At 33.5% G+C, this 72,089-nt stretch overlaps 3 protein-coding genes and 4 pseudogenes across 3 annotated transcripts in view; 6 read left to right on the forward strand and 1 right to left on the reverse strand.

Moving 5' to 3' along the window:
• Positions 1-1,410, forward strand: part of LOC114395891 (probable long-chain-alcohol O-fatty-acyltransferase 1) — a 4,494-nt gene extending 3,084 nt beyond the window's left edge. The window contains exons 1-2 of the mRNA XM_028357759.1: positions 1-129; positions 1,275-1,410. The exon at positions 1-129 is cut by the window's left edge and continues 3,084 nt beyond it. The gene's annotated coding sequence lies outside the window, so the exon portion shown is untranslated. The remainder of the gene's footprint in view (positions 130-1,274) is intronic.
• A 7,498-nt stretch (positions 1,411-8,908) lies between these two features.
• Positions 8,909-11,386, forward strand: LOC114395993 (annotated as a pseudogene).
• A 5,712-nt stretch (positions 11,387-17,098) lies between these two features.
• LOC114396866 lies at positions 17,099-18,776 on the forward strand (annotated as a pseudogene).
• A 4,974-nt stretch (positions 18,777-23,750) lies between these two features.
• LOC114396867 (mitochondrial import inner membrane translocase subunit TIM22-3-like) lies at positions 23,751-26,042 on the reverse strand. The gene is made up of 5 exons (XM_028359048.1): positions 25,877-26,042; positions 25,070-25,134; positions 24,879-24,951; positions 24,526-24,579; positions 23,751-24,073 (listed from the first exon to the last, which is right to left on the reverse strand). Exons 1-5 carry the CDS (start codon positions 26,040-26,042, stop codon positions 23,886-23,888), a joined length of 546 nt encoding a protein of 181 aa, XP_028214849.1. The 3' UTR covers positions 23,751-23,885.
• A 3,070-nt stretch (positions 26,043-29,112) lies between these two features.
• LOC114394895 lies at positions 29,113-36,868 on the forward strand (annotated as a pseudogene).
• A 9,452-nt stretch (positions 36,869-46,320) lies between these two features.
• On the forward strand, positions 46,321-49,947 carry LOC114394892 (disease resistance protein RPM1-like). Its single transcript, XM_028356575.1, has 2 exons — positions 46,321-49,141; positions 49,683-49,947. The coding sequence occupies exon 1, from the start codon at positions 46,353-46,355 to the stop codon at positions 49,068-49,070; it is 2,718 nt and encodes a 905-aa protein (XP_028212376.1). The 5' UTR covers positions 46,321-46,352; the 3' UTR covers positions 49,071-49,141; positions 49,683-49,947.
• Positions 49,948-53,200: 3,253 nt separating this feature from the next.
• On the forward strand, positions 53,201-56,653 carry LOC114396868 (annotated as a pseudogene).
• The last annotated feature ends 15,436 nt before the right edge of the window (positions 56,654-72,089 follow it).

A 72,089-nucleotide genomic window follows, 5' to 3' on the forward strand; every position in this document is an offset into this window, starting at 1 on the left:
CTCTGCTGAAGGATTGCTGAGGCATATGTTGAATGAGCTTTGCAAAGAAAAAGAGGAGGACCCTCCCAAGGATGTTTCTACCATCGAGTCGTTGACAGAAGAAGTCAGAAACCGCTTGCGCAACAAGAGGTATGTTGTCTTGTTTGATGACGTATGGAATGAAACATTTTGGGATCACATTGAATCTGCTGTAATTGATAATAAAAATGGAAGTAGGATATTAATCACAACCAGGGATGAGAAGGTTGCAGAATATTGTAGGAAATCATCATTTGTTGAGGTGCATAAGCTAGAAAAACCTTTAACTGAAGAAGAATCATTGAAATTGTTCTGTAAGAAGGCATTTCAGTATAGTTCCGATGGAGATTGTCCAGTAAAGGTGATTGGTGTAATAATCATTGTAATGGGTAAAAAAAGAGAAAAATTTGAGGAGGAAAATGCAAGAAAATAAAAATATTAAATACTGCAACTAATATATTTTTAGAGCTACACTACTAAATAAATAAAAATTGCGATGCGATATAGGATTCATGAAAAAAAAAATAATAGTTTAAGCAACATGCCCCACTTGCATCCAAAAGTCTCTTTTGTCACCTATTATTGAAAAAAAAAAAGTGAATTAAAAATTTGATAAAGGATTATCCAATGGGGAAGATTTTGACTTAAGTGAACTTAACATAGATGAACCAATTACTAACGAGGATTAATAGATTTCAAGAGCTTAGCAAGAAACTAAATTCTCTCGTGGAGGGAAGACAAAGAGAAGTGAAATTTATTTATTTTAGTCAACTTTTAGAATAATATTTATTTTCATTTTTTATTACATTCTTGGGTCTATTTTTGGACTTGTAATGGACTGCTAGCTTCTTTATTGTTATTTTTAAGTCTTTTAATTATTAGATTAGTTATTGGACCTTAGGCATAATTTAGGATTATTAGTAGGAGTTATTAAAAGACTCCCACTTTGTTGGCAATTTTGATGAAAACTTCATATTAGACACATTTAAAAGAATGTCTATCTTGGTTCTTATGCGAAATATTAAGTTCTTATAAAAAAAATTATTCTTTATGACGAATCATCCTCAGCTTATCAATCTTTCAAGATTGTGGTGTTGTTCTTTCCATCTCTTTCTCTAAGTCCGCTTTATCCTTTTATTTTCCCCAATTTCATAGAGCCCCAAATTGGTTATCTATTTTGATGATTCTAAAAATTGTATCCGTCAATCAAGGTTCCATCAAAATTACAATTCCCTTTTTTGTATTCCACCTTTCAGAGATCCTTAGATCTACCAACATTAGTCATCATTTTCTGATGAGAATACTGAAACTGGCCAAATACAGGCTAAAGGCCCAAGTGGAGAAGGACGAAGGCCCAAGTGGAGAAGGACAAAGCCTCCGAGCGGAGAAGGATGAAGGCCTAGAGACAGAGACATTATCAAGACTATTAATTGTTGCTTAAGGCCCAAACTAATTTGAAGGCCCAAGTTATATATGTTTTTTAGTTATAATTTTTATTTATTGTAATTTTGGCCCAAACTGTTTAGAAGGCCCATGTCTATTTTATCTTTTTGTTCAGATACACTATAAGTATTGGTTTTTGTTTTCAATAAAAAGAAACTTTTGGCATTTTCATAAAATTTGGTGAGAGCTTCTCTCTGGGTTCCTTGTTGAACCAATTTCAGACTTATCAAGGTAATCATTGTGGCGTCTACCCTGACTTATCTTCCTTCACTGGAAGTGGCGTCATCCAAATCTCTGTAGCCTATATCAAACGATCCGCTCCTAGTCAGGATCACATCATCTTCCTTGACATTTCTTACACCTACAACCACCTAGATTCAAAGAAGAAAAAGAGAAAGAGAAAAAGGAAAGAAAAGAAGATCAATCATGGATGGTGAAGTTGAGAGGTTCATCAAGGTATGGCTCACAACCATCTCATGTCTATGCTATTGTTATTACATAGCTTCTAGAATACCAAAAGGCTTCATGAGGCTTCTCTCCCTCCTTGTGGCGTCCCCAAAATAATGACTGGATTAATAGTAATAATTTAAATAACAAAAACCATGGTAAATTTTTTTTCCTTTTTCTTTTTCATTTCTTTCTCTTTTCTCAATAATTAATTTCAGAAGGGAAAATCATCACTATAGAGTCCTGAATGGCCAGTTCACAACTCTATTCGGAGTCATTTCTTTCTGATCACTCATAACCTCTAAATATGTTGCTTTTTCAAAAGGAAAGGTATGCCAGCCATTACTTTAGGTCGTCACGTGAAAACAATAAAAAATAATATGGTCGGTAAACTCCTTTGCAAATGAAGTTTGCTAATGCTTTCTTTTCAAATAACAAGATTAAACATAAATACATTCATCATTTAAAGTTGTCCAAAATATGGGAGTTTTTACAAAATACATAGTGTCATCCAGAGCAAAAGTATCCACTGTAGTAGCTTCAGTCACATGTATACAATCATCAAATTCCTTTACAATAGGTCTACCCATACAAAAACAAAAGGGTAAACCTAACAGTCAGCACTAGATACACCCACCCTCAAAAGTATACAAAACTAGTATGAGGAGCTGTCTACTATGATGAAGAGCCTCCACTGATCGCCATCTCTCTAGGGCCACTATCCTCCGTAGAGTCTGCTTCAGATGCCGACATGACGTCCTCGGGAGAATCCACCTCAAGGAGTGGGTCCTCGTCGCCCTCTAGAAAGTCAAGAGCATCCACAGCAGGCTCAGGAGGTAGCTCCTCTGGGTCTTCCTCAGATGACGTCACCTCGATCACTTGGACTGGCTCCACTAGACGATATGGTGTAGGCGTGGGTAATATCCACTCCACAGTGCGCTGAAGCGTACGCGCGGGTTCATCTGGATGCACCAATGAGGTAGCCGTGAATCGAATCGTACCCCGAAATCAGCACCTCGCGTTGCCTTCGAGGGTCTCCCAAGCTCCCTCTAGGCACTCCATCTCCACACGATCATGGATTAGTTGCGCCGCCATCGCGATCTACAAGAAAGAAAAGAGAGGGGTAGACTCTTTCACGCGACACCTAACTATGTAGCAACACAATGCGTCTCATAACCACTACATGCAAGAAAAAGGGGTATCTCAAGGCTTTTCATCTCTGGTAATCGATTACACAGCCTTGGTAATCGATTACCAGAGGCCAAACTCGAATTACACAGCTTCAGGACATGAAACCTGCAAAAATGTACTATGTAATCGATTACACCTAACTGGTAATCGATTACCAGTGGCATGTTCCTCTGTGTAATCGATTACACAGCCTGGTAATCGATTACCAGAGGCCTCCAAAACATGCTGCCTTCATTTCTAAGCCTGGTAATCGATTACACCCCTTGGTAATCGATTACCAGAAGCCCTCCTAGCTTCCTGACCTCGTTTTCAAGCCTGGTAATTGATTACACTCCCTTGGTAATCGATTACCAGAGACCATCTTAGCCTCCTGTCTTCATTTTTAAGCCTTGTAATCGATTACCCACCCTTGGTAATCGATTACCAGATGCCATATCCCATATATCAATCAAAGTTCACAGCTGGCCAGCCACCACACAAGCCTCCTTGCTTTGTGGTCTTTGTTCCTTTTATCTGTTGACTGCCAGGAGCTCGCCTGCTTAGGTACATTACAGGTTCTCACTGACTGACTATGCCCGGGTTGGGTCGGGATTGGTCAAGCTTGGTTTTGGGCAATAGCACCCCACCTGACGTCTCCAAGGTCTCCTGACCCCCGCGACATATCTCCAGGTACCACTCTGTGGTCAACAATAAAAGCAGGAAGTCTCACCCTTCCACACTTCCTCATTTCAAGCTTGTAGGATTATGGGGTATCCATCACATGTGGTACTAGGTGGCGGTCGGGCGATGGTGCAAAACAAGTTCTCCACATCCACAAATCACGTATAAATCCACCATCCCCTATTGCCCACCTCCAACTGAGCTCACGTACTCCCACGTAGCTCTTATCCTCGTTCCTCTCAACGCCGGGTCCCCATCAATCCTCCCAAGCTTCCACAACATCCAAGTAGTTCCACATCCAATCGTCATGAACTCACAAAACCAAGCAAAACAGGGCAAAGGCAGAAAACTCTGCCCAAAACACAAACCAAAATCACAGCTTTTCACATACAAATACCCCAGTAACATTCTCTTCGTTCCAATTCGTTCACCGTTGGATCGACTCGAAAATTTTACTGAAAGTCTCTAGCACAAAAGTCTACATCTTGACCGTTGGGATTTGCTAGCAAATGTCCAGAACCCCATGTGTACTACCCTTTCCACAGCCAGCCATACACAAGCATTTTTCTGCACATATACAAAATTCTGCTGCACATTTCACAGCAAAATTCTGCATAAAGTGCAGAATTCGAAAATCACTCTTACCTTCATCCAATTTTGCCCAAATTGAATCCTACAAGTCCTAAATCATGTATCAATCATGTCTAAACCAAGGACAAGCTTCAGACCAAAGCAACACAAAATCTAGGTATCCAAAACCCCTCAATTTAATGGATTTTCAAGGTTTGAGAAGTGAAATTGAGAATGAGGTAAATTTGGAGCAAACTCTCACCTCACACAAGTCTATAACATCAATTTAAACTTGCTCAAACTGGATTTACGCCTAAAATTCCACCAAATCAAAATTTGACTTCTCAACACCCAATTTTACCCTAGAAATGACTCTTGCCTTCACTTTGATCATTTGTTTTTCTCTCTTGCACAGCCCAAGCTTTCTCATAACTCCTAAATGACATTTCAAACTAGGATTAATTCCCTTTAACCTCCAAATACCATTAAATCCAGATTTGGCCTTCCAACTCTCAAAGCCTCACTCTTTTTCCACTCATAACACCACATTCTCACTTTCTAACCCTAGGTTAACCCTACCCTTCATCTCTAACAGTTTTCCATAAGCAATTTCAGCACACCAACATCAAAAGCATCATCATAAAAACCCTAAAACTGAATGGGTAAGCTTAACTCACTCAAACATAATACGTTTAGCATGCTTTCGTCAAATCTCTTCACAAATAACTATCACAAAGCATTAACCAAGCAAAACTGCCCATCATATCTCCCAAAGCCCCATACCCACGAAAATCAAGTCAGAAAGAAGTCTACCCAAACCTGAAATTTCGAAGTCCCACACGTAGAGATGCGCTTCACGACTCCGAAAATGCCTTCCTTTTGCGATTTGGAGCAGAAATGGTGACCAAAGGTTGGAGCTTTGTTGGGCAACAATGGTGGATGAGAGAAAAGAAGAAGAAGGCTGCGTGAGAGAGAGGGAGAGAACTTCTGAAATTTGGGGCTGAGTGAGAAGAGAGAGAGAGTGTGTTGCTTTTTAGTTTAAAAAGAAAAGCTTTTCTCTTTTCTATTATTTTATTTTAAGTTATGCCACATGTCTCCATTTAAGTGGAGCAAAAGGCCCACTTTTCTCTTGATGTGTTTCGCACTCAGTCACAAAAAGGGAAAAATCTGACATTTGCAACGCTAAAATCCTGCCTCAATTTGCGTGCCATTTCTCTAGTTTCAGTTCCTCGCGTTTCTCTGCACCAGTCGGGGCCAGTTTTCGAAAGTAAGCAATATATATATCAAAACGCTCAGAATAAAACCCCGAGCGTGGTTCAGAGGTTGGTTTCGTTAAATTTTTAGTTACACGCAAAACGATGATTTTTAGACTAATTAATTGAGAATTAACCTATAATCATCCAGTTATGGATTTTTCTTCCTTAATTAGCCTAACCCGCGTATCTTTTCCCCCAAAATACCTACTTCCACCAGGAATATATATATACATGTACATTGAATAATACTTATATATATATATATAATCATTCAAAATGCACCGTTTACAAAATTCTGGGTAGAATTTCCAGGATGTCACACTCCTCCCTATTCTCTACCTCTTCCTCACCCTTCCCTTCAACCTCTCTTTCTTCCACCTAGGTGGCCCCACCACCTTCTTCCTTGTTTGGCTTGACACTTTCAAACTCATTCTTCTCTCCTTCTACCAAGGCCCTCTTGCCCTATCACCCCCAAACATTCTCCATTTCATTTCCATAGCTTCCCTCCCCATCAACCCCAAACAACACTCACCAACCAAAAACAACCACACAAACAACACCCAAAAGCCAAAATGGCTTTTGCTCCTAAAAGTGCTTATTTTTGCAATGATCATACGTGCTTATGACTATAGAGAAAAGTTGCACCCTCATTTCATCTTAGTCCTCTATTGCTATCACATGTACCTTGGCATAGAACTTGTGTTAGCCCTTAGTGCTATCCCGATTCGAACCCTTTTAGGGTTTGAGATTGAACCACAATTCAATGAACCCTACCTTTTCACATCCCTTCAAGACTTTTGGGGTCCTAGGTGAAATCTCATGGTTACCCGTATTCCACGCCCCACCATATACTACCCCATATACCATATTTTCATATGCTTTGTGGGTCCCTCTTGTGCCATGACAAGTGCCATCTTGGCCACGTTCCTTGTGTCATGGCTCATGCATGAGTTAATATACTATTACCTCACACGTGTGACTCCCACGTGAGAAGTCATGTGCTTTTTTGTGCTTCACGATGTGCACACCGCGGTGAAGATGACGACAAAGAAGGTGATGCTCCGTCATGGGTGGCGGTTGCATCGCGTTGCGTCAGGACCGCTCGTGGTGGCGTTCTTGGCGGTCATCGGAAGGTGCCTCATACTTCTTAAATTAATTTTTTTTTCAAAACTATTTTCTTTTATCATGGATTATAGTTTATTTGGTTGGTGTTGATTAACAAAACTATTGACATTTACACATATATAAGAAATTAAAATTATATTTTACAAGAGAAAAACAATATAATCAGTAGCTTTAACATTATACCTCGAAAAATAAAATAAATGTGTAAACAGAATGGAGCAGTTGGTAGGAATTTTTTTTTTCACACACTAAAATGATGAGTCCTTGAATCATGATTCACAGATATAAGTAATTTTTTTTAGTTGATCATAAATATTTTTAACATTATTTATATAATAAGTTTTTAAAAATTAAAGAGTTACATGATATTGAGAATTATATTATATTTTTATAATTTTTTAATGAGAATCAAAATGTAAAGTGTTTTTAAAATAATAATATTTGATTGATTGAATAAATTAAAATATTATTTTATTCTAATCATAAAGATTCAACCATTAATTTAATAAATAAATCACCATTGATAAATCAATTGTTTGTGTTGAATTATTGAAAGGTTAAATAGACCAATAAATGAGAAATCGAAAGAATATTATATAAATTCATTATATTATAAAAGGATCTCTGAAAACTATAAAATTACATTTCAAATACGATTATAATGTTTTATATTTAAATATTTTAAGTGAATATTTAAATCAATCAAATAATTTATGTTGTGATATATATATATATATATATTGTTATTGTTAAATATTTCCTTTAAATCTAAATGCATGGAAAATAATCTTTAGATTAACACAAATAATCAACATAGGAGGATCGTGTTTTTTTTTTCATGTGTGAAATTGCCTTGGACTAACGACAATTATCCACAGTGAATAAGATTAGTGTCAACCAAATGGGTTGGAAAAAACACTTGACCTATAAAAAAAAACCATGGATAACACGAGCCACGAAATGATGATCTATAACAAATATCTGATGAAAAAAAATCTATAAGCAACAAGAAAACAAAAGATAAATTACATAAAAAAGCCAAATCAGATCTAGATAAAAATAAAATAAAACTCAAATTATAAAACAACTAAGAAGAATCGATAGTAAGTGTCAAAATTTTATATATTACAGTAAATGGTATTCACGGTGAGAGATGGTGAGTTATATGGGCTGCTTTGGTTTGGAATATATGGAAACAGAGGAACTCTAACAGGAAGAGGTAGATAATGACTCACCGAGAGGATTATGTTTTTTTAGTGTATTCTGTTAGGCTCTTAATACTGAGGGGCAACTCTGTTAGAATCATAGTGCTGGGATTGTTTTTGTTATGGCATGTTATAAATATCATCGTCTCCATGCAAGAAAGGAATAAAAAAAGCAATTTCTTCTCCCTTTCTCTCTTCTAAGGAGGCATTCCTGGACCTCGAATCCCAGGAGGTTCACTGTGTGAACCTAACAAACTCGATCGTCTTTAGGGGAGCAACATTTATTTGACACTCAAGTTGTGTTGAAGGACACCATCTTTTACTCCGGATCATGGTTAAAAGGTATTCAAAGAGTTTTTCCCTACTCTTTTCAGCAATGGCAGGGTCGACCCAAGGCTAAGGCGATCCAAACTCTATTTTCTATTAGTTGAAATTAATTATTTTGTCTCCATTTTTATTTATAAGACTTTTAAAATGATATTTATTCTATTTTATAAAACTCAATCTATAATATTTCTTTGATTAATTATTTTTAGACTAAAAATATCCATCATTAAATGAAGAAAGAGAATGTATTGACAAACTATTAGACCAGAGAGAAGTGTAATTACAAGGATAATTTTAAAAAATATTATAAACGTAAGACAAACTTATTAAAAAGGATGGGGCAAACTTATTAATCAATGCATGGGACAGACTTATTAATCACTCGTCATGGGTGGCATGCAATGGAGAATGTAACATTCAATTTTTCGTAAAATAAATTAAAAAGAATTTTACTTAAAAATAAATAAATTTTTAGAAAAATTATGAGATTTTTGTGATTAAATAAATAAGGAAAAATAACTTTATGAATTAAAATAATGTTTACAAGGTAAATAAAATAAATATATGTCTTTAGAAAATAAAACCGACAAACATCATTTGAATCGAATAATTAGTTTTTTCTAAGATAATTAGTTTTCGTCCTTATTTAAAAATTGGGTAGCGTGATATGATATGGATACGGTGACAAATAATTAACATTAACAATGGCAGAAACTGCAGTGTCCTTGGCTGGTCAGCATGCACTTTCAAAAATATTGGAAGCTGTCAAAATGCTGAGAGATCTCCCAAAAGAAGTTAGAGACATTACAGATGAACTTGAAAGCTTTCAAGATTTCATCAATGATGCTGATAAAATGGCTGAAGCTGAAGAAGATGATGGAAGGCGTCATAGAATAAAAGAAAGGGTGATGCGGCTGAGAGAAGCAGCTTTTCGCATGGAAGATGCCATCGATGAATATAACATCTCCTGTGAGGATAAGCAACCTGATGATCCTCGATGTGCAGCTTTACTATGTGAGGCTGTTGACTTCATCAAAACTCAAATCCTTCGCCTTCAAAGTGCGTACAAGATTCAGGATGTTAAATCCCTTGTTCGTGCTGAAAGAGATGGTTTCCAAAGCCATTTTCCTTTAGAGCAAAGACAAACCAGTTCTAGAGGAAATCAAGATATAACATGGCAGAAACTTTGAAGGGATCCTTTCTTTATTGAGGAAGATGAGGTTGTGGGGCTTGATGGCCCTAGAGGTATATTGAAAAATTGGTTGACAAAGGGAAGAGAAAAACGCACTGTCATCTCTGTGGTGGGAATTCCTGGGGTGGGAAAAACCACTCTTGCCAAGCAAGTTTATGACCAGGTGCGTAACAATTTCGAGTGCCATGCGTTGATCACAGTTTCTCAATCCTTCTCTGCTGAATGATTGCTGAGGCATATGTTGAATGAGCTTTGCAAAGAAAAAAAGGAGGACCGTCCCAAGGATGTTTCTACCATCGAGTCGTTGACAGAAGAAGTCAGAAACCGCTTGTGCAACAAGAGGTATGTTGTCTTGTTTGATGACGTATGGAATGGAAAATTTTGGGATCACATTGAATCTGCTGTAATTGAAAATAAAAATGGAAGTAGGATATTAATCACAACCAGGGATGAGAAGGTTGCAGAATATTGTAGGAAATCATCATTTGTTGAGGTGCATAAGCTAGAAAAACCTTTAACTGAAGAAGAATCTTTGAAATTGTTCTGTAAGAAGGCATTTCAGTATAGTTCCGATGGAGATTGTCCAGAAGAACTTAAAGATATATCTCTAGAAATTGTTAGAAAGTGTAAAGGTTTACCTCTAGCAATAGTGGCCATTGGTGGTCTTTTGTCTCAAAAAGATGAAAGTGCATCTGAATGGGGACAAAAATTTAGACTTGGAGAGGAATTCTGAGTTAAATAAAAAAAAAACTTCGTACCCCATTGCCCAGAGGCTCTTCGCTATGCGAAGTTATTGGGGAGGGATGTTGTACGCAGCCTTACCCTTGCATATGCAAAGAGGCTGTTTCCGGATTCGAATCCATGACCAATAACAAAAATTTTAGGTTTAAGTTATGATGATTTGCCGATCAATCTCAGATCATGTTTATTGTATTTCGGAATGTATCCGGAGGACTATGAAGTTGGGCAACAATATTTATCAGGGTTGGTCCGTAGAAGTTTGGTGCAAGTATCCTCATTTAGAATTGATGGCAAAGTTAAAAAGTGTCGTGTTCATGACTTAATACACGACATGATCCTTAGAAAAGTCAAGGATACAGGGTTTTGTCAGTATATTGACGGGTGTGATCAATCTGTATCAAGTAAGATTGTTCGACGCCTGACAATTGCAACCGATGATTTTAGTGGAAGTATAGGAAGCTCACCCATTCGGTCAATTTTTATTAGCACAGGAGAAGATGAAGCAGTATCTGAACACTTAGTAAACAAAATCCCTACCAATTACATGCTATTGAAGGTACTTGATTTTGAAGGTTCTGGTTTACGTTATGTTCCTGAAAATTTGGGGAATTTATGCCACTTGAAGTATTTAAGCTTCCGGTTTACAGGGAGATTAGTAAGCTTAAAAAGCTACGTCATCTTCTGAGTGGCTACATACCTTCAATTCAATGGAAGGATATTGGAGGCATGACATCCCTACAAGAGATACCTCCAGTGATTATAGATAATGATGGAGTGGTCATTAGAGAGGTTGGAAAGCTAAAGCAGTTAAGGGAACTGACAGTGATAGATTTTACGGGAAAACACAAAGAGACTCTGAGTTCCTTGATAAATGAGATGCCACTCTTGGAGAAACTACTTATTGATACAGCTGATGAGAGTGAAGTAATTGACTTGTACATTACGTCACCTATGTCTACACTTAGGAAGCTTGTCCTATGGGGGACGTTAACAAGGTTTCCAAATTGGATTTCACAGTTCCCAAGCCTGAACTTGAATTGGAGTGAAAATTTGGATTGTACATGTTAAGCTTGGGGTGAACTCGTATTGTAACAAGACATGTTTGATTTTGGCTTAGCACTTTAATCCTTTTAGCATAGTGCTTCAGCAATTTTGGTACCCAAACTTTTATGTTCAGGTTTGATCAATTTATATATCACTTATCTGGAGTTAGATAATTTTTTCATGGCTTAATTTTATCTGGAGTTAGATAAAAAAAAAATTAATGGTTGAATATATGTTATTAAAATCAATTTATATATCACTTATCTGGAGTTAGATAATTTTTTCATGGCTTAATTTTATCTTTTTGTGTCATTCATTATTTATTTTATTTAATTTTGTCCTCCTAATAAAAAAATCTTTAATTTGATCGCTTAAATCCAAATCGATTCAATTTGATCTTTTTGGTCCAAATTCACCTGACATTGTCTATTAATAGTGGGATGAGATTGAATCAAACAAAGTAACAAATTAAATTGTTTATTAAAATTTTAAAAACAAACAGTGAGAATAAGAAGTTTATTAAGGGGTCAAGTTGCACCGTTTTGAAAATTAAAGTACTAAATTAAATTGTTTATTAATAGAGGACCAATGCTAAATAAAGAAATAGCACGACAAAAAAGTAAGGTTTTTTTTTTTACTTTTAAAGATTTTAAAATTTTTATTGAATTCTAAAATATTCAATTAACTTGCCTAATTCTTTGTTTATTCACTCTTTTTTTTCCTTTTAATCCTTGATGTTTGAAAACTTCAAAACTCTTTTTGATCACAAACATATTTTAACTCTCATAATTAAAACAACACAACAATGTTTCTAAAATCGGACTTTTATAAGTTATTGATAAATCACTTTGTGAGTGATATTTTGTACAAACTTTTGTGTTATTTTGTATGCATTTTCTTGGTAGAATTTACAATTGGACACTAGTTTTGTATTCCAAAAGTATAACCACTCAATTGAGTGAAAGAGTAGGAAATTATACAAATTTATGAAGATTTAAGAACTTTACATAACTTGATTACTATCGTGGTACATTGATCACGGTCGTGGTAATCAGCATGATCACAATAAAGTGATAAGAGTCCTCCCAAACAGCATCAAGATCCAACAATAGCCATGGTAAATTGACCACGATCATGGTAAATCAAGAGGCTCATAGTCAATTTATAATGGTTCAAGGCTTCAGCGTTACTTCTAACCACAATTGTAGTGCTCCTTTTCGAGCAAATATCTTTAGGAAGCTATATATAGGTTTCTAGACTATGTAAAAATCATTTTTTAATTATTTTGAGTTTTATTCTTATCTTTTACGAATTTGAGACAACCTTGAAAGCTTTTAAGAGCTGAAGAACTTAAACAACATCGCTAGAATGGATCATGATCATTGTTCCTACTTATTGGTATGTTTATGTTTATTTTATCTAGGATTGCTAGTGTTGTTCTGATCATGAGGAGCTAGTCCTCCTAGTCCGAAGATTATTAGATAACTTTTCATTTGTACCATTCTACTCATTTTTAATGAAATTTCTCATTGATTTTATGTTAATTAATTCTCTTGTTTTTACTGTTTATTTGAAACCAATTAGTTTAATACTTAATCAATTGCATAATACCAATAATGTAATTGGTAGATTTAGGTAGAGAATGTTTTATGTCAAATTGCATGATCAAACTCTTTGGGTAATCTCCAATACATTAGTCAATCTTTAATTAATCTTTCCTATAATTGATTTTCTTTTGACTTAAATTGATAGAACCAATGATCATTGGGGTATTGATTTAAGGCAAGAAACATCTTATAACCTTGATCATAGACTTTAGTTGATTTTGTGAATGAGTAATTAACTGGAGAAAGCATTTTATTACAACTAGGGTTGAAGGAAAATTAGTACTAGTAAGTCATAACCCCTAATCACTCTTATCATCAATAAACCCTTTCTTTATATTCGTATATTTTTTTACTTATAAATCCGTAAAAATATTTAAATTATCTTTTTAATTACTTCAACGGTTAATTTAATAAACTTGACTAATTGGGAATACAACTCGTCATTTAGGTTTGATATCCATACTTTTGAAACCACTATTATGATTGCGTAAGGTACACTTAAGGTATAACAAACATATTGGACATACAACGATGACAACATGTAGCATATGCATTTATGGTTTTGGGAATAAAAGAAGAAATCTGAAATGAAAACACTATGAGTGTGTTTGGATGAGGGAATTTAAAATTCGGAGGAATTTTAAATTCTAAGAATTTCAAATACCTCAATTGAAATTCTTTTATTTTGAAAATTTTGTGTTTCTATAAAAAAAAAAATTGAGGGTGAAAGAAAATGAGTCACGAGTTCGAGAATGCGATTTTCGACTTTTAGGTGAAAATGAGGATGAAGGTTATAAAGGAAATACACAAACTTTTTGGAAAGTTCTAATGTAAGAAGAGAATTTCAATTTCTCACGTTTTACAAGGAAGTTAAAATTCCACATTTTTAGTGGTTTAAAATTATGTTTTAAAATTCCAAAAATTTAAATTCTTCAAATAAAAAACATCCAAACAATGAATTTTATATTAAAGAAATTTAAATTTTCTGATAAATTACTTTCCTTAGTTAAAATTCTATATTAAAGATATATTGATAGAGAAAACATGAAAGAAAACTGGATTCGAGGCCAGCCTCCAAACAAGGCAAGAAAGAAAGCAAACTTAGCTTTTTTCATATCATGTGTGCCTTACAATTGCTTTATTTATACTAATTCCTTGCTAAAAGAATTTTTCATTTTGTGTCAAGGAATATTTTAGGAAATCATTGGCTAACAATTTATGATTACGCTTGTCTCCCTAAGACCAACCAACCATCATCTAGCAATTCTTCATTCCTGGTCAGCTTCCTTTCTCGCTTTTCTCTCTCATGTGTAGTCTCTGAGGTAAGAGGGCTTTGTGATGGCCCTCTTTACTTTCTTGCTATCTGTACCCTTGATTTTTGTGTTTGTACCTCTATTTTGTGTTCTCTGTTAACTGCCCCAGCTTTTGTATCATGCGTACGCCCTTGTAAAATTACCTTGTCCTCAAGGTGATAATCCTCACATAATTGATCCCAATTCTCCCACGAGGTGTCATCCGGGGATAGCCCTTCCCATTGCACCAACACTTCCCAAGGCCCTTGTTCTAAAGCTCGCCGATAATCTAATATGGATAGCTAAATGAGTAATGACTGGTTGGTGCTGAACAAATTGTTTTGGAAAGTGAACTTCTTGAATATGTTCTGGGGAGCCTTTGAATGCTTTCAACTGGGAGCGGTGAAAAACAGGATGTATGCGGACTTCTTTTGGCAATTTCAAGCGGTATGCCACGGGTCCTAGGCATTCCAGAACTTGAAATGGTCCGTAGAATCTCTTAGCCAACTTGCCCATGATTGCTTGTGGTCCCTTAGCGGAGACTTTTCGGTGGGGCCTTAATTTAAGCATAACCCAATCTCCTTGTTGGTCGATCACCTCTCTTCGTTTAGCATCTGCAGTTATCTTCATACGGTCTTGTGCTTTGAGAAGCTTCTTGCGAATGGCCTAAAATGTTTCTTCTTTGTTGGTCAACATTTCGTCAACTGCATCCAGAGCAGAAGAACCCGCGATATATTCAGGAAAATTAAAGGATTTGCGCTTGAATGTGATCTCATATGGAGTGGTGCCTGTTGCCGCATTCCATGAAGTGTTATGAGACCACTCCACCCAGAGAAGAAACTTGCCCCATTCCCTTGGCTGACAATGAACAAATGTGCCCAGACATTGCTCTATGACCCTGTTTAGCACCTCCTTTTGACCATCACTTTGTGGGTGATAAGCGGAGCTCATCCTTAGCCGTGTGCCACTCCGACGAAACAACTCTTGCCAGAATTTGCCAACGAACAAGGGGTCGCAGTCGGAGACCAGGCTGCGAGGGAGGCCGTGAATCTTGCCCATGATTTCCATGAACAACGAGGCTACCACATGGGCTGTGTGTGTCGCTAATAGCATGCCAAGATGAATGCCTTTTGAAAATCGATCAACCACTACTAGTATTAACTGTGTTGCTGTGATATGGTGGGAGCCCGGTAATGAAGTCCAGGGATAAGTCTTCCCAAGGTTGATGGGGAACTGGCAAAGGGCATAGTAATCCTGTTGCTCTTTCTGTCTCGTACTTAGCATGCTGACAATCAATACATTGCGAGACAAACTTCGTGACATCTTCTCAAAGTCCTGACGATTCAAAGTTTTCCGTCAAGCGAGCTATCATTTTCGCAATCCCCATGTGGCCTCCTGTGGGTGTTGTATGCTACCCCACCAGTAATGTGGGAATCAAGGGCAGGTCCTTTGGTAGCCAAATTCGTCCCTTCCAGAGGATCAAGTTATGAACAAGAGTGAATCCAGAGTGCTTATCGGGGTCCACCGTGATTGCTTGTCGAAGATGTCGATACTCAGGATGATCCTCCAATTGGTGGCGCAGTTCTTCAAAGAAAAGAGGGCAATGGACAGAAAGGCTCATATAGAATGAATTGGAACCACGCGAGCGTCCTGCCTTCCATGTAGAACGAAGCTATGGTAAGTCTTTCATTCTTTGGTGTGCCATGGTATTCGAAGAATTGGTTGATTTAGAAAATCCAACCAAGTGGTTCGGTGCCATCAAAACGAGGCACATCGAACTTCATTCGGTGATTGTTTGCAGGTACCGATGGTGATGGTGGAGGTGTTGGAGAAGAAGATGACGAGAGGATGGGAGTGACACGATTAAGGAGTTCATCAATTTTTTGAGTGAGTGAGTGCATGGATTCGCCGAGGGATAGTTGATGATTGGTGAGTCTGAGTAAAACTTCATCAAGCTTATCGAAGGTACCCATGGTGTGGACCGGATGGAACGATAGCACCAAAATTAAAAGAGAAAACTTGAAAGGAAACTGGATTCGAGGCCAGCACCTCCAGACAAGGCAAGAAAGAAAGGAAACTTAGCTTTTTTCATATCATGTGTGCCTTACAATTGCTTTATTTATACTAATTCCTTGCTAACAGAATTTGTCATTTTGTGCCAAGGAATATTTTAGGAAATCAATGGCTAACAATTTATGGTTACGCTTGTCTCCCTAAGGCCAGCCAGCCATCATCTACAAAGGCAGACAATTTTTGACAACGGAAAATTCAAGATTCCCTCAAATTCTTTCTTTTGTAGCCCGTGAAATGGTGGATGAGTGGATTTGAGCCATCAAAGGGCAAGATTCATCAAATTAATTTTTTAAGCGATATATATATATATATATATATATATATATATATATATATATATATATATATGTATGTATGTATATAATTTAGATATCTTCTCGATCTTCCTATAATGGAAAACATGAATAAACTATAGGAAATTGTAATTCTACCTTAATTAGTGATTTTGAATGAGATTTGATTAAGTAGTTATGTTAAATATTTGGAAAACTCTTTTTATTGTACATAATAATTATATTGGGTTCAAAGAAATTATTTTTAATGGGAAATATCTTTTCTTTGTTGAATTAAGGCATTGTTCTTCACTTCTCCCTTAAAAAAATTGAAGAAAAAAAAAAAAAAGTGCATCCCCTTCGGCGTCCCCTGCAGGAGACAATCATAGAAGAAAGTCGAGCCACCTCTCTCTCTCTCTCTGGTGGCAATATATAACAATTAAAAGGAAAATATAAGCCATTAGTATTATTCAGTAACAACAAGAATTATTGAATCAGTCAACGCTTACTTTCGAATATAATATATATTGTGTGTATTGTGTTGCATATTTTATAACACATCTTCAATTATTTACATATAATATCATTCCTGTCTAAAGTCTTCTATAGCATATGATGATTAAAAAAATGTCCGAGACTCACCCTATAACAATACTCATAATTTCCGTTGACATTTCACATACTCAACTCATAGATTCAAGGAGAGGAGATGTATGGTGAAATTGAAAGGTTCATCAAAGTATGGATTTCAGCCATCTTAGGTTTATGTTATTGTTATTACATAGCTGCAAGAATACCAAAGGGCTTCTTGAGACTTCTCTCCCTTCTCCCTATTCTCTACCTCTTCATCATCCTTCTTCCTTGTTCAACTTGGCATTTTCAAGCTCAGCTCCTACTTTTTTCCTTCAACAAAGGCCCTCTTGCCCTATCACCCCCAAACATTGTCCATTTCATCTCCATAGCTTCCCTCCCCATCACCCCAAAACAACATCCACCAACCAATAAAAATAACACCACCAACACCCAAAAGCCAAAATGGCTATTGCCCTTAAAATTGCTTATTTTTGCAATGATCGCACGTGTTTATGAGTACAATGAATACTTCCACCCTCATTTCATATTAGTCCTTTATTGTCTTCACTTGTACCTTGGCTTAGAGTTTGTTTTGCTCTTATTGCAACCTCGGTTCAAACCCTTTTTGGCTTAGAGATAGAACCACACTTCAACGAACCCTACCTTTCGTCCTCACTTCAAGATTTTTGGGGTCATAGATGCAACCTTATGGTTAGACATGGCGAGAAAACCCATACCTATGGGTACCCGCCCGAATCCTTCCTGACTTTGACGGGTAATACCCGAGTTGATCGGCTATGGGTTCAGGTTTTTTCCGATAATCAAAAGTTGGATACGGGTACGGGTATGTGATTACTAGATCCGTCTCGACCCCGAAACCGAACCCGCCTCGCCACTTGAAATCTTTAAAACTTTTGCATAATTTAATCAAAAGACATAGAATTTTTATTACTAGTTAATTTTATTTTTGAATTTTTACATAATTTAATATTATTTTTTTAACGATTTTTTAAGACACACGTGCTATGATAAATTTATAGATATATAAGTGGTTAAAAATAAATATTTAACAATCAATTTATTTTTTCTAAAATCAAATTTTTAATATTTTTTTACAAAAAATTATTTTTCTAATTTGAATTGGGTATGGGACGGAATCAGGGATACCCGATACCCGACGGGTACCCGATGGATACGGGGATGGGATAATAAACTTTAACCCGTCGGGTATCGGGTACGGGTATGGGGATATGTTGGGGAGTCGGGATAAGGGATTGTGGAGACAATACCCGTACTCGCCCCGTCCCATTGCCATGTCTACTTATGGTTTCTCGTCTTCTACACTCTACAGTATACAACCACGTAAGCTGTACGATTACGGGTTTAGTGGGTCCCTCATGTGCCACGTCAGCTGGCATGTTGGCCACGTTCCTTGTGTCTGGGCTTGTGCATGAGTTAATCTATTATCATGTTACACGTGTACCTCCCACGTGGGAAGTTACATGTTTTTTTGTGCTTCACAGTGTGTGCATGGTGGTGGAGGTGGCTGTTAAGAAGGTGGTTCTCCGTCGTGGATGGCGGCTGCACCGTGCCGTGTTAGGGCCACTCGTGGTGGCATTCTTGGCTATCTGGGCGAATTGGCTGTTTTTTCCTCAGTTGTTGAGGAATGAAATGGATAGAAAGTCCACTGAAGAGTATGTAATTTTGGTGGATTTTGTTAAGTCTAAGATATACCATTGAGAATGTTTAACTCTTGAGAGTAAACATTAAAGGATGAGAGAGACTTATAATTGTAATATTTACCTTAAAGGGTAAAATAAAACATTTCGTTTTTTTTTAAGAATTATTTAATTGTGAATAAGGCATATATGTTGAATATGTTGAAAAATGATGAGTGTGACTCAACAGCTAACATCTGAAAATGTGCAAGTCTAAAAACATTAAAGTATTTTATGTTTTTATTGGATTTACGTGGGTGTATAAAAAAATATATGGGTGTATGAGTTTAGGTTTGAAGGCAAAAAAATATCTATTTAAATATTTGAAAAAAAAATAAACTTAATTGCACATAGTGTTTCAAATGAAAGATACGCATACGTGGTTTAAAAAAAAAAATACCATCTCTATCTTGGATTAATGCATTGTTCTTTCTTACAAAATTGGAAAAAATAAATAAAGGAAAAGTGTGTCCCCCCTTGCAGCAATAACAACTAATCTAAGGAAAATATCATCCATTAGGAGATTTATAATTAAAGTGTGTCCCCCCTTGTAGCAATAACAACTAGTTAGTAATAAATGATTGAACTACTGTTACAGCTGGCTAAGTTTCCTTCTAGATTAGTCAAAGGCAAGATCGAGAGGCACAGAAGCGTGGCAATTAATTTGGGTAGCTATAATCTGCTGCCTGTTGAACTTCAGAAAAAAAATTGTCTTTAGAAGTGGTAATTTGTCGTTTGAAGATTGCTTGGAATATGTAAGATTTAGAACATGATCTTGATTGCATGCCAGCATATTTAAAGGCTTCAGTTATTCCTTCTTTGAGTGGTTAAACAGCCCAATGATGACTATAATTAATGGTTTTTTTATTATTAAAATGGAATAAAAATTAAAATTATCATAATGGATTCATCAAGAAAATATTTATCAAAATAGATGATTTTTGTCACATAGGATTATAGAAAATGTTACTTAAGTGACACCTTATGTTTTTTGTGTATTTTATAGCATGAGGCACCATTCTCGTATACTCCATTTTCGCCAATGCTAAATTCGTATTTAATGATTAGATCTTATGACACAGTTTTACTCAATGATGATCAAGCTAATACAAAATACTTAAAAAATTAAACTCTTGTCTTTATAACAATTTAAAATAAGTATAAATGTATAATTAATTATGAAAAAAAGAGATAGGTAAGCTTAGTAACGAAGAATAAAATAATAAGAGTATGTATTTGTATTTCTTTTGATAATGAAGAATATTTTTTGGAGACAAAATAAGACGTATAAATTTCAATTTTTTTATATATAATTTTTTGGTTGAGTGTCTTTCAGTAAACGACATCATGCTTTAAGATTTTAGTGTCAGCCTCAACTTTTTGGCATCTAGAGTTGAATGGGAACATTCTTTAGTTGTTATCACTTTGTCCTGATTGTTTTGTGCTAGCAAAATAAATTTTTAGAAAGTCTGTTGAAAGTCATTCTAATTATCTAGAATCATGAGATGCTCTTCATCCTGAAGTAGTTAATTGGTCAAGATATATGTGGGGTGTTGAACATGTATTGATTTCCGTTGGCTTGAGAAGTTCTACTGTTTCATTCACACAAAAAGCTCATAGAACTTTGGTTGGTTTGTGCCTGTCTCTCAAAAGTGCAAGTGTGTAAATTTGAGTACTTTCATGAATCATTTATACTAGGTGATTGATGTTGTGGTTTATTTTATGTGCTTATGTTAATTGTGTTTTTCTTTTTTCTATCTTGAGGAGCGTATGAATGCAGAGAAATAGATGTTGAAATATTTAGAAATATTTCTTTCAATATATTATTATGACATGAATTTTATTTACTATCAAACAGGTTCATCAAATTTGTGGCTATGATGTTTATTGCTTTAGAAAAGTTTTATTTGAGCTGGTGACAAAAATTGTTGATCCGTCAATGGTTGTTGATGAGGATTTCTTAGACGAAATATGAGCTATATCCATTTTAGCTCATTCACTTGCTTTTAAATTTAAGAAATTACAATATTGTATAATATTGTAACTATAAAGTTAATAAATTAGTATACTATTGTATTTTTATCCATATTATACAATCTCATGATGTTATATTATCCAGTTTATCTTAATCATCATTTATACATTTTTTTTATAACATATAATATTAAATACTTTTGTTTTGCTACAAACAATGTTTCGAACATTATAACTTTGTTACTTCCATTTTGTTATATAATATCTATTTTTTTTTGCTTGATCTTCAAATCAGTTATATGTGCTGGTAATTCATTTTTTAGCTTATATTAATTTTTTTCACATTTACTTGCTTTCAAATTTAATAAATAATAATATTGTATAATAATATATTTGTATAGTCCACACCTATATTATTATTTGTATTTTTCAGCTTACCCGTGCGAATACACGGGTTACTTTCCTTATAAATGATCAAACAGCAGACAAATTAGAAAAAAATGATTTCAAAGGATAAAGACCCAAAAATAGAACTTTCATATAAACTAATTAAGAAAAAAATCTATTTTGAGAAGCCTAAAAAGAGGAATCAAACATTATTGTTTGGTCTCCTGTTTGAAGGTGAATTTCTACAAGAGTTGCTTTGGGCTATGGGAGTGGAAAATAGGGTGGTGGAAACATATGCAGATTTATTGAATTGTAGAATTTTATCTTGGCCATTTGTATATCTTGGGATACCAATTGAGGCTAATCCAAGGAAGTTGAACTTATGGCAACCCATCTTTGACAAGTTTTCCAAGAAGTTGACACTTTGGAAGCACAAGTTTATGTTTCTTGCGGGTAGATCATGTTTGGTAAATTCTGTGTTATCCTCTTACCTCTTTTCTTTCTTTAGGATTCAAAATGTAGTGAGGAAGATTCTAGTGGGGATTCAAAGGAGGCTTTAATGGGGAGGGGGAAATGAGAATAAAAAAATAGCATGGGTTAAGTGGGGGGATATTTGCAAGGATTAGAGTGAGAGTGGGCTAGGAGTAAATGATATAAGGTCATTTAACGAGGCTTTGTTGAGAAATGGAGATGAAATTTATTCCATGGTGAGGGGAGGGAGTTTTTGAAAGAAGTGTTAATTTTGAAGTATGGTGGTTGGAGGGGCATTCTAAATGAGTGAGAACAAACTCATGAGTCATGGTGGTGGAGGGATTAAAGAGGGTTTGTGGAGGAAAAAATGAGGTGAAATGGTTGAATGGGTTTGTTGATGTGTTTAAAACAAGGTTTTGGTTGAATGATTGGATGGATAGACAAAGTTTAGCTAATATATTCCCTGGACTTTTTACTATCTCCGACCAATAGGAGGAAGTGATTGTTAAGACGGGTTCATGGAGGGATGGTTCTTGGCGGTGGGAGGTAAAGTGGAGGAGGGACCCTTTTGTATGGGAGACTAAACTTATACAACAGCTTCATCAATTACTGGAAGGGGTCCAACTACAAATTTCAGGAGAAGACAGATAGTTTTGGAAGCAATGCCCCTCAGGGCAGTTTTCAACTTCATCGGCCTATCACTTTATTCAACAACTTGGAGGGGCGGGAGAAACTTGACAACTTTTTGAGTAGATATGGAAAATTAAAATTCCACCTAAAGCTAAAATTCTTATGTGGAGAATTTTCAGAGATAGAATGCCAACTCTTGATAACTTGGTAAAGTGAAATGCCATTGATAGGTATTGTGATCAAATGTGTCCTCTCTGTTTGGGTCATCAAGAATCTGCTCAACATCTTTTCATCTCTTCTAATGTCATTCAAGATGTTTGGTTGGAATGCATCTCATGGAAATCTCTTTCTCTTGCACAGCCAAGTAGTTTGGAAGTTCATTTCAGGTAATTTGCAGGTTTAGGAGGTTCTAGAATTGAGTCAGAATTTTGGCAAGCAACATGGGGAGCAGTGGTCTTTTGTGTGTAGAAATTGAGGAACACAGTTGTTTTTAGACAACAGTTAGTGGACAGAAAGAAATTGATAGAGGAAGTTAAATTCCTTATCTGGTCATGGTTACATAATCTGGATTCTGGTTTTAATTTTTCATTGGTTCAATGGTCATCTAATCCAGCAGTTTGCGTACATGGATGGTTTGGCAGGACATTATGTATGTGGCAAGTAGCTGAGTGCAGGAAATTCGATCAAAAATGTGCAGGAAAGGGTATGTGTAGCATTGTGGAATCTGTCAGGTGGAAATGCTAATTATGGAGGTGAGTTCATTAATCTATTTTGCCACATACATGCGAAGAACTTGCGCTGTGTTATTATTAAGAAAACTTCTCTGCATGGTATATGGCTTTTGGTAGTGGGGTAACTTCCACATGACTTTGTTTTGCATAATTTTATCCAGCAAAGACATGTTATAGCTGGTTAGTGGTGGGATACTATACTAGGAGAGGAAATGAGTGAATTACAATACTCTGGTATGTTGTGGAGCTTTGAACGGCTATTTTTTATTTATGCAATCATCGCCTAAATATATTGTAACCGCTGTCATGAGCTGATGGGGAAGTTCTATGAACTTTTTGTATTTACCTCTGGTACCCTTCTTTATTACATATATACAACTTTTGCTGATTAAAAAAAATGTTTTTTCGATTTCTTGCTGACACTGTAAAAGATAGTCATTGAAGTTTATTAGCTGTATACTAGCAATGGTATATTTTAGTTGAATAAATCAGAAATAATAATAAAACAGATAATGTGTTTTGAGGTGCAATAAACAGGCTCAAATCATTAATAATAATATTAAGAATATGTTGCTATAAAGATCTGCTGCACCATATACTGCTGCCTTTTGGTTGACATGCAAATGAGGCAAGCTGAAGATGCCATATAAATATAAGATTGGCCTAGTGGTTAGGAAAGAAGGACTTAAGGGTAAAGGGAGAAAGGAGGGGAGAGAGGTCATAAGTTTGAATCTCCACACTGACAATTTTTAACAAAACTAACATTTGCCGATACAAAAAATCAGATAAAGAACATTGTGTAATCAACATGCTATGATTTAGCACATTCCATGTTACAATGTGTCTCACCCTTATATTATTTCTAAAAGTTTCCATAAAGACTACAAGAAAGCTACAAAGAAGGCAAAAGAAAGGTGCATATGCTATACACCTTAACCTTATATTAATGATGCATAAAAAGCAATATACCCTTCTGAATGAGATGTAGGAATTATACCCTGGTTGCGTACACTTGTTTTCTTGGACATGGGATATGCAAGTGCAGATCGTTGCTTGGTTAACCCTTCAATGATAAAAGAAAGTGCCCCATAAGCAATGCAGCTCTGTAGAAGTGATTGGGGTGTACCTGGAGAATCCTAAAGGATGAGTCATAATAACAATAAAAACGTACAAGAGAAGAAAATTAAATACATATTTTTCTTTTTGGTGAATAAATTACATACATATAGAGATAGACTTATACAAAAGAATTGATTGAAATGCCTGAGTCACTAAAGCAGCTTTTTGTTTTGTTTTGTTAGACCATTCAACATAGTAATAAACCTCAACCTTTCCCCAGCCACCAATTGGAGACAAAATTGTCTCAAGTGTTTGGCATGAAGGATCATGTTTATTCATAGATTTCAACAATGAAAGACAAATTAAAATTCATACCTTTGAGAAAAAAGGTTTGGTCAAAATAGGTAGGATTACTGTGACCTTTATCCTTAATTCCAATTGGTGCAGAGACCAACAAGTTACTAAAAATTTCAAAAGTAAAGGATGATAGTTCATCAATTATTAAAAGAAGGGATATACCAGGAAAACTTGTAGCAAGACCAGCGCAGCATCCAGCTACCCCAGCATTAATGGCTGCAGATGTGAAAGGAATCACATTATCAGTGAGAGAATATTATATTGGCGAGGCTTTTTTAAGTTGGCTTCTAACATATTTGGCTGAATTAGAAGTTTGTTTGCCAAATTAAACCTCTTTGCCAAAGGAACATATTTTTATGAGTGTTTTTGTAACACTTTTCATGTAGCATCTGAACACTACCTTATCATAATTCCTTCTTTCTTTTCATTAATAGTTTCCAACTAACTTTTTAGCTTCCAATTAACTTATATGTTAAGTTTTGTCAAACACATCATTGAAATTAAATATTTTATACCATCATCCTTTCCTCGAAGTCTTCCCAATATGCAGACAACCAAACTATCAACTCCGGATAAAATTGCAAATGTCTAATGAAAAAGAAGACAAAAAATGAAGATTATTAATGAATGGACATGTTCAAATAGGTATTAAGTTTGCAAAGTAAAACGCCGGGCAGAAAATAAACAACATTGATCTCTGGTATACCTTAGCATTAGATCCTGCTTGTATAAAGGATCCTTTAAAGTCTTTCTTCTTAATCAATCCAGCACCTGAAAACAGACCCATTGAAAGCATCCTTGAGCACGAACAGAAATATCGACCAACTATCAAACTCTAAGAATTTGAATTTCTTGATCATAATCCTCTGCCAGCATTTCAAAGATAGCATAGATACACAAATATAACCTATGATTGAATAAAGCAGAAAATTTAGTTCAAAATCCATTTCTCTAGTTACTTGTTAGGAAAATATTATATAGATTCAAAATTTTAAGTAATGTTACACACTCACTCCTCTCCTTCTTCACTCAAAGGTAATAAATAACTAATAACAGAAAAGATTTGAAGGTGAAATTATCTACCAATAGATTCCTCTTTAAGTTGTGTACAGGATATAAACAAAACGACATATACTCCCAAATTACAAATTTCTCAGAGGATGCTATAAATTCAAGAAAGAAAAAACAATTTCAAATTGCAAATTCCGTGTAGCCTATTTGATTAAGAATAAAACTTAGATTTAGTTGCAGTTAATTAAGTGTCTTTAGAGTTATTCTCCTGTCAGAATTGGAGTTTTACTTTCTAAACCTTTAATACAAATCTTTATTATGTGAATTACAAGTGAAACTCCAATTATGATTGAAAAACAACATTAAAAGTACCTAAGGAACTGCTTCTAAGAAAGTTAAAATACCAGAAACAAGAGAATGACGAAGAAAAACAGAAAAAAGAAATGGTAACATCACAAAAAGTAAACATAAAGCACATGCAAGTCCAAGTCAGAGAGAGGACCATAGCCGAAAAGGGAGCCAGTGAGGGCGCCACAAGCAGTGCTAGTGGTGGCAGGGAGAAGAAGGGAAGCCGTGAGGGACGGAGTAGAGGAAGGACCTACAGATTTTGTAGGATTGGGAGCATTGTTCACATCACTAACCGAATTAACTGTTACATCCGATGCCATCTTTTTTGAGTTTGGACGATGTGGTTACCCTGCTCTTGACTTGAATTTATTCCACACTAACAACATTACCTCTTTCAACAATAAACTAATCAACACTGCTATTCACAATTATTAATTAGCTAAGTAAATATTTAGGAACACAAGGTCCTTCTCTGACTATGTCAGTTATGCAATCCTCATTGTTATTAACGATAATCAAATTCTTTGAAGTATGAAAACAAAGTTCTGTATAGAAACCAACGAAATGGGATATTTTTTCTTCCTTTTTTTCTTTTAAAAAAAAATCTCACAAAGTATATAGAGTAAACCAAGCAGATACACAAGATATCACCATTTTAGTCCTAACCATGATTTGCAGATCCTAAACGACGATGCAAATCTGCTAAGAGGCATCCACAAAGTGAAAATCGTTGGCTTATATGAATCACTGGCTTATATCAATCGAATTGAATCATAGTGTTAAATGAAAGGGAAAGTGCAAGTGCATGAGCTAGTCCTGGTGCATTACCATCAACTACTACTGTCCACTCTTGTTCACTCTTGCTTTAAATGATTAATTTTGTTCCATTGAAGCTCAATATTCATTTCAAATCATGATTACATGCTCTTTAAATGAATTACTGCATAAACGTTTGACCACAAAACATAACCAACTATGAGCGTGAAAGCACACATCCAATTACATGTTATCTACTCATGCATTATACAGTACAAACCAAAAAAGCCTACTATTTTCAACAATGTTTTAGGTGTGATTGGTTTGAGGGTGAAACCAACCAAAATGTATCAACTGTATGATTTTCTTGAGGTAATAATCAATGATTATTTTGGCTCCATAAACTACTCGTTTTCATTGTGTTCCTATTGGTATTGAAGCTATTAGTTTCAGGCTATGATAAATTGTAGTAGCTGAATGCGATTGTTAGGGAAACAAACCCTTTTAGCTACAATGAACATCAAAGACAGAACACACTAACAACACCACCATGAAAAAGAAATATGGGAAGAAAACATCAAAGGATAAAAAACACTAACTACAACTCCATAAAATAGAAATAGTAGAACAACACAAATTTAACATTTTCAGTACTTCTTGCTTATGTCAACAGAAATATCTTAATAAATATTCATTATCTCAAATAAGTTGAGAGAAACTTCATCAAATAATGAACACATGATTTCAAACTTTTTTCATCACTCAATTGTATTCTATTTCAGCCTAAAAGCCTCACAACTAACCCTAAATCTTAATAAAAATAACTTTCATTATTTATAACCTATTTGGCATTTTTTAAAATTAAAATTCCTTCTTACGGATCAAGATGATCTGTAAGCTTGTTGCAGATCAACTACATCCTTAATCAAACTTACGGATCAACTTGATCAACCTAACTCTGGCAACAATGAACTAAAAGACATGGTTACGGTGCTTACCTCGATGGTGGACGGTGACGAAACTCCCTCGATGGTGGACGGTGGCGTTGCTCTTCACGAAAACCTCCTCAATGCACCTCACGGCAAGCTCCCCTTCACGGCAACAATGGTGGTTGAAGAAGAAGAAAAACCTCTTCCTAGTAACCTCCTTTTAACGGCAACAATGGTGACAAATGGAAACGCCGGTGAGGCGAGCAAGAAGAAGACAAAAAAGGTAAGGAAGAAGAAGAAGAAGAAGAATAAATCGGGCTGAGGAAGTAGAAGCCGAAACACGGGCGGGAGAGAGAGTCTCACGTTTTTTTTTAAAAAAAATAAGTCAGAGGTATTACGGGCTTTTCACTTCAAGTGTTGGGTGCACCAGCAAAAATACTGGGTGCACCTAGCAACACTCTTCGAAGTTTGGTTTAGGCTTACTAATATGTTGGGCCCGGACCTGAGGAATGGTCAACCAACATAATATAATTAAGTCCTTGCATTGTTAAATTTTAAGGGACGTACAGGTATGATATATGCATGGTGCGATTCTTGACAGTGGGTGTCTCTCGCCGATAATGACATAATTACGTAGATGAGGGGGTGAGTATGTTGTGTTTGATAGTTAGTCTTGCATCTTCCTTTGCGTATTTATTCTTATGCAGATTAAGATGTAAGGCGCAGTCATTTGTTGGGTAATGCTTTCTTTCGAGCCTTAGGGGTAGGCTAGTAGTTCTTTGCATTCCATGTACGGGCCAATGTAGCCACTTGTATTTGCACTGCTTGTGCATCTTATTATCAATATATATATATATATATATATATATATATATTCGTCGATAAAAAGAAAAACTTATCGTGTGACCTAATATCAAATAAACAATACCAATCCACAAAAAGAAAAAGAAATAACCTACTATATAGAGTCAAACAAGTAGTAGATAATTTGAGTAGTTTCATGAAATCATAAGTTTTAAATGTTAAGTTTGTGTTCATCTTCTTAAGCTACGATAAATGAAATTATATATATTGAAACAGGTTTTATTTAAAAATAAATAGAATTTTAGAAAAATAATGAGATTTTTTATTAAATAAATCAGGAGAAATAATTTTATTAATTAAAATAAGGTTTGTAAGGTAAATAAAATAAATATATGTCCTTAGAAAGTAAAAAGGATGTTTTATTTATTAATTTGATATAAATTAAAATAAAATTCCTTTTTATAAAATAAATATATGCTCTTTTAAGATTTTAACATATTTTTTTTTACACACTATTTTCTATTAGTTGAAATTAATTATTTTGTCTCCATTTTTATTTATAAGACTTTTAAAATAATATTTATTCTATTTTATAAAACTCAATCTATAATATTCCGTACTTATTTAAAAATTGGGTAGCGTGAAATGGTATGGATACGGTGACAAATAATTAACATTAACAATGGCAAATTCAGTGCTGGCATACACGTTCAGCTTTCTCTGAAACTAGCGCTGGTCATATCTAGCATGTGTTTTAAAGACAAGTGGATGATACTTCAACCAGCGCTGTTCGTATTAGTTGGTTCAACAATAATGGCATATTTCAATACATTGGAATAAATAACTACTTTATAAATTAACAATAAAAATATTGGAAGAAACTGCAGTGTCCTTGGCTAGACTAAAATGGCAGAAACTGCAGTGTCCTTGGCTGGTCAGCATGCGCTTCCAAAAATATTGGAAGCTGTCAAAATGCTGAGAGATCTCCCAAAAGAAGTTAGAGACATTACAGATGAACTTGAAAGCTTTCAAGATTTCATCAATGATGCTGATAAAGTGGCTGAAGCTGAACAAGATGATGGAAGGCGTCATAGAATAAAAGAAAGGGTGATGCGGCTGAGAGAAGCAGCTTTTCGCATGGAAGATGTCATCGATGAATATAACATCTCCTGTGAGGATAAGCAACCTGATGATCCTCCATGTGCAGCTTTACTATGTGAGGCTGTTGACTTCATCAAAACTCCAATCCTTCGCCTTCAAAGTGCGTACAAGATTCAGGATGTTAAATCCCTTGTTCGTGCTGAAAGAGATGGTTTCCAAAGCCATTTTCCTTTAGAGCAAAGACAAACCAGTTCTAGAGGAAATCAAGATATCACATGGCAGAAACATAGAAGGGATCCTCTCTTTATTGAGGAAGATGAGGTTGTGGGGCTTGATGGCCATAGAGGTATATTGAAAAATTGGTTGACAAAGGGAAGAGAAAAACGCACTGCCATCTCTGTGGTGGGAATTGCAGGGGTGGGAAAAACCACTCTTGCCAAGCAAGTTTATGACCAGGTGCGTAACAATTTCGAGTGCCATGCGTTGATCACAGTTTCTCAATCCTTCTCTACTGAAGGATTGCTGAGGCACATGTTGAATGAGCATTGCAAAGAAAAAAAGGAGGACCCTCCCAAGGATGTTTCTACCATCGAGTCGTTGACAGAAGAAGTCAGAAACCGCTTGCGCAACAAGAGGTATGTTGTCTTGTTTGATGACGTATGGAATGGAAAATTTTGGGATCACATTGAATCTGCTGTAATTGATAATAAAAATGGAAGTAGGATATTAATCACAACCAGGGATGAGAAGGTTGCAGAATATTGTAGGAAATCATCATTTGTTGAGGTGCATAAGCTAGAAAAACCTTTAACTGAAGAAGAATCTTTGAAATTGTTCTGTAAGAAGGCATTTCAGTATAGTTCCGATGGAGATTGTCCAGAAGAACTTAAAGATATATCTCTTGAAATTGTTAGAAAGTGTAAAGGTTTACCTCTAGCAATAGTGGCCATTGGTGGTCTTTTGCCTCAAAAAGATGAAAGTGCACCTGAATGTGGACAATTTAGTCGAGATCTAAGTTTAGACTTGGAGAGGAATTCTGAGTTAAATAGTATAACAAAAATTTTAGGTTTAAGTTATGATGATTTGCCATTCAATCTCAGATCATGTTTATTGTATTTCGGAATGTATCCGGAGGACTATGAAGTTCAATCTGATAGACTGATTAGACAGTGGATAGCTGAAGGGTTTGTCAAACATGAAACCGGAAAAACATTGGAAGAAGTTGGGCAACAATATTTATCAAGGTTGGTCCGTAGAAGTTTGGTGCAAGTATCCTCATTTAGAATTGATGGCAAAGTTAAAAGGTGTCGTGTTCATGACTTAATACACGACATGATCCTTAGAAAAGTCAAGGATACAGGGTTTTGTCAGAATATTGATTGGCGTGATCAATTTGTATCAAGTAAGATTGTTTGACGCCTGACAATTGCAACCGATGATTTTGTTGGTAGTTGATTAGATGATAGTTGATAATTTTAGAGAATTGTTTTAGAAAGAAGGCTATGTCATTGATTTCTTGAATGATCAATTACAACATACCAATTGCCTATTTATAGGCTCAAGTCACCAACCTCTCAATGGTGGTGAATGTTTCTACATTACTTTAGGTCTTTCTAGAGTTTTCATGATAGATTAGTATCATGATAGTTCTAGATTCTTCTATCTTATACATACACTTATGATTCTAGATTGTTCTACCATATTCATACACGTTATAGTTCTAGATTGTTCTATCATATTCATACACATTATAGTTCTAGGATATTCTACTATTTTCATACATATTATATTTAAGAATATTCTAGAAATTTGTAGCAATTTCAACACTCCTCCTTGATGCAAATTTCTGTGACTCCGAGCATAGCTCGTAATTCTTCAAATCTTGGTCTTGGCAAAGCCTTCGTGAATATGTCTGCAATTTGATCTTCTGTTCTGCAATAGTCGAGTTTGATCTCTTTAGTTGCTTCAGCTTCTCTGATAAAGTGATACTTGATTGCTATGTGTTTTGTTCTGCTGTGATAAACTGGATTCTTCGCCATTGCAATTGCTGATTTGTTGTCGCAGTTGATTTTAGTAGGCTCATCTTGTTTTTCTCCCATGTCTTCAAGTATCCTACGATGCCATATAGCTTGACTCGTTGCTTCAGCAGCTGCCACGTACTCTGCTTCTGTTGTTGATTGTGCTACTGTAGCTTGCTTCTTCGACGCCCAAGAGAACATTCCCGATCCTAGTGAGAAAGCATAGCCAGAGGTACTCTTCATGTCATCTGCCAAACCTGCCCAATCACTGTCGGTGTAGCCAAGTAATTCTGAGTTGGTTTCGGTAGTATACCATATACCGAACTCTTTTGTTCCTTGCAGATACCTCAAAATTCTTTTTCCTGCTCCAAAGTGTATTTGACTTGGGCTTTGCATGAATCTTGATAGAAGACTTGTAGCATACATTATGTCAGGCCGTGTAGCTGTCAAATATAGGAGGCTTCCAATTAGACTTCGGTATTTGGATGCATCAGCTTTTGGTGCTCCATGATTCTTCTGTAGTTTCTCATTTGTTATGAGTGGAGTAGCAACAGGTTTGCAACCATACATCTTGAATTTCTTAAGTAAGCCTTCTCTGTATTTCTTTTGCGAGATGAATATCCCTTCATTTCTCTGACTTACCTCTATGCCGAGGAAGTAACTCATCAAACCAAGGTCGGTCATCTCAAAGGTCTTCATCACGTCTTCTTTAAACTCCATCATCATCTTAGTATTGTTTCCCGTGTAGATAAGATCATCTACATATAGAGAGAGTAAGAGAGTGCACTGCCCTTGAGACTTGATGTAAAGTGTAGGCTCACTCTTACTCCTCCTGAATCCTCGATCCATGAAATACTGATCGATTTTGCTATACCATGCTCGAGGTGCTTGCTTCAAACCGTAGAGTGCTTTTCTTAGTCTTAACACTTTGTTTTCTTTGCCTTCAGACACGAATCCTTGTGGCTGCTCCACATAGATCTCTTCTACAAGTACGTCGTTAAGGAAGCCGGATTTGACATCTAGTTGATGGATACTCCATCCTTTTTGTGATGCAAGAGCTATTAGAGCTCTTATGGTATCAAGACGAGCTACTGGTGCAAATGTCTCATTGTAGTCAATTCCGGGTTGCTGTGAGTAACCCTTAGCTACTAGCCTAGCCTTGTGTTTATGTATGGTGCCATCAGGGTTGAGCTTTGTCTTATAGACCCACTTAACCCCAATGATATCTTTTCCATGGGGACGATTTACTAACTCCCATGTGTTGTTTTTCTCGATCATTTGTATCTCTTCTTCCATTGCCTTGACCCATACTTCCTGCTTTGACGCTTCTTCAAAGCTTCCAGGTTCAAGTATGGCCAAGTTACAGGTTTCATATATGTCCACCAAAGATCTTACTCGTCTTGGAGTAGACTCTGGTGATGATAGTTCTTGATCTTGTTGTTGTGGTGGAGGTGAAGGTGGTTCACCTGGGTCTTCTTCCTCAGCTTCTTCTTGAGGTAGTTGAGTGGGTATAAGAATGTTTTTCTCCACTTTTTCTTTATCTTTATCCCAATTCCAAGAAGCGTACTCATCAACTTCAACATCTCGACTGACGATGAGTTTCTTAGTTTGCAAGTTGTAGACACGGTAGCCCTTAGAGATATTGCTATACCCAAGGAAGATACCTCGTATAGTCTTGTCTTCAAGCTTGTGCCTCTTCACGTCTGGAATATGAATGTAGCATATAGATCCAAAGACCCTTAGGTGCTTTGCTGATGGCTTCTTCCCGTTCCAAGCTTCAATTGGAGTCTTGTCTTTTACAGACTTAGTTGGACATTTGTTGAGTATGTAAACTGCAGTGTAGACTACTTCAGCCCAGAATGTGTTAGGTAGTCCCTTTTCCTTGAGCATCGATCTAGCCATCTCCATAACTGTGCGATTCTTTCTCTCGGACACTCCATTTTGTTGAGTAGAATATGCGACTGTAAGTTGTCGCTCAATGCCTTCATCCTCACAAAATCTTTCAAACTCGCGAGAGGTGTACTCTTTGCCGTGATCACTTCTTAGTACTTTTATCCGTTTTCCACTTTGATTTTCAGCAAGGGCCTTGAACTTTTTGAATACTCCAAAGACTTCTGATTTTTCTTTTAGAAAATATACCCATGTCATTCTAGAGAAGTCATCAATGAAGAGTATGAAGTACCTGTTGTTCTCATGTGATGGCGTCCTCATTGGTCCACAGACGTCCGTATGTATCAGCTCCAATAGATCTTTCACTCTCCATGCTCCGCTTGTTGAGAAAGGAAATCGGTGTTGCTTACCAAGGAGACATCCTTCACACACTTCATTGTTCTCTTTTATGCTTGGAAGATCTCTCATCATGTTCTTCTCATGTAACAACTTCAAGGCATGTGTGTTGAAGTGGCCAAATCTTCGATGTCATAGCCATGAATCATCAACTTGTACCTTCATGGAAATGTTTGTTGCATATTTTAAATTTAGAGGGAAGCTTCTATTGCTCTTATTCATCTTTACTTGGGCTATCTCAGACCTTTTATTTTTGTTGTTTAAGATTTTGCATACACCTCCTTCAAAGTGAAGTGTGTAGCCTATGTCCATCATTTGGCCAATGCTTAGAAGATTTTCTTTTAGGCTGGGAACTAGTAAGACATCATGGATGAGTCACGTACCTTTATCTGTCTCCACCATGACAGTGCCTTTGCCTTTTGATTCAACCACACTTCCATTTCCCAGTCGAACTTTGACTTTGACAGACTCATCAATACTTTTGAAAATAGTCTCATCGTTGGCCATGTGATTGCTACATCCACTATCCAAGTACCAGCTTCCTCCCTTTTCTTTTATTGAGTCTTGAGTGGCGTAGAACGTACATTGTTCTTGATCATGCTCCTCTGTGATATTGGCTTGATGCCTATTTTTGTTGCGACAATTTTTCTCTACATGCCCGAACTTCTTGCAATGGTTGCATTGTGGCATATTACGGAACCAACAATTTTTCTCTGCATGGCCTTGCCTTTTGCATATATTGCATGGATGATTTTTATCTATTTTGTTCTTAAGGAAATTCCTAGAACCTTTTCTTCTTCTGGAAGTTTCTCCATAATTTTTCTTTCCTCCATTTTCTTTGTTTTGGGGCTGAAATTTATGGAAGGCATTTTCAATTGTATCTTCTTTATGCCTATACAGTCTTTGCTCATATGCTTCAAGAGAGCCCGCAAGTTCTGTCTCTGATAGAGTGGACAGATCTTTGGTTTCTTCAATCGTTGTCACGATTGGGTCAAACTTTTGGGGCATAGTAATTAAAATTTTCTCAACAATTTTCTTGTCAAGAATATCTTCCCCAAAAGCTCTCATTTGATTAACTATTTCTTTAACTTTAGAATAGTAATCTTTAACTGTCTCAGACTCCTTCATCTTCAATAGTTCAAAATCTCTTCTTAGAGATTGAAGTTTAACGACACGTACCTTAACACTTCCTTGAAACTCCTCCTGCAATGTGTTCCACGCTTCTTTGGCAGTCTTAGCTCCCATAATTCTTGGAAAAATTGGATCAGTCACCGCTTGTTGCAAGGTGAACAACGCCTTTGAATTTTTCTGTTTATTTTTCTTCAACTCTTTTTCTTGAGATGCATTAAGAGCTGAAGTATCCGCGGGAATGGTGAAGCCTTCTTCTACTATGTCCCATAAATCTTGAGATAAAAAATATGTTTCCATTTTAACACGCCAGAAATCATAATTTTCACCATTGAAGATAAGGACAAAAATAGTTGACGATTGAGTAGTGTTATCCATAGCTTAGAAAAAAATATTATTAGAGTGGGTTAATAGTACAAAGAAAATTTTTGAAGTAGTTGGGAGGATTTTGGAATGGTAGGTAGGTAATATAACTACGCCCAATGTATGACCGAACGTAGCTCTGATACCACTGTTGGTAGTTGATTAGATGATAGTTGATAGTTGATAATTTTAGAGAATTGTTTTATAAAGAAGGCTATGTCATTGATTTCTTGAATGATCAATTACAACATACCAATTGCCTATTTATAGGCTCAAGTCACCAACCTCTCAATGGTGATGAATGTTTCTACATTACTTTAGGTCTTTCTAGATTTTTCATGATAGATTTGTATCATGATAGTTCTAGATTCTTCTATCTTATACATACACTTATGATTCTAGATTGTTCTACCATATTCATACACATTATAGTTCTAGATTGTTCTACCATATTCATACACATTATAGTTCTAGGATATTCTACTATTTTCATACATATTATATTTAAGAATATTCTAGAAATTTATAGCAATTTAAACAGATTTTAGTGGAAGTATAGGAAGCTCACCCATTCGGTCAATTTTTATTAGCACAGGAGAAGATGAAGCAGTATCTGAACCCTTAGTAAACAAAATCCCTACCAATTACATGCTATTGAAGGTACTTGATTTTGAAGGTTCTGGTTTACGTTATGTTCCTGAAAATTTGGGAATTTATGCCACTTGAAGTATTTAAGCTTCCGGTATACACGGATAGAAAGTCTACCAAAATCCATTGGTAAGCTCCAGAATTTGGAGACCTTGGATACAAGAGGCACAAATGTGTTTGAGATGCCAGAGGAGATTAGTAAGCTTAAAAAGCTACGTCATCTTCAGGCTTCTGATATGATCATGGGTTCAATATGGAGGAATATTGGAGGCATGACATCCCTAGAAGAGATACCTCTAGTGTTTATAGATGATGATGGAGTGGTCATTAGAGAGGTAGGAAAGCTAAAGCAGTTAAGGGAACTGAAGGTGGTAGAATTAAGGGGAAAACACGAGACGACTTTGTGTTCCGTAATAAATGAGATGCCACTCTTGGAGAAACTACGTATTTATACAGCTGATTCGAGTGAAGTAATTGACTTGTACATTACGTCACCTATGTCTACACTTAGGAAGCTTGTCCTAAGTGGGACATTAACAAGGTTGCCAAATTGGATTTCACAGTTCCCAAATCTTGTGCATCTGCGTTTGCGCGGCTCCAGGTTGACTAATGATGCATTGAAATCACTAAAAAATATGCCAAGGTTGTTGTTCCTCGATTTAAGTTACAATGCTTATGAAGGTGAAACTTTGAATTTTCAAAGTGGAGGGTTTCAGAAACTAAAGCGACTGCTACTCGGATATTTGGATCAATTGAAGTGCATCCTTATCGACAGAGGAGCACTGTGTTCTTTGGAAGTATTTTCTTTACGAGACCTCTCCCAACTCAAAACAGTACCCTCTGGAATTCAACACTTGGAGAAGCTTAAAGATCTCTATATCGAGTTCATGCCAACTAAATTTGAGCAGCGCATTGCTCCTGATGGAGGAGAAGACCACTGGATCATCCAAGATGTGCCCCATGTACGTATTTGGAGCAGGGATGCTGAAGAACCTTCGCATATATTCGGCAGAAGTCATCACTAAGATGTGCCCAAATTTGAAAAAGAAGGTGCGTCTTTTTCACATCTATAACTTTGTAGAATGACATTCGTGGCCTTTTTCTTTTCTTCAATAAAAAATGCAACCATTATCTAATGTTTTCGACGTTCCAATCATGTGGTTTTTTGAGTGTTAATTATTACGCCCATTTTAGCGTTATTAACACCAACACAATACAAAGAAGCTGAAAATAGTGTTCCTACAAAGGCAGACAATTTTTGACAACTGGAAAACTCAAGATTCCCTCAAGTTCTTTCTTTTGCGGCTCGTGAAATGGTGGATGCATGAGTGGATTTGAGGCATCAAATTGATTTTTTAAGCTTCCTTCTTCTCTTTCTCTTGTTTCCCTTTTTTCTAAAATGTGTACTCAAATTTTTGTTAACTTGATTTAATTTGAATTCTTATCTTTAATTCAAGTTCATTTCTTTTAAATTGATTGTTTGCCTTTGTTTTAATTTAATGCCTTTATAAATTGGCATTTGGTTACTTATAGTACCTTGATCGTATATTCTTGTCTACAACTGTGAAATTGAAATAAGAATTGAATTTAAGGTATAATGCAACAAGATTGGAGATTCTATAGTAATAAATATCAACAATTATGCTAATTTAGGGTGTGTTTGATTTGTATTTTTATTTTCTGTTTTCATTTTCTGAAAACTATTTTCATTTTCAAAAGATTAGAATTCTGAAAATATGTTTGGTTTGACTTCTTGTTTTCTGTTTTTAGGAAATAAAAACATTGAAAATTTATGATATATTGACGTCTTGTCATTTTTGTATTTTTAGATTTGCTTAAAATTACATTTCTTGTCATCGCATTTTCATTTTTCCCAAAATGAGGTTCCTGTTTTCAACTGAAAACACTGAAAATGAAATTTTATTGTTTTCATTTTTTGGTTTTTTTCTGTTTTCATTTTCACTGAAAACGTTTTCAAAAATCCAACCAAACATATTTTCATCACCATTTCCCGCTTTAGTAAAAATGAAAACAGAAAACAGTCAAACCAAACACCCCCTTAGATATTCTTGAACCTAATGATCTCACCTTAATTGAGAAATTCTAAAGATTTAGAATTTTCAATTGCGGAAAAGTTTTTGATTTAAGATATATTCACCTTCAATTACAATAGTAAATAATAAATTCAGTTTCCAATATGCTTCTAGAACTTGAATTGGAGTGAAAATTTGGATTGTACATGTTAAGCTTGGGGTGAACTTGTACAATAACAAGACATGTTAGATTTTGACTTAGCACTTTAATCCTCTTAGCATAGTGCTTCAGCAATTTTGGTACCCAAACTTTTATGTTCAGGTTTGATCCCATATTTTTCAAAAAAAAAATAATGGTTGAATATATGTTATTAATATCAATTTATATATCACTTATCTGGAGTATGATAAATTTTTCAAGGCTTAATTTTATCTTTTTGTCTCATTCATTATTTATTTTATTTAATTTTATCCTCCTACTAATAAAATCTTTAATTTGATTGCTTAATTCCAAATTGATTCAATTTGGTCTCTTTGGTCCAAATTCACTTGACGTTGTTTATTAATAGTGGGATGAGATTGAATCAAATAAAGGAACAAATTAAATTGTTTATTAAAATTGAAAAAAAAATGAAAAAACAGTGAGAAAAAGAAGTTTATTAAGGGGTCAAATTGCACCGTTTTGAAAATTAAAGTACTAAATTAAATTGTTTATTAATAGAGAACCAATGCTAAATAAATAAATAGCACGACATAAAAGTAGGATTTTTTTTTTACTTTCAGAAAATTTGAAAATTTTATTGAATTCTAAAATATTCAATTAACTTGCCTAGTTTTTTGTTTATTCACTCTTTTTTTTTCCTTTAAATCCTTGATGTTTGACAACTTCAAAATTCTTTTTGATCACAAACATATTTTAACTCTCATAAAAAAATAAAACAATGTTTTCTAAAATTGGACTGTTATAAGTTATTGATAAATCACTTTCTGAGTGATATTTTATACAAAATTTTGTGTTATTTTATATGCATTTTCTTGATAGGATTCATATTTGAACATTAGTTTTGTATTCGAGAAGTATAATTACTCAATTGAGTGAAAGAGTAAGAAATTGTACAAATTTATGAAGATTTAAGAACTTTACATAACTTGATTACTACTGTGGTATATTGATCACGATCGTGATAATCAGCATGATCACAATAAAGTGATAATAGTCATCCCTAATGTTTTTATAATAAAAATGTGATATTGATTTAAATGTTTATTTAATCTCACATAAATCATTTAAAGAAATAGTTAGACCTAAAATCAAAATATAAATATAAATAACACCAAAAATAAAAATTTAAATAGATGAATTTTTAATAATTATAAATATAGATTTACCTTATATCTTATCAATCTAAAAGAGTTAAATTCACTACAACTTTTATTGGTACAACTAACACTACTTACAATTACAATAAACATTGTTTTATCACATTTACACATTAGGAAGATCAGAAATTCACGTGATGTTGTAGTAGGACAAAAATAAGGAGACAAAATCACTAACATGTTCACAAAAATATTTAGAATTAGCTAAGGTTTTAGTTTTTAAATTTTTTTAAATTTGATTTTAATCACTAAATTCTTGTTTGACTAGTAAAAAATTTTTAACTTTTAGAAATTTTAATTTTAGGTTCTTGAATAAAAAATTAAATCTATTATTTTTATTAATTTAATAAGTTTTTAATAATTATAAATCAATTTTTTAAAAGTTTAGAAATTAAAAATCTTAATGAAAAAAAGTCGAGAGACATTGACCCGTCAATTAAAAATGTAGGAACTAAAAATCTTGATAAAAAAAAAAGTTGAAAGATCTTGATGAATAGAAAAGAAAATTTAAAAATTAAAAACTAAATTTTGAAAAAGTTTAGTAATAATTAGCCCAAATATTTAAGAGAGATGCTCGAATCTCAAAGTCTTCCTATCAAGTCTCAAGGTAGACGTTGCACTAATTTTTTTGTAAACACTAGCGTGGATAAAAAATATGATGTCAATTTGATGTAGATAAAAGTATGTCGTAATAAAAAAATCATATTAAGTGTGTATATCAATTTTTAAAATAATTATTATAAAAGTTGATGATTAAATTTATTATATATATACCATTTTCTATTAAATGAGAGTGTAAAGTCTTATATTTTCGCATTAACTATATCTTGCTTCTACAAAACATTTATTCTTAGCCAATTTATCACCAGAAGACTCTTTGTAAGCATCTTTTAGTAGTATTAAAGTCTCTAGGAAAATCTTCATTCAGTATTTTAATGACAACTAGGTGATCCTCGATTCAGCGAAAAATAGGAAAGTAAATTTTGTTTTTGTAAATTAAAGACCAACAAAATAGATCGAAAATTTCCATTTTTGAAAGAAAAAAAGAGAGTAAATTTTAAAGCTTAGAGTAAACCATATGCAATGATAAGAAGGATACACCAGCCTGTATATAGCTTTTAAAAAACTGGTTAACCTAGTTAAAAAAAAAAAAAAAAACTGTTCCTGTGGATCAGCATTTAATTTCTTGCTCATCATATAACATTATTATTGCCAGCATCGATTAGATCAAATCAGGTGGCTGACCTATTCAACGGCAATTCATCATCTCAGACCAGTTTCAAGATCAATCCTCAAAATGATGAATTGTGTAAATTATCGGCGCAAACTAAAACACTAGAGCCAAATGAATAATCAAAATTATATATATATATATATATATATATATATATATATATATATATACCTGCAAGGTAAATACTTTGACAAGTGTAAGATATTTTATTTAAATTTTATCGGTACAATAACACTCACAAATACATTTGACATTGTTTAATTAATCACATTTATATACAATTAACTAGATAGCAAATTCACAACTTGCTATAGTACGACAAAAATAAAGGGGAAAATATCACAACTTGCTCATAGTATATTTAAGATAGATGATGCTAAAAAGATCAAAGTCTTCCTCTCGACAGATGTGATAAATTTTTTGTATAACACTTATGGGTACAAAATTTATAACACTAATATGCAATAGATAAAGGAGATGTATTCGAGAAAACCTGATGGCCAGAAAAGTTAATCATATCTGTATAATTATGCAGATTATTATTTTACTTAAAATTAATTTTATATTTATTGTATTTGTACAATTAAGATTAATTAATCGTGCGTGAGGCTAACAAGAGTTGACACATTTGATGGAGACTTTTGTCCACACTTGCTATAACTTGACAGTCTTCCTTGACTTTACAAGAGGTGGCATGGCTTCCCCTATTGTAATTTTTCACCTAAAAAATAGGATGAATAGTACATGAGAACATCATCTTACACAGCTTACTGGATATAAAAAAAGGCAATATGAAAATATACAATATATTATAATAAAGTTTGTGCCAATGTGTGTCATCGTGTGTGGCTAACATGCAATCAATACATTGATCGAATGGAGAAAAAAAGGTCATAATCATAATAAGAAAAATATTAGAGCATGTTCTTTTAAGACTTTAACATGGTCTTTTTTACACACTGTTTTCTATTAGTTGAAATTGATTATTCTTTTCCTGTTCCTATTTATAAGACTTTTAAAATAATGCTTATTCTTTTTTTATAAAATTTAATTTATAATATTTTTTACATTCAATTATTTTTAAACTAAATATGCATCATTAAAAAAATAAAAAAATATATTAACAAACCATTAGACGAGAGAAAATTTTAATGACAAAAATAATTTTAAAAAATAATATAAATGTAAGACAAACTTATTATTATGAATTAAATTAGTATCTTTCTTTAATCATAATAAATTAGGTAATTGCATGGAGGGACTAAAACTCATAAAATTGAATGAATTTCATCGGTTCTTATTCAAAGGACCTTATTCATGATTTTTCATTTTTAACAAATTTCAACCAATATGAAAGTGTGCTAGAAAGTGTAATGCCAACATTTAAAACTTTATGTTGTAATACTAATTTTAAGTGCTAATCATGAGTAGGTTTGCTTTATGAAAGAAAAGTAATACTTCCTTTGGTTTCAAATATAAGAAAAAAATTATTTTTACTCTCAAATATAAGAAAATTAGTATTAATTAAATTTATTTTATTTAATGTTATTATCTCTAAAATATCTTTCATTTAATTGATATCTTTTTCATTTTTTATTTTTTTAATACAAAGTTCCAATGAATGATAAGTTGAGAAAAAGTTAGTTTTAATTAAATGTGGTTAACTAATTTTCTTAATTAGAAAAAATGAGTATTTTCTTTGATAAATGCCAACTAGTATCCTTAACACATTAGGTAAACAACTTAAAGTAGAAATATTTTAATGGAAGAGAAAATTACGCTGCTCATGATTTTTTTGCATTCTCTTATAATTTTTACAGTGAATATTTTCTTCTTTTAGTTTCTTAACTAGTGTTCTTTTCTTCTTTTAGTTTCTTAACTAGTGCTCTTAGGGCACAAGTTTAGCAAGACCATTTTTCTTATATTTGAGATCCAACAGAGTATGAACTTTACAGGTTTTTGTGCAATTGGTCCGAATTTAGATTAAATTAAAATTAAATCCTAATGAGTCGTGTTGAATATATTATATATTGGTTATATTTGAATTTTTTAAAAATAAATCATTCTATTGTCATTTAAAATTTTTATCTCCACTAAGTGTTGATTTTTTATTATCTAAAACTGTAAGCAAATGAATATATTAGAGAATCAAACAAATTGTATTTTTTTTAAGCAAATGAATATATTAGAGAATCAAACAAACTGTAATTGGATATTCATGTTTGAAGTAAAAAAAAAAAAAAGAGAACTAATTAATCAAACCAATTTGAATCAAAATAATTGATTTGATTTAGATGGTGAGTTTATCAAGTCAATTGGATCAATGCTCCTAAAATGAAGAAAACAAGTGAAAAAAAGAGGGAAAAGAAGTTTAAAATGACACAATTTGTTAGGTTTTCTTTTTCGTTTGTTACTATATTATAGGTGTAAAAGTAATCTATCAACTTTGTCAATCAATATTTCTGTTAGAGAGTGTGATTCGTACACCATTAATGATTGTTTGTTCATCTTGTATTTAATTGTGTAGTAAATAAAAAATAAAAGTTATATATACTCAAAATAAGACGTATATATACTAAAAACGATAGTCTTATATAGTCCGTCTTGATGTTCCTCCGTTTTCTCGGAAAATAAAACAAAGCTTGAAAGATTGGCCGCTTGAATTGATATTGCACTGTATCTGTTTAACAAGTTGTACTTTAAACATTAAACTGTTTTTTTATGATATATTCACAAACATATTTGTCTTTTTTATTCGTTTAAACTTTGTAGTTGCAGAGTTCAGATGTATATTGTTAAGCAAATAAGTTGGTAACGGAAGTATGAGCCTAACTAACAGGCAATTAAGTTGACAAGCAGGGCCGTTTAATTTTGTTGGTAAAACTAATACCGACAAACATCATTATTTAAATCGAATAATTAGTTTTCATACTTATTTAAAAACTGGGTAGCGTGATTTGGTATGGATACGGTAACAATTAAATAATTAACATTAGCAATGGCAAATTCAGTGCTGGCATGCACGTTGTGTCTGAAACTAGCGCGGGTCATATCTAGCATGTGTTTTTTAGAAGGATTCCACGGATTCGTTTCAAGGTCCCGCAATTGAGGAATAAATGACAATCCTAATCGCTAATTGACCCAAGAAAACTGCTATCTTCCAAGCAAACTCGTTTGATTCGATCTAGACTAAGTTAACACAAGTTTAGTCTGCGTGTCTACTGAGTCTTGTCTCAATATGCTAAAAATGAGTTTGAATACTATTAATTTAACCCGCATGAATCAAATAGACTATTAAACTCATATGAATAGTATGTGAAAATAGACTTGTGAGTTAACAGAGTTTAGTTTGAGTGTCTAGTGAGTCTTGTCTCAATATGCTAAAAATGAGTTTGAATAGTATTTAACCTGCATAAATCAAATAAACTCTTAAACTCACATGAATAGTAACTGAAAATATAATCTTACAGACCACTGGTTATAAAAAAGGCAATATGAATAGTATGTGAGAACATTATTTTACATACTAATTGGATATAAAAAATGGCAATATGAAAATATACAAGATATTATAATAAAATTTGTGACTATGTGTGTCATCGTGTGTGACTAACATGCAATCCATCCATTGATCGAATGAAGAAAAACATCGTAATCATAATAAGAGAAATATTGACAGCGTGCTCTTTTAAGACTTTAACATATTCTTTTTTACATATTCTTTTTTACATATTATTTTTTATTAGTTGAAATTAATTATTCTCTCCTTATTCCTAATTATAAGACTTTTAAAATGATATTTTTTTTATAAAGCTCAATTTACAATGTTTCTTAGATTAATTATTTTTAAACAAAATATTTATTATTAAAAGAAAAAAAATAATATATTTACAAATCATTAGACGAGAAAGAAATATTAATGACAGATTTTTTTTTTGAAAAAGATTATAAATGTAAAACAAACTTATTATAATTAATTAAATTAGTCACTTTTTTTAAAATTTTAATTAATTAGGTAATGTGATCATGTATACAAGAACAGAGAGAGAGAGTACAAATCATAAAACTGTATATATTTCATCACTTCTTATTTAATGGGCCTTATTCATGATTTTTGTTTTTAGTTTTAACAAATTTCAACCAATAAGAATGTATGCTAGAAATGGCCAACAGTCAAAACTTTGTGTGGTAATACTAATTTTAAGGACTAACCATAATTAGGTTTTCTTTATGAAAGAAAAGTAATACTTCCTTTATAAGATAAAATTTATTTTTTTAGTTTCAAATATAAGAAAATTTCAAGTAAATTTATTTTATTTAATGTTATTATCTCTTAAATATCCTTCATTTAATTGAGGTTTTTTTTCAATGATTTTTTATGTTTAATATCAAGTTCAAATGAAGGATATGTTGAGACTGGAGGGAGTATGAATTAAATGTGATTCATTAACTTTCTTGGTTAGTACAAATAAATATTTTGAGACTGGAGGGAGGGAGTATGAATTTTACAAGTTTTTGTGCAATTGGTCAAAATTTAGAGTAAATTAAAATTAAATCCTAACCAGTCATATCCAATTATATATTCGTTATATTTGAAATTTTAAAAAAATAAATCAATCTGTTTTCTTTGAAGTTTTTATCTCCACTAAGTGTTGATTTTTATGATTTTAAACTTTATGTTAATGCAAGGCAAAAAAAGACAAATTAGAGAATCAAACAAATTGTAATTTTTTAAAGCAAAAGAATATAGTAGAGAATCAAACAAACTGTAATTGGATATTCAAATTTGAAGTAAAAAAAACTAATTAATCGAACTAATTTGAATCAAAATAATTGGTTTTATTTAGAATGTTGAGTTTATGATCAAGTCAATTTGATCAATGCTCCTAAAATGAAGAAAATAAATGAAAAATAAGAGTAAAAAAAGAAGTATAAAATGACCTAATTTCTTAGGTTTTTTTTTTGTTGTTATTATATTATAGATGCAAAGTAATCTATCAATTTTACCAACAAATAATTTATGTTAGAGAATCTGATTTGTTCATCTTTAGTGATTTTTTTATGAGAGAAAAAATTAAAAAAAGAATCTTTATTTTATATTTAATTATGTAGAAAATTTTAAAAACAAAAGTTATATATACTCAAAATAAGAAGTATATTCACAGAGATTGTCTTTTCTATTCGTTTAAACTTTGTAGTTGCTGAGTTCAGATGTTATTGTTAAGCAAATAAATTGTTGACGGAAGTATGAGCCTACAGCATCAGAGCCAATAGAACATTCTAAAGCAAATATTAGTTTATTCCTAACAGGCTATTAAGTTGACAAGCATGGCCGTTTAATTTTGTTGGTAAAACTAGCTAATAATACAGACTAACATCATTGAAACAAATAATTAGTTTTCTCTAAGATATTAGTTTTCATAATATTGGAGAGTATAAGTGTGATGTGAAATCAAGAGTAGAAGTGGAAAATTGTATCATACAAGTGAAAAGAAGATTCAAAATCCGAATCTTAAAATTTTGAATTAAACTGTGTTATCAAGTTTTTTTATTTGATTTTTTATGGTTCATTCGCATAAATCTTCAATTATGTGGTAGCTTGATATGGTATGGATACAGTGACAAACAATTAACATTAACAATGGCAAATTCAGTGCTGACATGCACGTTCAGCTGCGTCTGAAACTAGCGCTGGTCATATCTAGCATGTGTTTATAGGACAAGTGGATGATACTCTAAGTTCCACATGCCAACTATTATGACTTCGTATTAATTGGAATAAATAACTACTTTATAAATTAGCAATACATCCAACTTGCTGAATAAAAGAATATTAAATATTAATCAATTGTCCCCCTCTTACTACGGACATGGCTATATATAATGTTCAAGAACATCAAGTTTTGCAATCACAACAAACCAAAAAGCAGCGCTAACTAGCTAGACTAAAATGGCAGAAACTGCAGTGTCCTTGGCTGGTAAGCATGCCCTTCCAAAAATATTGGAAGCTGTCAAAATGGTGAGAGATCTCCCAAAAGAAGTTAGAGACATTACAGATGAACTTGAAAGCTTTCAAGATTTCATTAATGATGCTGATAAAGTGGCTGAAGCTGAACAAGATGATGGAAGGCGTCATAGAATAAAAGAAAGGGTGATGCGGCTGAGAGAAGCAGCTTTTCGCATGGAAGATGTCATCGATGAATATAACATCTGTGAGGATAAGCAACCTGATGATCCTCGATGTGCAGATTTACTATGTGAGGCTGTTGCCTTCATCAAAACTCAAATCCTTCTCCTTCAAAGTGCATATAAGATTCAGGATGTTAAATCGCTTGTTCGTGCTGAAAGAGATGGTTTCCAAACCCATTTTCCTTTAGAACCAAGACTAACAAGTTCTAGAGGAAATCAAGATGTCACCTGGCAGAAACTTCGAATGGATCCTCTCTTTATCGAGGAAGATGATGTTGTGGGGCTTGATGGCCCTAGAGATACACTGAAAAATTGGTTGACAAAGGGAAGAGAAAAACGCACTGTCATCTCTGTGGTGGGAATTCCTGGGGTGGGAAAAACCACTATTGCCAAGCAAGTTTATGACCAGGTGCGTAACAATTTCGAGTGCCATGCATTGATCACAGTGTCTCAATCCTACTCTGCAGAAGGACTGCTGAGGCGTTTGTTGGATGAGCTTTGCAAACTGAAAAAGGAGGACCCTCCCAAGGATGTTTCTAACATGGAGTCGTTGACCGAAGAAGTCAGAAACCGCTTGCGCAACAAGAGGTATGTTGTCTTGTTTGATGACGTATGGAATGAAACATTTTGGGATCACATTGAATCTGCTGTAATTGATAATAAAAATGGAAGTAGGATTTTAATCACAACCAGGGATGAGAAGGTTGCGGGATATTGTAAGAAATCTTCTTTTGTTGAGGTGCTTAAGCTAGAAGAGCCATTAACTGAAGAAGAATCATTGAAATTGTTTTCTAAGAAGGCATTTCAGTATAGTTCCGATGGAGATTGTCCAGAAGAACTTAAAGATATATCTCTAGAAATTGTTAGAAAGTGTAAAGGTTTACCTCTAGCAATAGTGGCCATTGGTGGTCTTTTGTCTCAAAAAGATGAAAGTGCACCTGAATGGGGACAATTTAGTCGAGATCAATGTTTAGACTTGGAGAGGAATTCTGAGTTAAATAGTATAACAAAAATTTTAGGTTTAAGTTATGATGATTTGCCGATCAATCTCAGATCATGTTTATTGTATTTCGGAATGTATCCGGAGGACTATGAAATTAAATCTGATAGATTGATTAGACAGTGGATAGCTGAAGGGTTTGTCAAACATGAAACCGGAAAAACATTGGAAGAAGTTGCCCAACAATATTTATCAGGGTTGGTCCGTAGAAGTTTGGTGCAAGTATCCTCATTTAGAATTGATGGCAAAGTTAAAAGGTGTCGTGTTCATGACTTAATACACGACATGATCCTTAGAAAAGTGAAGGATACAGGGTTTTGTCAGTATATTGATGGGCGTGATCAATCGGTATCAAGTAAGATTGTTCGACGCCTGGCAATTGCAACCGATGATTTTAGTGGAAGTATAGGAAGCTCACCCATTCGGTCAATTTTTATTAGCACAGGAGAAGATGAAGAAGTATCTGAACACTTAGTAAACAAAATCCCTACAAATTACATGCTATTGAAGGTACTTGATTTTGAAGGTTCTGGTTTACGTTATGTTCCTGAAAATTTGGGGAATTTATGCCACTTGAAGTATTTAAGCTTCCGGTATACAGGGATAAAAAGTCTACCAAAATCCATTGGTAAGCTCCAGAATTTGGAGACCTTGGATATTAGAGACACAGGTGTGTCTGAGATGCCAGAGGAGATTAGTAAGCTTAAAAAGCTACGTCGTCTTCAGGCTTCTAATATGATCATGGGTTCAATATGGAGGAATATTGGAGGCATGACATCCCTACAAGAGATACCTCCAGTGAAAATAGATGATGATGGAGTGGTCATTGGAGAGGTGGGAAAGCTAAAGCAGTTAAGGGAACTGTTGGTGCTAGATTTTAGGGGAAAACACGAAAAGACTTTGTGTTCCTTAATAAATGAGAAGCCACTCTTGGAGAAACTAGTTATTGAAACAGCTGATGAGAGTGAAGTAATTGAGTTGTACATTACGTCACCTATGTCTACACTTAGGAAGCTTGTCCTATTTGGGAAGTTAACAAGGTTGCCAAATTGGATTTCACAGTTCCCAAATCTTGTGCAACTGTCTTTGAACGGCTCCAGGTTGACTAATAATGCATTGAAATCACTAAAAAATATGCCAAGGTTGTTGTTCCTCGATTTAAGTGACAATGCTTATGAAGGTGAAACTTTGCATTTTCAATGTGGAGGGTTTCAGAAACTAAAGCGACTGTACCTCGGAAGTTTGGATCAATTGAAGTGCATCCTTATCGACAGAGGAGCACTGTGTTCTGTGGAAGAAATTGTTTTAGAAGACCTCTCCCAACTCAAAACAGTTCCCTCTGGAATTCAACACTTGGAGAAGCTTAAAGATCTCATTATCGACGTCATGCCAACTGAATTTGAGCAGCGCATAGCTCCTGATGGAGGAGAAGACCACTGGATCATCCAAGATGTGCCCCATGTACTTATCTGTAGATAGGATGCTGAAGAACCTTCGCATATATTCGGCAGAAGTCATCACTAAGATGCGTCCAAATTTGAAAATAGACGGTGCGTCTTTTTCACATCAATAACTTTGTGGAATGACATTCATGGCCTTTTTCTTTTGTTCAATAAAAAATGCAACCATTAATTCCTAAAATAATTACTTTTGTCTCATTTTCTCTTCTAGTATTTGCTTCATTTTTCTTTCTCTACAACATCTCACGTACAAGTTAGGGATAGAATTGTCTAACAAGTATATGCTTACACCAATCAAAGTTAACGTTTCTTCATTATAAGATTCTCACCATTATAATCCTTTCTATTATTGTGCTCAGAATTGGTAGATGTTGACCTCAACTATATTGAGTTTTTTATTTTCATGTTGATAAATACTTGAACAATTTCATAATATCATTTTAAGAAGAAATTAACTTGGTGTTTTTATAGGGTCGTAAGCATATATTTCGTGTAAATGTTGTGGGTTTTTAAAGTTTTATTACGATTGAAGTCCAATAATGTGGATTTTTTTCATAAATTAGATTGTGTTAAATGTTTCTAATTTTGATGCTTTGAAGTTTGACCCACTTTGTACAACCATGAATTGTAGGAAAGCATTGAGGGAAGATTGTAAGAGGTGTTCCAAATCCAATGTTTCCGACGTCTCAGTCATGTGGTTTTTCGAATGTTAATTATTATGCCCATTTTAGCGTTATTAACACCAACACAATACGAAGAAGCTAAAAATAGTGTTCCTACAAAGGCAGACAATTTTTGACAACTGAAAAACTCAAGATTCCCTCAAGTTCTTTCTTTTGCGGCCCGTGAAATGGTGGATGCATGAGTGGATTTGAGGCATCAAATTGATTTTTTAAGCTTCCTTCTTCTCTTTCTCTTGTTTCTCTTTTTTCTAAAATGTGTATTCAAATTTTTGTTAACTTGATGTAATTTGAATTCTTGTTTATAATTCAAGTTCATTTCTTTTAAATTGATTGTTTGTCTTTGTTTTAATTTAATGCCTTTATAAATTGGCATTTGGTCACTTATAGTGCCTTGATCGTATATTCCTATCTACAACTGTGAAATTGAAATAAGGATTGAATTTAAGGTATAATGCAACAAGATTGGAGATTCTATAGTAATAAATATCAATAATTACAATAATTTAGATATTCTTGAACCTAATGATTACCCTAATTGAGAAATTCTAAATATTTAGAATTTTCAATTGCGGAAAAGTTTTTGAGTTAAGATATATTCACCTTCAATTACAATAGTAAATAATATAGACTATGTAAAAATTATTTTTCAATTATTTGGAGTTTTCTTCTTATCTTTTACGAATTTGAGACAACCTTGAAAGCTTTTAAGAGCCGCAGAACTTAAGCAACATCGCGAGAATGGATTATGATCATTGTTCCTACTTATTGGTATATTTATGTTTATTTTGTCTAGGATTGCTAGTGTTGTTCTGATCATGAGGAACTAGTCCTCCTAGTCCAAAGATTATTAGATAACTTTTCGTTTGTACCATTCTCCTCATTTTTAATGAAATTTCTCATTGATTTTATGTTAATTAATTCTCTTGTTTTTACTGTTTATTTGAAACCAATCATTTTAATACTTAATCAATTGCATAATACTAATCATGTAATTGGTAGATTTAGGTAGAGAATGTTTTATGTCAAATTGCATGATCAAACTCTTTGGGTAATCTCCAATACATTAATTAATCTTTAATTAATATTTCCTATAATTGATTTTCTTTTTACTTAAATTGATAGAACCAATGATCATTGGGGTATTGATTTAAGGCAAGAAGCATCTTATAACCTTGATCATAGACTTTAGTTGATTTTGTGAATGAGTAATTAATTGGAGAAAACATTTTATTACAACTAAGGTTGAAAGAAAATTAGTACTAGTAAGTCATAACCCCTAATCACTCTTATCATCAATGAACCCTTTTTTTATATTTGTATATTTGTTTACTTATAAATCCAAAACCCTAAAAATATTTAAATTATCTTTTTAATTACTTCAACTGTTAATTTAATAAACTTGACTAATTGGGAATACAACTTGTCATTTGGGTTTGATATCCATACTTTCTAAACCACTATTATGATTGCGTAAGGTACACTTGAGGTATAACAAACATATTGGACATACAACGATGGCAACATGTAGCATATGCATTTATGGTTTTGGGAATAAAAGAAGAAATCTGAAATGAAAATACTATGAGTGTGTTTGAATGAGGGAATTTAAAATTCTGAGGAATTTTAAATTCTAAGAATTTCAAATACCTCAATTGAAATTATTTTATTTTCAAAATTTTGTGTTTGTATAAAAAAAATTAAAATTGAGGGTGAAAGAAAATGAGTCACAAGTTCGAGAATGCGATTTCGGAATTTTAGGTGAAAAAGAGGATGAAGGTTATAAAGGAAATACGCGAACTTTTTGGAAAGTTCTAATGTAAGAAGAGAATTTCAATTTCTCACCTTTTAGAAGGAAGTTAAAATTCCACATTTTTAGTGGTTTAAAATTATGTTTTGAAATTCCAAAAATTTAAATTCTTCAAAAAAAAACATCCAAACAATGAATTTTATATTAAAGAAATTTAAATTTTCTGATAAATTACTTTCCTCAGTTAAAATTCTATATTAAAGATATATTGATAGAGAAAACATGAAAGAAAACTGGATTTGAGGCCAGCCTCCAGACAAGGCAAGAAAGAAAGCAAACTTAGCTTTTTTCATATCATGTGTGCCTTACAATTGCTTTATTTATACTAATTCCTTGCTAACAGAATTTGTCATTTTGTGTCAAGGAATATTTTAGGAAATCATTGGCTAACAATTTATTATTACGCTTGTCTCCCTAAGGCCAACCAGCAATCATCTAGCAATTCTTCATTCCAGGTCAGCTTCCTTTCTCACTTTTCCTTCTCATACGTAGTCTCTGAGGTAAGAGGGCTTTGTGATGGCCCTCTTTACTTTCTTGCTATCTGTACCCTTGGTTTCTGTGTTTGTACCTCTGTTTTGTGTTCTCTGTTAACTGCCCCAGCTTTTGTATCATTTGTCGGCCCTTGTAAAATTACCTTGTCCTCAAGGTGATAATCCTCACATAATTGATCCCAATTCCCCCACGAGGTGTCATCCGGGGATAGCGCTTCCCATTGCTCCAACACTTCCCAAGGCCCTTGTTCTAAAGCTCGCCGATAATCTAATATGGCTAGCTAAGGGAGTAATGACTGGTTGGTGTTGAACAAATTGTTTTGGAAAGTGAACTTCCTGAATATGTTCTGGGGAGCCTTTGAATGCTTTCAACTGGGAGCGGTGAAAAACAGGATATATGCGGACTTCTTCCGACAATTTCAAGCGGTATGCCCAGGTCCTATGCGTTCTAGAACTTGAAATGGTCGTAGAATCTCTTAGCCAACTTGCCTATGATTGCTTGTGGTCCCTTAGCGGAGACTTTTCGGTGGGGCCTTAATTTAAGCATAACCCAATCTCTTGGTTGGTGGATTACCTCTCTTCGTTTAGCATCTGCAGTTATTTCACATGGTCTTGTGCTTTGAGAAGCTTCTTGGGAATGACCTGAAATGTTTCTTCTCTGTTGGTCAACATTTCGTCAATTGCATCCAAAGCTGAAGAACCCGCGATATATTCAGGAAAATTAAAGGATTTGCGCCCGAATGTGATCTCATATGGAGTGGTGCCTGTTGCCGCATTCCATGAAGTGTTATGAGACCACTCCACCCAGAGAAGAAACTTGCCCCATTCCCTTGGCTGACAATGAACAAATGTGCGCAGACATTGCTCTATGACCTTGTTTAGCACCTCCGTTTGACCATCACTTTGTGGGTGATAAGCGGAGCTCATCCTTAGTTGTGTGCCACTCTGACGAAACAACTCCTGCTAGAATTTGCTAACGAACAGGGGGTCACAGTCGGAGACCAAGCTGCGAGGGAGGCCGTGAATCTTGCCCATGATTTCCATGAACAAAGAGGCTACTGCATGGACTGTGTGTGTCGCTAAAAGCATGCCAAGATGAACGCCTTATGAAAATCGATCAACCACTACAGTATTAATTGTGTTGCTGTGATATGGTGGGAGCCTGATGATGAAGTCCAGGGATAAGTCTTCCCAAGGTCGATGGGGAATTGGCAGAGGGCATAGTAATCCTGGTGCTCTTTGTGTCTCGTACTTAGCATGCTGACAATCAATACATTGCGAGACAAACTTCGTGACATCTTCTCATTGTCCTGACCATTCAAAGTTTTCCGTCAAGCGAGCTATCGTTTTCCAAATCCCCATGTGGCCTCTCGTGGGTGTTGTATGATACTCAATCACTAATGTGGGAATCAGGGGCAGGTCCTTTGGTAGCCAAATTCGTCCCTTCCTGAGGATCAAGTTATGAACAAGAGTGAATCCAGAGTGCTTGTCGGGGTCCGCCGTGATTGCTTCTCAGAGATGTCGATACTCAAGATGATCCTCCAATTCGTGGTGTAGTTCTTCAAAGAAAAGAGGGCAAGGGACAAAAAGGATCATGTAGAATGAATTGGAACCACGTGAGTGCCCTGCCTTCCATGTAGAACGAAGCTATGGTAATTCTTTCATTCTTTGGTGTGCCATGGTATTCGAAGAATTGGTTGATTTTGAAAATCCAACCAAGTGGTTTGGTGCCATCAAAACGAGGCACATCTAATTTCATTTGGTGATTGTTTGCAGGTACCGATGGTGATGGTGGAGGTGTTGGAGAAGAAGATGACAAGAGGATGGGAGTGACACGATTAAGGAGTTCATCAATTTTCTGAGTGAGTGAGTGCATGGATTCGCCGAGGGATAGTTGATGATTGGTGAGTCTGAGTAAGACTTCATCAAGCTTATCAAAGGTACCCATGGTGTGGACCGGATGGAACGATAGCACCAAAATTGATAGAGAACACTTGAAAGAAAACTGGATTCGAGGCCAGCACCTCCAGACAAGGCAAGAAAGAAAGGAAACTTAGCTTGTTTCATATCATGTGTGCCTTACAATTGCTTTATTTATACTAATTCCTTGCTAACAGAATTTGTCATTTTGTGCCAAGGAATATTTTAGGAAATCATTGGTTAACAATTTATGGTTACGCTTGTCTCCCTAAGGCCAACCAGCCATCATCTACAAAGGCAGACAATTTTTTACAATTGGAAAACTCAAGATTCCCTCAAGTTCTTTCTTTTGCAGCCCGTGAAATGGTGGATGAGTGGATTTGAGCCATCAAAGGACAAGATTCATCAAATTGATTTTTTAAGCGATATATATATAATTTAGATATCTTCTCGATCTTCCTATAATGGAAAACATGAATAAACTAATAGGAAATTGTAATTCTAGCTTAATTAGTGATTTTGAATGAGATTTGATTAAGTAGTTATGTTAAATATTTGGAAAACTCTTTTTATTGTACATAATAATTATATTGGGTTCAAAGAGATTATTTTTAATGGAAAATATCTTTTCTTTGTTGAATTAAGGCATTGTTCTTCACTTCACCCTTAAAAAAGATTAAAAAAAAAAAAAAACAAAAGTGAATCCCCTTCGGCGTCCCGTGCAGGAGACAATCATAGAAGAAAGTCGAGCCACCTCTCTCTCTCTCTCTCTGGGGGCAATATATAACAATTAAAAGGAAAATATAAGCCATTAGTATTATTCAGTAACAACAAGAATCATTGAACCAGTCAACGCTTACTTTCGAATATAATATATATTGTGTTGCATATTTTATAACACATCTTCAATTATTTACATATAATATCATTCATGTCTAAAGTCTTCTATAGCACATGATGATTAAAAAAATGTCCGAGACACACCCTATAACAATACTCATAATTTCCGTTGACATTTCACATACTCAACTAATAGATTCAAGGAGAGGAGATATATGGTGAAATTGAAAGGTTCATCAAAGTATGGATTTCAGCCATCTTAGGTTTATGTTATTGTTATTACATAGCTGCAAGAATACCAAAGGGCTGCTTGAGACTTCTCTCCCTTCTCCCTATTCTCTACCTCTTCATCATCCTTCCCTTGAACATCTCTTCACCTAACTTAGTTGGATACACTTCCTTCTTCCTTGTTCAACTTGGCATTTTCAAGCTCCTACTTTTTTTCCTTCAACAAAGGCCCTCTTGCCCTATCACCCCCAAACATTGTCCATTTCATCTCCATAGCTTCCCTCCCCATCACCCCAAAACAACATCCACCAACCAATAAAAATAACACCACCAACACCCAAAAGCCAAAATGGCTATTGGCCTTAAAATTGCTTATTTTTGCAATGATCGCACGTGTTTATGAGTACAATGAATACTTCCACCCTCATTTCATATTATTTCTCTATTGTCTTCACTTGTACCTTGGCTTAGAGCTTGTTTTTGCTCTTATTGCAACCCCGGTTCAAACCCTTTTTGGCTTAGAGATAGAACCACACTTCAACGAACCCTACCTTTCATCCTCACTTCAAGATTTTTGGGGTCATAGATGGAACCTTATGGTTAGACATGGCAAGAAAATCCATACCGGTGGATAACCGCTCGAATCTGTCTCGACTTTGACGGACAATATCAGAGTTGACCGAGTATGAGTTCGGGTTCGGATTTTCCCCGATAATAAAAAATCGGGTACGGATACGGGTATGGGATTACTAGATCTGTCCCGACCCCGAACCCGAACCCATCCCGCCACTTAAAATCTTTAAATTTTTTACATAATTTAATCAAAAGGCATAGAATTTTTATTACTAGTTAATTTTATTTTAGAATTTTTACATAATTTAATATTATTTTCTTAACGATTTTTGTAGACACATGCGCTATGATAAATTTATAGATATATAAGTGGTTAAAAATAAATATTTAACAATCAATTTATTTTTTCTAAAATCAAACTTTTAATATTTTTTTACAAAAAAAATTATTTTTCTAATTTGAATTGTGTATGGGACAGAGTCGGGGATACCCGATACCCAACGGGTACCTGATGGGTATGGAAATGGGATAATAAACTTTAACCCGTCGGGTATCGGGTATGGGTATGGGGATATGTTGGGGAGTCGGGATAAGGAATAGGGGAGACAATACCCGTATCCACCCCATCCCATTGTCATGTCTACTTATGATTTCTCGTCTTCTACGTTCTATAGTATACAACCACGTAAGCTGTACACTAGGTTTAGTGGGTCCCTCGTGTGCCACGTCAGCTGCCATGTTGGCCACGTTCCTTGTGTCTGGGCTTGTGCATGAGTTAATCTATTATCATGTTACACGTGTACCTCCCACGTGGGACGTTACGTGTATTTTTGTGCTTCACGGTGTGTGCACGGTGGCGGAGGTGGCTGTTAAGAAGGTGGTTCTCCGTCATGGATGGCGGCTGCACCGTGCCGTGTCAGGGCCACTCGTGGTGGCATTCTTGGCTATCTCGGCGAATTGGCTGTTTTTTCCTTAATTGTTGAGGAATGAAATGGATAGGAAGTCCAGTGAAGAGTATGTAATTTTGGTGGATTTTGTTAAGTCAAAGATATACCATTGAGAATGTTTAATTCTTGAGAGTAAACGTTAAAGGATGAGAGAGACTTATAATTGTAATATTTACCTTAAAGGGTAAACACATTTTGTTTTTTTTTTAAGAATTATTTAATTGTGAATAAGGCATATATGTTGAATATGTTGAAAAATGATGAGTGTGACTCAACAGCTAACATCTGAAAATGTGCAAGTCTAAAAACATTAAAGTATTTTATGTTTTTATTGGATTTACGTGGGTGTATAAAAAAATATATGGGTGTATGAGTTTAGGTTTGAAGGCAAAAAAATCTTTATTTAAATATTTGAAAAAAAAGAAACTTAATTGCACATAGTGTTTCAAATGAAAGATACACATACGTGGTTTAAAAAAAAATACCATCTCTATCTTGGATTAATGCATTGTTCTTTCTTACAAAATTGGAAGAAAAAAAATAGATAAAGGAAAAGTGTGTCCCCCCTTGCAGCAATAACAATTAATCTAAGGAAAATATCATCCATTAGGAGATTTATAATTAAAGTGTGTCCCCCCTTGTAGCAATAACAACTAGTTAGTAATAAATGATTGAACTACTGTTACAGCTGGCCAAGTTTCCTTCTAGATTGGTCAAAGGCAAGATCGAGAGGCACAGAAACGTGGCAATTAATTTGGGTAGCTATAATTTGCTGCCTGTAGAACTTCAGAAATAAAATTGTCTTCAGAAGTGGTAATTTGTCGTTTGAAGACTTGCTTGGAATCTGTAAGATTTAGAACATGATCTTGGTTGCACGCCAGAATATTTAAAGGCTTCAGTTATTCCTTCTTTGAGTGGTTAAACAGCCCAATGATGACTATAATGGTTTTTTTATTATTAAAATGGATTAAAAATTAAAATTATCATAATCAAGAAAGTATTTATCAAAATAGATGATTTTTGTCACATAAGATTATAGAAAATGTTACCTAAGTGACACCTTATATTTTTTGTGTATTTTATAGCATGAGGCACCATTCTCGTATATTTCATTTTGGCCAATGCTAAATTCATATTTAATGATTAGATCTTATGACACAGTTTAACTCAATGATGATCAAGCTAATACAAAATACTTATAAAATTAAACTCTTATCTTTACAACAATTTAAAATAAGTATAAATGTATAATTAATTATGAAAAAAAGAGATATGTAAGCTTAGAAACGAAAAATAAAGTAATAAGAGTATGTATTTGTATTTCTTTTGATAATGAACAATATTTTTTTGAGACAAAATAAGACGTATAAATTATAATTTTTTTATATATAATTTTTTGGTTGAGTGACTTTCAGTGAACGACATCATGTTTTAAGATTTTAGTGTCAGCCTCAACTATTTGGCATCTAGAGTTGAATGGGAACATTTTTAGTTGTTATCACTTTGTCCTGATTGTTTTGTACTAGCAAAATAAATTTTCAGAAAGTCTGTTGAAAGTCATTCTAATTATCTAGAATCATGAGATGCTCTTCATCCTGAAGTAGTTAATTGGTCAAGATATATGTGGGGTGTTGAACATGTACTGATTTCCGTTGGCTTGAGAAGTTCTACTATTTCATTCACACAAAAAGCTCATAGAACTTCGGTTGGTTTGTGCCTGTCTTTCAAAAGTGCAAGTGTGTAAATTTGAGTACTTTCATGAATCATTTATATTAGGTGATTGATGTTGTGGTTTATTTTATGTGCTTATGTTAATTGTGTTTTCTTTTTTTCTGTCTTGAGGAGCGTATGAATGCAGAGAAATAGATGTTGAAATATTTAGAAATATTTCTTTCAATCTATTATTATGACATGAATTTTATTTACTATCGAACAGGTTCATCAAATTTGTGCCTATGATGTTTATTGCTTTAGAAAAGTTTTATTTGAGCTGGTGACAAAAATTGTTGATCCGTCAATGATTGTTGATGAGGATTTCTTAGACGAAATATGAGCTATATCCATTTTAGCTTATTCACTTGCTTTTAAATTTAAGAAATTACAATATTATATAATATTGTAACTATAAAGTTAATAAATTAATATACTATTGTATTTTCATCCATATTATACAATCTCATGATGTTATGTTATCATGTTTATCTTAAGCATCATTTATACATTTTTTTATAACATATAAGATTAAATACTTTTGTTTTGCTACAAACAATGTTTTTAACATTATAACTTTGTTAGTTCCATTTTGTTATATAATATCTGTTTTTTTTTTGCTTGATCTTCAAATCAGTTATATGTGCTAGTAATTCATTTTTTAACTTATATTAATTTTTTTCACATTTACTTGCTTTCAAATTTAGTAAATAACAATATTGTATAATAATATATCTGTATAGTTCACATCTGTATTATTATTTGTATTTTTCAGCTTACCTGTGCGGGTTACTGACTAGTTTCCTTATAAATGATCAAATAGCAGACAAATTAGAAAAAAATGATTTCAAAGAATAAAGATCCAAAAATAGAACTTTCATATAAACTAATTAAGAAAAAAATCTATTTTGGAGACCTTGGATATAAGAGACACATATGTGTTTGTGATTCCAGAGGAGATTATGAAGCTTAAAAAGCTACGTCATCTTCTGGCTTATTCTAGTTGTTCAATTCAATGGAAGGATATTGGAGGCATGACATCCCTACCAGAGATACCTCCAGTGATTATAGATGATGATGGAGTGGTCATTGGAGAGGTTGGAAAGCTAAAGCAGTTAAGGGAACTGTTGGTGGTAAAATTTAGGGGAAAACTCGAAGAGACTTTGTGTTCCGTAATAAATGAGATGCCACTCTTTGAGAAACTACGTATTCGTACAGCTGATGAGAGTGAAGTAATTGACTTGTACATTACGTCAGCTATGTCTACACTTAGGAAGCTTGTCCTAAGTGGGATGTTAACTGTGTTTGCGCCGCTCCAGGTTGACTAATGATGCATTGAAATCACTAAAAAATAAGCCAAGGTTGTTGTTCCTCGAGTTAAGTGACAATGCTTATGAAGGTGAAACTTTTCATTTTCAATGTGGAGGGTTTCAGAAACTAAAGCGACTGTTCCTCGGAAGTTTGCCTCAATTGAAGTGCATCCTTATCGACAGAGGAGCACTGTGTTCTGTGGAAGAAATTGTTTTAAAAGGCCTCTCCCAACTCAAAACAGCTCCCTCTGGAATTCAACACCTGGAGAAACTTAAAGATCTCTATATCGAGTACATGCCAACTGAATTGGTGCACCGAATTGCTCCCGATGGAGGAGAAGACCACTGGATCATCCAAGATGTGCCCCATGTACATATTTGGAGCAGGGGTGCTGAAGAACCTTTGCATATATTCGGCAGAAGTCATCACTAAGATGCGTCCAAATTTGAAAATAGAAGGTGCGTCTTTTTCACATCTATAACTTTGTAGAATGACATTCGTGGCCTTTTTCTTTTCTTCCATAAAAAATGCAACCATTATCTAATTCCTAAAATAATTACTTTTGCCTCATTTTCTCCTCTAGTATTTGCTTCATTTTTCTTTCCCTACAACATCTCACGTAGAAGTTAGGGATATAATTGTCTGACAAGTATATGCCTGCACCAACCAAAGTTAACGTTTCTTCATTATAAGATTCTCACCATTTAATCCTTTCTATTATTGTGCTCAGAATTGGTAGATGTTGACCTCAACTGGATTGAGTTTTTTATTTTCATGGTGATAAATACTTGAATAATTTCATTGTATCATTTTAAGAAGAAATTAACTTAATTGGTGTTTTTATAGGGTCCTAAGCATATATTTCGTATAAATGTTGTGGGTTTTTAAGGTTCCATTACGATTGAAGTCTAATAATGTGGATTTTTTTCATAAATTAGATTGTGTTAAATATTCCTAATTTTGATGCTTTGACGTTTGACCCACTTTGTACAACCATGAATTTTAGGAAAACACTGAGGAAAGATTGTAAGAGGTGTTCCAAATTCAATGTTTCCGACGTTCCAATCATGTGATTTTTTGAGTGTTAATTATTACGCTTATTTTAGCATTATTAACACCAACACAATACGAAGAAGCTGAAAATAGTGTTCCTACAAAGGCAGATAATTTTTGACAACTGAAAAACTCAAGATTTCCTCAAGTTCTTTCTTTTGCGGCCCGTGAAATGGTGGATGCATGAGTGGATTTGAGGCATCAAAGTGCAAGATTCATCAAATTGATTTTTTTAAGCTTCCTTCTTCTTTTTCTCTCGTTTCGCTTTTTTCTAAAATATGTACCTCAATTTTTGTTAACTTGATGTAATTTGAATTCTTGTCTATAATTCAAGTTCATTTCTTTTAAATTGATTGTTTGTCTTTGTTTTAATTTAATGCCTTTATAAATTAGCATTTGGACACTTATAGTGCATTGATCGTATATATATTCCTAATGATTGACCTAATTGAGAAATTCTAAAGATTTAGAATTTTCAATTGCGGAAAAGAGTTTTTGAGTTAAGATATATTCACCTTCAATTACAATAGTAAATAATAAATTCAGTTTCCTATATGCTCCTAGAACTTGAATTGGAGTAAAAATTTGGGTTGTACATGTTAAGCTTGGGGTGAACTCGTACAGTAACAAGACATGTTAGATTTTGGCTTAGCACTTTAATCCTCTTAGCATAGTGCTTCAGCAATTTTGGTACCCAAACTTTTATGTTCAGGTTTGATCCCATATTTTTCAAAAAAAAATTAATGGTTGAATATATGTTATTAAAATCAATTTATATATCACTTATCTGGAGTAAGATAAATTTTTCAAGGCTTAATTTTATCATTTTGTCTCATTCATTATTTATTTTATTTAATTTTATATTCCTAATAATAAAATCTTTAATTTGATTGCTTAATTCCAAATCGATTCAATTTGGTCTCTTTTGTCCAAATTCACTTGACGTTGTTTATTAATAGTGAGATGAGATTGAATCAAATAAAGGAACAAATTAAATTGTTTATTAAAATTGAAAAAAAATATGAAAAAACAAACTGTGAGAACAAGAAGTTTATTAAGGGATCAAATTGCACCATTTTGAAAATTAAAGTACTAAATTAAATTGTTTATTAATAGAGGACCAATGCTAAATAAATAAATAGCACGACAAAAAAGTAGGTTTTCTTTTTTACTTTCAGAAAATTTGAAAATTTTATTGAATTCTAAAATATTCAATTAACTTGCCTAGTTTTTTGTTGATTCACTCTTTTTTTTTCTTTTAATCCTTGATGTTTGAAAACTTCAAAATTCTTTTTGATCACAAACATATTTTAATTATCATAAAACAACAAAACAATGTTTTCTAAAATGGGACTGATATAAGTTATTGATAAATCACTTTCTGAGTGATATTTTGTACAAACTTTTGTGTTATTTTGTATGCATTTTCTTGGTATAATTCACATTTGAACATTAGTTTTGTATTCGAGAAGTATAACCACTCATTTGAGTGAAAGAGTAGAAAATTGTACAAATTTATTAAGATTTAAGAACTTTACATAACTTGATTACTATCGTGGTACATTGATCACGATAAAGTGATAATAGTCCTCCCAAACGTTTTTATAATAAAAACGTGATATTGATTCAAATGTTTATTTAATCTCACAAAATCATTTAAGAAAATAGTTAGACCAAAAATCAAAATATAAATATAAATAACATCAAAAATAAAAATTTAAATAGATGAATTTTTAATAATTATAAATATAGATTTACCTTATATCTTGTCGATCTAAAAGAATTAAATTCATTACAACTTTTATTGGTACATCTAACACCACTGACAATTACAATAAACATTATTTTATCACATTTACACGCTAGGAAGATCACTAACGTGTTCACAAAAATATTTAGAATAAGGAGAGAAAATCACATAATGTTGTAGTAGGACAAAAATAAGTAGAGAAACACTAATGTGTTGACAAAAATATTTAGAATTAGTTAAGGCTTTAGTTTTAATTTTTTTTTAATTTGATTTTAATCCATAAATTCTTGTCTGACTAGTCATAGTTTTTTAACTTTTAGAAATTTTAATTTTTAATTCTTGAATAAAAATTAAACCCATTATTTTTATTAATTTAATGAGTTTTTAATAATTATAAATCAATTTTTTAAAATTTTAGAAATTAAAAATCTTAATGAAAAAAAGTCGAGGGATATTGACCCATCAAATAAAAATGTAGGAACTAAAAATTTTGATAAAAAAAGTTGAAAGATATTGAAAAATAGAAAAAAAATTTAAAAATTAAAAATTGAATTTTGAAAAAGTTTAGTAATAATTAGCCCAGATATTTAAGAGAGATGCTGGAATCTCAAAGTCTTCCTAAAGTCTCAAGGTTGAGGTTGCACTAATTTTTTTGTAAACACTAGCATGGATAAAAAATATGATGTTAATTTGATGTAGATAAAAGTATGTTGTAATAAAAAAATCATATTAAGTATGTATATCATTTTTAAAATAATTATTATAAAAGTTGATGATTAAATTTATTATATATATATATATATATATATATATATATATATATATATCATTTATGATTAGATGAGAGAGTAAAGTCTTATATTTTCACATTAACTATATCTTGCTTCCACAAAACATTTATTCTTAGCCAATTTATCACTAGAAGACTCTTTGTAAGCATCTTTTAGTAGTATTAAACTCTCTAGGAAAATCTTCATCCAGTAATTTAATGACTACTAGGTGCGATCCTGCGCAAAAATAGGAAAGCAAATTTTATTCTTCTAAATTAAAGACCAACAAAATAGATCGAAAATTTCCATTTTTGAAAGAAAAAAAAGAGAGTAAATTTTAAAGCTTAGAGTAAAACCATATGCAATGATAAGAAGGATACACCAGCCTGTATATAGCTTTTAAAAGTAAATAGAATAGCTTAACCCTCTTCCACCAATGGTTAACCTAGTTAAAAAAAACAGTTCCGGTGGATCAGCATTTAATTTCTTGCTCATCATATAATATATTATTATTGCCAGCATCGATTAGATCAAATCAGGTGGCTGACCTATTCAACGGCAATTCATCATCTCAGACCAGTTTCAAGATCAATCCTCAAAATGATGAATTGTATAAATTATCGGCGCAAACTAAAACAATAGAGCCAAATGAATAATCAAAATAATATATATATATATATATATATATATATATATATATATATATATATATATATATATATATATATATATAACTGCAAGGTAAATAATTTAACAAGTGTAAGATACTTTATTTAAATTTTATTGGTCCAATAACAAATACATCTTACATTGTTTAATTAATCACATTTATACACAATTAACTAGATAGCAAATTCACAACTTGCTATAGCACGACAAAAATAAAGGGAAAAATATCACAACTTGCTCATAATATATTTAAGATAGATGATGCTGAAAAGTTCAAAGTCTTCCTCTCGACAGATGTGATAAATTTTTTATATAACACTTATGACTACAAAATATATAGCACTAATATATGCTATAGATAAAGGAGATGTATTCTAGAAAACCTGATGACCAGAAAAGTTAATCATATCTATATAATTATGCAAATATTATTATTTTACTTAAAATTAATTTTATATTTATTGTATTTGTACAATTAAGATTAATTAATCGTGCCTGAGGCTAACAAGAGTTGACACATTTGATGGAGACTTTTGTCCACACTTGCTATAACTTGACAGTCTTCCTTGACTTTACAAGAGGTGGCATGGCTTCCCCTATTGTAATTTTTCACCTCAAAAATAGGATGAATAGTACGTGAGAACATCATCTTACACAGCTTACTGGATATAAAAAAATGCAATATGAAAATATACAAGATATTATAATAAAGTTTGTGCCAATGTGTGTCATTGCGTGTGGCTAAGATGCAATCAATACATTGATCGAATGGAGAAAAAACATCATAATCATAATAAGAAAAATATTAAGAGCATGTTCTTTTAAGACTTTAACATGCTCTTTTTTACACACTTTTTCTATTAGTTGAAATTGATTATTCTTTTCCAGTTCCTATTTATAAGACTTTTAAAATAATGCTTATTCTTTTTTTATAAAATTTAACTTATAATAATTTTTGCATAAATTATTTTTAAACTAAATATGCATCATTAAAAAAATAAAAAAATATATTAACAAACCATTAGACGAGAGAAAATTTTAATGACAAAAATAATTTTAAAAATTTTATAAATGTAAGACAAACCTATTATTATGAATTAAATTAGTCACTTTCTTTAATCATAATGAATTAGGTAATTGCATGGAGGGACTAAAAATCATAAAATTGAATGGATTTCATCAGTTCTTATTTAAAGGACCTTACTCATGATTTTTCATTTTTAACAAATTTCAATCAATAAGAAAGTGTGCTAGAAAGTGTAATGCCAACACTCAAAAATTTGTGTTGTAATACTAATTTTAAGTGTTAATCATGAGTAGGTTTGCTTTATGAAAGAAAAGTAATACTTCCTTTCGTTTCAAATATAATAAAAAAATTATTTTTAGTCTCAAATATAAGAAAATTAGTATTAATTAAATTTATTTTATTTAATGTTATTATCTCTAAAATATCTTTCATTTAATTGATATCTTTTTCATTTTTTATTTTTTTAATACAAAGTTTCAATGAATGATAAGTTGAGAAAAAGTTAGTTTTAATTAAATGTGGTTAACTAATTTTTTTAATTAGAACAAATGAGTATTTTCTTTGGTAAATGCCAACTAGTATCCTTAACACATTAGGTAAAGAACTTAAAGTAGAAATATTTTAATGGAAGATAGAAAATTACGCTGCTCATGATTTTTTTGCATTCTCTTATAATTTTTACAGTGAATATTTTCTTCTTTTAGTTTCTTAACTAGTGTTCTTTTCTTCTTTTAATTTCTTAACTAGTGCTCTCAGGGCACAAGTTTAACAAGACCATTTTTCTTATATTTGAGATCCAACAGAGTATGAACTTTACAGGTTTTTGTGCAATTGGTCCGAATTTAGATTAAATTAAAATTAAATCCTAATGAGTCATGTTGAATATATTATATATTGGTTATATTTGAATTTTTTAAAAATAAATCATTCTATAGTCATTTAAATTTTTTATCTCCACTAAGTGTTGATTTTTTATCATCTAAAATTGTAAGCAAATGAATATATTAGAGAATCAAACAAACTGTAATTGGATATTCATATTTGAAGTAAAAAAAAAAAAAGAAGAAGAGAGAACTAATTAATCAAACCAATTTGAATCAAAATAATTGATTTGATTTAGATTGTGAGTTTATCAAGTCAATTTGATCAATGCTCCTAAAATGGAGAAAACAAGTGAAAAAAAGAGGAAAAAGAAGTTTAAAATGACCCAATTTGTTAGGTTTTCTTTTTCGTTTGTTACTATATTATAGGTGTAAAAGTAATCTATCAACTTTGTCAATCAATATTTCTGTTAGAGAATGTGATTCGTACACCATTAGTGATTGTTTGTTCATCTTTTATTTAATTGTGTATTAAAGAAAAAAAAAAGTTATGTATACTCAAAATAAGACGTATATATACTAAAAATGATAGTCTTATATAGTCCGTCTTGATGTTCCTCCGTTTTCTCGGAAAATAAACAAAGCTTGAAAGATTGGCCGCTTGAATTGATATTGCACTGTATCTGTTTAACAAGTTGTACTTTAAACATTAAACTGTTTTTTTATGATATATTCACAAACATATTTGTCTTTTTTATTCGTTTAAACTTTGTAGTTGCAGAGTTCAGATGTATATTGTTAAGCAAATAAGTTGGTAACGGAAGTATGAGCCTAACTAACAGGCAATTAAGTTGACAAGCAGGGCCGTTTAATTTTGTTGGTAAAACTAATACCGACAAACATCATTATTTAGATCGAATAATTAGTTTTCATACTTATTTAAAAACTGGGTAGCGTGATTTGGTATGGATACGGTAACAATTAAATAATTAACATTAGCAATGGCAAATTCAGTGCTGGCATGCACGTTGTGTCTGAAACTAGCGCGGGTCATATCTAGCATGTGTTTTTTAGAAGGATTCCACGGATTCGTTTCAAGGTCCCGCAATTGAGGAATAAATGACAATCCTAATCGCTAATTGACCCAAGAAAACTGCTATCTTCCAAGCAAACTCGTTTGATTCGATCTAGAGTAAGTTAACACAAGTTTAGTCTGCGTGTCTACTGAGTCTTGTCTCAATATGCTAAAAATGAGTTTGAATATTATTAATTTAATCCGCATGAATCAAATAGACTATTAAACTCATATGAATAGTACGTGAAAGTAGACTTGTGAGCTAACAGAGATTAGTTTGAGTGTCTAGTGAGTCTTGTCTCAATATGCTAAAAATGAGTTTGAATACTATTTAACCCGCAAAAATGAAATAAATTCTTAAACTCACATGAATAGTAACTGAAAATATCATCTTACATACCACTGGTTATAAAAAAGGCAATATGAATAGTATGTGGGAAAATCATTTTTCATACTTACTGGATATAAAAAATGGCAGTATGAAAATATACAAGATATTATAATAAAGTTTGTGACTATGTGTGTCATCGTGTGTGACTAACATGCAATCCATCCATTGATCGAATGAAGAAAAAAATCATAATTATATTAAGAAAAATATTGACAGCGTGCTCTTTTAAGACTTTAACATACTCTTTTTTACATATTGTTTTTTATTAGTTGAAATTAATTATTCTCTCCTTGTTCCTAATTATAAGACTTTTAAAATGATATTTTTTTTATAAAGCTCAATTTACAATGTTTCTTAGATTAATTATTTTTAAACTAAAAATATTCATCATTAAAAGAAGAAAAAGAATGTATTTACAAATCATTAGACGAGAAAGAAATATTAATGATGGAATTTTTTTTGAAAAAGATTATAAATGTAAAACAAACTTATTATTATTAATTAAATTAGTCACTTATTTTAATTTTAATTAATTAGGGAATGTGATCATGTATACAAGAACATAGAGAGAGTACAAATTATAAAACTGTATATATTTCATCACTTCTTATTTAATGGGCCTTATTCATGATTATTTTTTTTATACTTTTAACAAATTTTAACCAATAAGAAAGTATGCTAGAAATGGCCAACAGTCAAAACTTTGTGTGGTAATACTAATTTTAAGGGCTAACCATAATTAGATTTTCTTTATGAAAGAAAAGTAATACTTCCTTTATAAGATAAAATTTATTTTTTTAGTTTCAAATATAAGAAAATTTCAAGTAAATTTACTTTATTTAATGTTATTATCTCTAAAATATCTTTCATTTAATTGAGGTTTTTTTCAACGATTTTTTATGTTTAATATCAAGTTCCAATGAAGGATATGTTGAGAAAAAAATAATTTTTAATTGAGATTGATGAATTAAATGTGATTAATTAACTTTCTTGGTTAGTACAAATAAATATTTTGAGACCGGAGGGAGGGAGTATGAATTTTACAAGTTTTTGTGCAATTGGTCAAAATTTAGAGTAAATTAAAATTAAATCCTAACCAGTCATATCCAATTATATATTGGTTATATTTGAAATTTAAAAAAAATAAATCAATCTATTTTCTTTTAAGTTTTTATCTCCACTAAGTGTTGATTTTTATGATTTTAAACTTTATGTTAATGCAAGGCAAAAAAGATAAATTAGAGAATCAAAAAAATTATAATTTTTTAAAGCAAAAGAATATAGTAGAGAATCAAACAAACTGTAATCGGATATTCAAATTTGAAGTAAAAAAAAACTAATTAATCGAACCAATTTGAATCAAAATAATTGGTTTTATTGAGAATGTCGAGTTTATGATCAAGTCAATTTGATCAATGCTCCTAAAATGAAGAAAATAAATGAAAAATAAGAGTAAAAAAAGAAGTATCAAATGATCTAATTTCTTAGGTTTTTTTTATTGTTATTATATTATAGATGCAAAGTAATTTATTAATTTTACCAACAAATAATTTCTGTTAGAGAATCTGATTTGTTCATCTTTAGTGATTCTATTATGAGAGAAAAAAAATCTTTATTTTATATTTAATTATGTAGAAAATTTTTAAAAAATTATATATACTCAAAATAAGAAGTATATATACTAAAAAGGATAGTTTTATATCGTCCGTCTTGCATGTTCCCTCCGTTTTCTAGGAAAATAAACAAAGCTTGAAAGTTAGCCCGCTTGAATTGATACTGCACTGTAGCTGGTTAACAAGTTGTACTTTAAACATTAAAATAAGAAGTATATTCACAGAGATTGTCTTTTCTATTCGTTTAAACTTTGTAGTTGCTGAGTTCAGATGTTATTGTTAAGCAAATAAGTTGTTGACGGAAGTATGAGCCTATAGCTTCAGAGCCAATAGAACATTCTAAAGCAAATATTAGTTTATTCCTAACAGGCTATTAAGTTGACAAGCATGGCTGATAACTGCTAAATAATTGTGAATTAATAGTAATTAAATAGTGAAATTTTGGCTTAAAATTAATTATTTAGCAGTTATTTGTAATTAAAAGTTGGAAAATTAATTAAATTGAATTTATGGTTGCAGATACGAAAAATGAAGTTACATTAAGCAAAAAGGGCAACAAAAATGGAGAGAAAGAAGGAATTCTGAAGCAGGCCCAGCCCAACAGTGGCGCTAAGCGCGCATCAGGCGCTAAGCGAGCAACAAAATGCAGGCGCTAAGCGTGACGTTAAGCACGAAGGAGCAGAAACCGTTACGCGCGCTAAGCCTGGCTACGCGCCCAGCGCGCGATCCAACAGAAGCACAGGCTAAGCCTGTAGGGCGCGCTGGGCACGCGATCCGAACGCGCTAAGCACGAGGTGTCGCGCTGAGCGCGACTACGAAGGCCCAGAAGCCCACTTCAGCAACTATAAATAGAGAACCAGTCCCAAGGAATCATCACCTCGTCTCAGAGCACTGTTCTCAGCACTCCAAGTCTGAGCTCTCTTCTCTCTATATATTCTTTGTCTTTATTACCCCTATTCTTTCCTTCACCCCCAGTTGTAAGCCCTAAAAAGCCAACGATGTACGATGTGCTTCAAGAATTATCAATGCAAAGGGAATTTATTCCAGGTTTTTCTGTTCTAATTCTTTTCTTGTTATCTTGCATTTATTCTTAAATTTCTTTTGGATTTTATTCGCTCGGGAGAAGGTATTTCCTAATAAGGGTTAAGAATTAATGCATGCATCAGTTTTAGGGGTTATACACTTGGGAAAGGGTAACACCTAACAGAATATCTTAAGAAAAGAATCCTTGGGTTAGCATTGCTAGGCATAGAATGATAACCCACTGTCCATGCATTTAAGCAACATCTAGAACTTAACCTTATTGCATTTTAATTATTGAATCTTCGCAAAGGCATTTGAGAGATAGGTAGTTAAAATAGGCTTGTCAACGTGAGGCATCAGGGGCAAGTAATTAACAGATGTGGGTAGAATTAATACCAGTGCATTGGTAATGAATATCATATTTACATGCATTGTAGGCCAATTGGGTTTGTCCGGTCTTGGCATCTTTATTAATTGTCTTTCTTTTTAAACTACTTGATTTAGTAATAGCACTCTATTCCTGCACTTATCCCTATTTTTCTTATTTTACTCTTACTTACAAATTGAAAAGTATTTAATAAAGTGCAATAAAATCCCTGTGGAAACGAATCTCGGACTTCCGAGGTTTACTACTTAAGAGCGGACTTCCGAGGTTTACTACTTAAGAGCGATTTGGTACACTTGCCAAAGTCTCAACAAGTTTTTGGCGCCGTTGCCGGGGATTTTATTTTCGCACTTAATTACCATACTATATCAGTTTGTAAGCCCAACTCTTCTTTTCTTGGCTTATTCTTTAGTATTTTCTCTTTTTACTTCTATTCTTTCTTTCTTCCATAATTGCACGGGTAGTGCCTTTTTGTTTTTTTATGCGACTTAGGACTGCATCTGGAGACGTTGTCCCTATCAACTTAGAAATTGAAGCTACTTGTCGGGGTAACAACGCTGCAAGAAGAAGAAGGGAACAAGACATAGAAGGAAGCAGTTACACCTCACCTCTTCTTTCTCCACATCACACTGAAATGGACGGGGAATTGGCACGAAGAGTCACCCTAGAGGGCTTCTCCAATACCGCTACTCCTCAGTTCTTCACGAGCATTGCCAGACCGGAGGTACAAGCCGCCAATATTTCCTACCCGCATTCCCTTATTCAACTAATCCAAGGGAACCTCTTCCATGGTCTTCCAAGCGAAGATCCATATGCTCACCTTGCCTCGTATATAAAAATATGCAACACCATAAAAATCGTTGGAGTCCCAGAAGATGCGGTACGCCTTAACCTTTTCTCCTTTTCTCTAGCAGGAGAGGCAAAACGATGGTTGCACTCTTTCAAAGGCAACAGCTTAAGAACCTGGGAAGAAGTAGTGGAAAAGTTCTTAAAGAATTACTTCCTAGAGTCAAAGACTGCCGAAGGGAAAATGGAGATTTCTTCTTTCCATCAATTCCCGGATGAGTCCCTTAGCGAAGCACTAGACCGTTTTCACGGGCTGTTACGAAAGACACCGACACACGGATACAACAAGCCGATACAACTGAACATATTCATTGATGGCTTGCGACCTCAATCGAAACAGCTACTAGACGCATCCGCAGGGGGAAAAATCAAACTGAAGGCTCCCGAAGAAGCGATGGAGCTCATCGAGAACATGGCGGCCAGTGACCAAGCAATCCTTCGTGATCGTAGCTATATGCCCACAAAAAGAAGCCTTTTGGAACATGGCACGCAGGACGCGACATTGGCACAGAACAAGCTGTTGACGAGGCAGATAGAAGCCCTTACTGAAACCCTCAGCAAACTACCTCAACAATTACAAGTGGTAAGCTCTTCCCACTCTTCTGTTTTGCAGGTAGACGGATGCCCCACATGCGGAGGAACCCATGAGTCTGGACAATGTGTAAGCCAACAGGATACTTCTCGAGAAGTAAACTATATGGGCATTACCAAATCGCGGATTCCAGGGTTACAACCAGGGGAACTCATCCGGATTCCACCAAGGGGAGCAGGATTCAATCACAGACCACCGGGATTCAATCAAGGAAGGAACTTCACGCAAGGTTCAGGGTGGAGGAATCAGGGAAACCAGTACAAGGAGCAGAGGAATCAACAACCATACCAACCGCCATACCAGCATCCCAGCCAGGGCCCCAATCAACAAGAAAAGCCCACCAATATAGAAGAGTTGTTGCTGCAATTCATCCAGGAAACACGGTCCCATCAAAAGAGCACGGATGCAGCCATTCGAAATCTGGAAGTTCAAATGGGCCAATTGGCACAAGACAAAGCCGAACGGCCCACTAGAACTTTCGGGGCTAACACGGGGAAGAACCTAAAGGAAGAA

This window comes from Glycine soja, chromosome 18 (assembly GCF_004193775.1).
Source record: "Glycine soja cultivar W05 chromosome 18, ASM419377v2, whole genome shotgun sequence".
Lineage (NCBI taxonomy): Eukaryota > Viridiplantae > Streptophyta > Magnoliopsida > Fabales > Fabaceae > Glycine > Glycine soja.

Excerpts from the sequence above, each read along its gene's own strand:
- LOC114394892 (XM_028356575.1), top strand. The coding sequence starts at position 46,353 with ATGGCAGAAACTGCAGTGTCCTTGGCTGGTAAGCATGCCCTTCCAAAA.
- LOC114396867 (XM_028359048.1), bottom strand. The coding sequence starts at position 26,042 with ATGGCATCGGATGTAACAGTTAATTCGGTTAGTGATGTGAACAATGCT. Across the intron at positions 25,135-25,876 it reads TGGCTCCCTTTTCGGCTATG|GTGCTGGATTGATTAAGAAG; the intron begins GTCCTCTCTCTG and ends GTCTGTTTTCAG. Across the intron at positions 24,580-24,878 it reads ACTTCGAGGAAAGGATGATG|CCATTAATGCTGGGGTAGCT; the intron begins GTATAAAATATT and ends TCACATCTGCAG.